This window comes from Protopterus annectens, chromosome 5.part0, assembly GCF_019279795.1.
Source record: "Protopterus annectens isolate FY-2018-M chromosome 5.part0, PAN1.0, whole genome shotgun sequence".
NCBI lineage: Eukaryota > Metazoa > Chordata > Ceratodontiformes > Protopteridae > Protopterus > Protopterus annectens.
This window is the reverse complement of record NC_056735.1, coordinates 1224134204-1224206292: the sequence shown is the minus strand read 5'-3', so window position 1 is coordinate 1224206292 and position 72089 is coordinate 1224134204.

The window sequence follows — 72089 nt, the reverse complement described above, 5'->3', positions numbered from 1 at the left end:
GGTGATAGACATGTTGAATGTCCATATACACATAGCAATGACATATGGAATAGACAGCCACCCTGCCAATATCGTCAACCCCCAGGTGGATCACAACCCAGTGCCATGTATGTGGCATACCCTGCCATACCATGCAGCCCTGCCCAGCAAGGCTGCATGAGCGATCACTGATCCTACATGGTGCAATGGACAAAAGGCACTCTCACTATCAACCATACACAGCAGTAATGTGGCGGTGATGCACCCTGTGGTGTTACAGGTGCTGTGTGTTGCTCTGGACAATGTGTGTGTACATGCTATGCATGGCCTTTCCTGCTAATGTGTCATGGTTACACAATGCCCTATGTCTATCAGATGTGCAACACAGGTGAGCTGTGGCAAGTTGTCCAACACCCGTACAGTGCTGTGTGGATGTACATGGCACAACACATGCATGTGCAGGTGTCCATGTGTATGTGTACAGTGCCACTGCTGACGTTCACAATGGCTACAGACGTGATGTTTACTGACATATACACAGCGTCCAGGTGAACAGTAGCACCGACGTCACATGGGGACCTATGCCAACTGATATGGACACAGGTGCAGCCAGGTGCACATGTCCACAGCAGGCTAACATCTACATGGTGCGTGTACAGTGTGATGGGGTGGCACACAGATATGATGTGACACCCACTGCTCAATGGTGTGAAGCCATCACATCGGCTGTGTCACTGCCACAATGCCTTTCACAGATTACTGTGCAGATGTTGTACATGTCATAGCAATGTATTTCCAACAGTATGCCAGCACAGCAGTGTAACTTTGACCTGCCACCATCATTATGTCTTACAGATAATGCCACGTTCCCGGCTTCCCGCATTCATCCGTCAGGAGGATGAGGTGATTATACCATACCTCCATACAAATCACGACATCCTATTCAGTCATGCGCCACAGCAGGCACAGGAACGAGAGGAGATGTGGCAGGAGATGTGCAGGAGGGTGAACAGCCTGGGCGGACACAACCGCAGTTACCAGCAGATCCGCAGGCACTGCACAGACCTGATCCGGCATGCAAGACAGTGTGCCACTGCAATCACCAGACAACAACGTGGGACAGGTGGTGGGCCACCAACCCAGCCCCCACTCACAGCCACGGAGGAGCTCCTGGCCAGTCTGGGTACACCCACGGAACAACATGCAGAAACTCTTGTGTCCATCGTGGAGGTGGGTGTCTTGCAAACTATGAGGTCGGAGCTGCCTGGTAAGTCAGTGTTGCATGTTTGTATGATAAGCGACGTGAGAGTGGGTGTCATAGTACAACACATAATATAGCAACACATGCCAGCTATATGGCCACACAAGATGCATACTACAGTATGCTATGTTGTGTTACCAGACATGTGCATAGCAGATGCAAACTCACAGATGCATGATGTGACATGCACAGTGCTGACTGTGGCGATAGTAATGGATAATGTGTATACCTTTGTGTCATTCCTTTACAGATACGTCTGGTGTGTCGCAAAGACAAGGGTCTGTCGCAGGTAAGTCTGTTGCTAGTCAAAGGCATGATACGGTGTATTGATATTCCCCATGTGTCCAGGCATGACATGCACACCTGTGTGTGCCCCAGTCACGGTATACAGGTTGCACCACCCGACACACACACCACCCATGTACAGTAGATACAACCGTTAGCGTAGAGTGGCATGACACCACACAACCTATTGGTGTGTTACGTGCAGTCAGCTATGCATACAATGGTGTCGGTGTTCCACAATGGCTGCATGTGTAGTATGCATTGGTATGCCTCTGCAGTATGCACACAGTACCACATAGTGAGCTGTGATCTGGCCAGAGCACAGGTGTTACCAATGTGACCTATGCCCCTGCATCAGGTGCACACGTTGTGACATGGCACATACCATGTCCCATGCACGTGGATGTCTGTCTGCAACATTTTCACACCATGACATGACCTATGCACGACATGGCAGACATCCACACTGTCTGCATATCCGTAGGGAATGTGACACCTTAGACTAGTATGGTTGTATGTGACATGGGCCACCACAGGGCCGTGTGCACGATGTCCACCACACACAATTGTCAATGACCCAGACAGACAAGGCAATGGCCGATACCTACAGGCATGTTGTCACACAGTACATCCACAGTGGGTATTCACTGTTGCACCCTGTACACACATAGTGGCCTCATCACTGTAGTGGACCCCCTGGACATCCAATGTGATACACCAGTGACATGGAATGCCTGTCCACAACTACTACAGGTGCCACCATTGTCCACCATATATGTGCTGCTGAGCAGCTGAACTGACTGTCAGACATGGCAATGTAATGCGTCCAGGTCACGCATCGCACAGAAACATACCTGTGTCCCGCTACTGTGCAGTGGCACAGTGCCTGCACTCCACACTGTACAGCTATGTATACAGCTCACACCAACCGCACCTGCACAGACATCCCTGTTACCCATACATTGTATCTGTAGACTGTACACATAACACTGCACTGTGACAGCTGTTGTGATGTGGTGCATGTGGTGGGACACCATTGTCACATGTCCACATGATACCGCACATGTTTGCAGTGTACATGACATAGTGTCGGCAGCCATGTGTAGTGTCAACTCGCCCGTGGCCACACGGTGTATCACGGTGATGCATGCAAACTACCATGAATGTGTGTACTGCATGCCTACTAAAAGACACCTGCCTGTTGTAGTGTACCCACCAGGGCAGTGTGCATACTGCCACTATGAATGTCTGGTCTGCATTCACTGGTCTGTGCTGTGGGAATGCTGCATGCCACCTGCAATATCACATGCATGATGTGTCTGTGTGTGTATGTGTGTGTGTGTGTGTGTGTGTGTGTGTGTGTGTGTGTGTGTGTGTGTGTGTGTGTGCATGTCTGTATTGTAACGGATGGTATGTCTTTGTATTGACAGGTGCTGTAGGTGAGTTCCCCTCCTGCGGGCCATCTGAGGCTAGTGTCCACACAGATACTAGTGGTGATGACCATGTGCATGAGGCACAGGCAGGGTCATCACAGGCAGACACTGTGCCATTGGAGAACATCACACTTACGTCCCATTCATCCCTGCACATGGTTCAGATGCCGACACATACCCCAACACCATTGCCCATGGATGACGGTCAGTCAGCGTCTGTTGGCACCGAGCAGGAATGTGTGGTGGCTGCAGAAGGTGTGGCTACACCGCGATGTTGCCAGTGCAATGACTGGTGCAGTGCCACACAGGCATGTGGCAGGTGCTGCTCGTAGGGGGAGCACCGCTAGACATACACCTGCCGTACAGGGTGCAGCAGCTGGTATAACCAGACGCATGTTCCAGACTGTAATGGCGGCACAGGCACGTGCCAAATGGCAGAACCTGGAAGGGCAGAGGCTGCAGAGGTCTGCAATCCGTTCCTTGAATGACAACATCCAGTCATTGGCGAATGCCCAACAGCATCTTGCCGATGTTCTGGATAGGAGATTGGGTGAGATGGCTGGGATCCTCGACCGAGGCATGGCCATCCGTGAGCGTGAGCTGTCTGTGCTGGAACACATGGTAGGGGTGAGGCATAGGGCACATGGGTGTGGGCCAGTAACACCAACAGGTGCAGGTCAGCGTGTGCGTGCCACCTCCCATGCCCACCCACACAGTGCTGTTAGCAGCAGCAGTGCAGCTGCTACTACACCAACTACACCAGGACACAGCAGGCCACGTGGACGTGGCCCTGGACGGCCCCGGCGTGGGCACGTTTCCAGCGACATGTGACATCGGAGAGTGGACAGTCTGTATCTCCACCCGGTAGTGCCCGTGCGACCCCAGGCAGGCACGGGTCACGTCGCCGCAGGCGGACACAGTGAGCCGTAACACCTGCACTGTACAGTCTGGGGCTGTCAAGCATACCCCGTGTAGGCATCACAGATGACTGAACCATGTACACACAAACCCACACACAGCAAACACAACTGTAGGGCTCCACCACATCCACATGCAATCTACACAGTCATGCCCAGTCAATGCACAGGCCCTTACACACACACATGATGTCATCCATTGGTACAGCCCATGCCTGTGGCACACATATCACCCTGTGCATATGATGAAGTCTCTGCCGCAGAACTGTGAGCTACACCATTGGTGCACGGTTATGCAAACATATTCTGATGCACAGGGTGGACAAGATAGTGAGAGGTGTATGTGATACCTGTGTCCGCATAGTGCGTGATGTGTATGTTGTGGTGTGTGTGTATGGCTGGTGACAGGTGTGTATGTGATGTGGGTTGTGCACTGACATCATGCAGCAGACATACCATGTAGGGCAGGTGCAGCATTCATTGATCTGTGTACACAGTATGCGTGGTGGTTACATGTGTAGCACCATGTTGGTTCAGTTAACCCGTATGACAATGATGGTGTACTTGCATGTGCCTACTGGGAGCACTGTTATTAGTTCCCCACGTGTAGTCATGGCGTACCCACAGGCATGTCTGGCAACATCAGCATAGTACAGGTACCCGCAACTGGCATGGACCCTACATACGTACATAGGTGCACATGTACATACCAGGCTATGTGCCCTACGACATGTGTAGACCTAGCATGACTGTGTGTGGCTGCTAACACCCCTTAGGATGGGGATGCCACATGCATCAGTCCCCAGTCCCTCATCCAGCACTGACACACGGATGATGCCTGGCATAACTATGTTCACACATCCACACATCATGATTACTCCTGGACGAAGGCAGTCAGGGCCTTTCCTTAACATGGGCTGGCACTCCTCTCCGTGTCGTAGGGGGTCTCTGGCCGTTGACCCTGTTCCCCCAGCACGTCCCACTCATCTTTGTGGTGAGGTGTCTGACAGTCGCTTCTGTGCCCGTGTTTGCCTGGAGCCTAGGAGGTGGAATATGCCCATGTCACCCAGGTCGGACATGGGCGTGTATGCCAGGCACAGATCACCACAGAGCAGATGTGCTGGGAAGGTATACAGCTGGAGTCCCCTTGGTCGTGCAGCTTGTGACACATGTCCTAGCACCGCCATCCCTGCGTTGTGGAACGTTTGTGGTCCTTCCGAGTGCTGCAGGTGTCAGCTTAGGTACAGGCCAGATGTGCCATCGTACGCAGTCATTGCTCTGGTGTGTGATGTGTACAGGGGTACAATGAACACCCCTGATGTGGATGCGATTCCTTCCAGACCAGGTGGCCACAGTGGAATGCCTTCACACACACATTGCCATTGTGTGTGTTGACAGAGGTCACCGACAGGTGTGGTACCCATTTCCATGAACATGTCCACCATTTTGAATGGCTTACCACCTACATGTTACATTGGGCCGAACATGTCCTTCACACTGGGTAGGTCTGCACCTTCTCTGGCATGTAGCAGCAGGCCATGGCTCTGGCACCAGTTATCCATGTTTATTACGCCCTAGGTGGATGTCCGTGTCACATGGGGTGTTGGGTATGGTGGCTGGTGTGTAGTCATCTGCATACCTTGTCTGCCACAATCCCCCTATGATTGCATGCACATTTAAAGGTTGAATGCCGTATGGCAGGGGGGCCAGGACTGAGCCCTGTGGGCCTCCACTGGAGACCAGATATGAGTGTGACACGGCACCAGGAACACCAACCCTGTGTGGTGTGACCTCCAACCTTTCTGAGAACCATCGGGTGACATATGTCCCCACATGTACGCTGGCAAGCCTTTCCATGAGTCCCATGTGGAGTGTACTCTGAACGCTCCCACCAGGTCATGGTACTGTGTGCAAACCAGCGTATCCCCATCAATGGCCTTGGTGACCACTCCAGACAGGACGAGCAGGTTCGGGAGGCAGGATCCACCCTTGACTATGTTGTTGTGGGTATGTTCCGGTATTGGCTGTACACCGCTGTCTGTATCCATGGGCACCTGTATGGACCTCCACACCGCTTTGCAGACAAGGCTTGTCAAGCTGATAGGGTGTGGCTGTCTACAGTCCAGAAGAGCACTACCCTGGCATAGTGGGACCACAGATGCCATATGCCATCCATCGAGGACATAGCCCATAGTAAGGCTAACATGACACAGTGGCCTCATGTGTGGGTCGAGGGCCTCAATGAGGATGGGTAGCACACAGCCAGGGACACCATCGGTGCCCATTGGTGCTGTGTCAACCGCCATAGAGTTATGAGATCACTCCAGGCCATATGAGATGTTTTGGAGGCTACACTCTGGTGGGATGGATATGTCCCCTCATGGGGGGGGGTGGATGTATGCATGGAACATGTCCGCTGGTTTGTAGACAATGTCTGTGGGTGCAGTGACCGTTGTACCATTCTGGACCATTTCCAGCCAAGTCTGTGTGCCCCCAACCATGTCCTTACCACAGTTAGGGGAGGCCCCATGGTTGTCTCATGTGCCCTCTGCAGTACCACTCCCACAAGCGGCCGTGGATGATTGTATGTGTGGCCGTATGGTGACGCCGGTATGAATGGGAGATGGTTTCCCTGGTACTGACATTGCTCTGTCATGTATTAGCTCCAACTGTTGATGTACAGCTTGTCAGTGGCTGGGGTCCACCACAACATGTGCCTACCTGTGGTGGACAAGGTCCTGATGTTATCATGTTCGCCTGGTGCAGACATGCATGGGGGTGCTCAGAGAAGGCATTCGTAAGCCGGTTGGCAGTGTGGCCTGTGTTCAACACTGGCATGGAGGACGTGTAGGGTACCACACCGGTCGTATGATGTGTGTGGTTTGTTGTGGAGAGGTCATCACTTAGGTCCCCCATGCCGGTGTTGGGAGCAGGATGTGGATGACCAGTGGATCCACTATATGGTCTGGCATCACCATTGAGGGCTGTACATCCTGTGTGGGGCATATCCTCACCATGCGTGATGGGCAGAACTGTTAGACATCCCCCCCTAGTGTGTATGGTGCATGGCTGTTTAACAGTGGCCAGGTGTGAGAACACCTGGGACCGGTGGCGTAGTGTGTTGTGCCATGGGTAATGTTCCCAGTCTATGTATGGGTGGTTCATGTCACCCAATACAGTGCTGTTGTGAGAGCATGCACACTCACCAGTGTCCTCAGGACATCTGTGCAGGTATCCTGTGTTTGGGAGGGTTGTCTGTAGCATGCAACAAACTGTCCTACCCATGGTTAATTGCACCTAGATATTCCCTGCTGCAACGGCCATGTCTGTGGCGTGGCCGGGTTGCTGTTGTGTGGCTGGACACACACGACGGTCCACATTCCGCCACCCATGCCGTCGCACCATGTGTATGCATGTCTGCTCTGTGCCGAGTCTAAGTGTCTGAGCATGCCCAGTAGGCAGCTGTGTAGATAGACACAGAGCACAGTGCACACCGCGCCCGACTGCAGTTATACCCCGGGTGCATGCCTGTATCCCCTTCGCAACGGCCACGTCTGTGGCATGGCCAGGTTGCTGTTGTGTGGCTGGACACACACGACGGTCCACATTCCGCCACCCATGCCATCGCACCATGTGTATGCATGTCTGCTCTGTGCCGAGTCTAAGTGTCTGAGCATGTACAGTAGGCAGTGATGTACTGATCAGTAGTTACTTGGTATTCCCGACTGCAGCACTAACGTGTTACTGTACGGCGACCTTGGGATGGTAACAGGCTGCGTGACTGCGCACTCTGACATAATTCGATCGGGCATTGCCTCTGCAAATGATACCACCCACGAGGGGTATGCCTCCTGACAGCTCTGCTCAGTAAACTCGTAGCGTTCTGTAAATGCTTCATACTGTAGTGAGTTCATGTAGATAGGCGTAGGTTCGTCTCCCGGCCCTTCCATGTGTGTGTGTGTGTGTGTGTGTGTGTGTGTGTGTGTGTGTGTGTGTGTGTGTTTCCAGCTGCCTCTGCGAATGAACATGCTTTTAGACGCTTCGCAACACATACCTTGGCTATTGCCAGCTATTGTCTTGCGGGTGATGTCACCAGCCTAGAAGTATGCCTCTGACAGCACTCTGCTCAGTAAACTCGGTAGCGCGTTCTGTAAAGTCTTCATACTGTAGTGAGTTCATGTAGATAGGCGTAGGTTCGGCTCCCGGCCCTTCCGTGTGTGTGTGTGTGTGTGTGTGTGTGTGTGTGTGTGTGTGTGTGTGTGTGTGTGTGTGTGTGTGTGTGTGTGTGTGTGTGTTACCAGCTGCCTCTGCGAATGAACATGCTTTTAGACGCTTCGCAACACATACCTTGGCTATTGCCAGCTATTGTCTTGCGGGTGATGTCACCAGCCTAGAAGTATGCCTCTGACAGCGCTGTGCTTAGTAAACTCGGTAGCGCGTTCTGTAAATGCTTCATACTGTAGTGACTTCATGTAGATAGGCGAGGTTCGCCCGGCCCTTCTGTGTGTGTGTGTGTGTGTGTGTGTGTGTGTGTGTGTGTGTTACCAGCTGCCTCTGCGAATGAACATGCTTTTAGACGCTTCGCAACACATACCTTGGCTATTGCCAGCTATTGTCTTGCGGGTGATGTCACCAGCCTAGAAGTATGCCTCTGACAGCGCTCTGCTCAGTAAACTCGGTAGCGCCTTCTGTAAATGCTTCATACTGTAGTGAGTTCATGTAGATAGGCGTAGGTTCAGCTCCCGGCCCTTCCGTGTGTGTGTGTGTGTGTGTGTGTGTGTGTGTGTTACCAGCTGCCTCTGCGAATGAACATGCTTTTAGACGCTTCGCAACACATACCTTGGCTATTGCCAGCTATTGTCTTGCGGGTGATGTCACCAGCCTAGAAGTATGCCTCTGACAGCGCTGTGCTTAGTAAACTCGGTAGCGTGTTCTGTAAATGCTTCATACTGTAGTGAGTTCATGTAGATAGGCGTAGGTTCGGCTCCCGGCCCTTCCGTGTGTGTGTGTGTGTGTGTGTGTGTGTGTGTGTGTGTTACCAGCTGCCTCTGCGAATGAACATGCTTTTAGACGCTTCGCAACACATACCTTGGCTATTGCCAGCTATTGTCTTGCGGGTGATGTCACCAGCCTAGAAGTATGCCTCTGACAGCGCTGTGCTCAGTAAACTCGGTAGCGCATTCTGTAAAGGCTTCATACTGTAGTGAGTTCATGTAGATAGGCGTAGGTTTGGCTCCCGGACCTTCCGTGTGTGTTTTTGGGCGTTTCCAGCTGCCTCTGCGGATGAACATGCTTTTAGATGCTTCAAAACACATACCGTGCCTACCAGCAGCCATTCCTGTACGGTTGTTGCCACCCACCTGTACATGTGCCTCTGCTGGTGCTGTACTCGGTGGTCCACGTAGCGCATACCATACCTGTGTTGTACATTTGTGCGGTTGGGTATGTGGGGGTGTGGTCAATCATCATGCGTGCCACATGTGTGTGTGTCCAGGCTCCCAGCTGCATGGGTTCATACAGTATGGCTTTGAGGTTTACGCGGAACACCCATAACCTGGCGCCATCCTTGTGTTTGTGGATGGCGGGATGCAGCTCGTGTACTGCTTGTGTGCTTTTCCTGGTCGGCGACCTCCGTAGTGTGTTCTCCACGTGCACCCTACTATGGTGTGGTGGGGTGCTGCTGTGTCCGTCTGTATCTCTTTCTTTGTATATCTATGTACCTATGTTGTGGACGTACCGCTGCTCTACCATGGACAGCTGTTTTCCCCATGTATCGCATATTTGCACGGCTGACACATATAACTGTGGTACGTTGCATATCCACACATTGTCCATGCACCAAACGTATTCCAGAACACCTCATAGACATCTGCTGGATTACGTGGCAGGCAGCTATCCTTGCTGTCCTGACACTGTACCCATTGACGACATACACCTTGTGTGTACTTGCCTATTTATGGTGTGTGTATGTCTAACTGTGCTGTATGCATGGTCGTGTGTGTGTCCCGCTATAGCCATGTGTGCAGCTGTCGCCACTATGGGTATCCTTGTGGACCGCTGTTACATGGGCACGTCTGAACATACCTGCAGACTGTACTACCCCTGCGACGGCAGCGGCCTTACATCGTCCGCTGCCCTAGGCTGTGGGGCTACATGGCGACGCCACCACAACACATGGTGCACCCATCTTGGTATACCTACGTGACACGCCTACTAGACAGGTTGCCCTACTAGAGCGGCGCCCTGGGCAGCCGCAGGATTGGCGTATGCCTATGGCCGGCTATGGGCACATCACAAGGCATACGTCTACATTCGGTGTTTTACGTCGGCTAGATTATAACACCACAGGAGGGACCTCCTCAGCTATGCTGAAGAATGCGGATGTAGATAGATTAGTAGGCGGAGGGTTGGCCACACACCAGGGCTGACCGATGGATAACTGCCGAGGCATCTTTTGAGAGGCAGGTGGAGCAAACACCTGTAACGGGAATGTAGTGTAGATACAGATGTAGGGTTAACATACATTTGTCCACTCTGTCAGTTCTGTACCGTTGTATTACAGTGATATGCTATGCATATCTTCCATATACATTGTTAGGTCTTCGATTGTTGAGGATTCGACATAGTACAATATCATACTACGGAAAAACGGAAAAACTGCCAGTCCCCGTAGTTCGACACAACACAAGTCTTCTTAACGTTTAAACAGTTTATTAAAACATGCAACGTTTTCGTTGCTTTCACAACTTCTTCAGAAAAAAGCAAATTCTAAACATGTTCACAATCAACAATGTGAGATTTAAGAACTCGTTAAAACTCACATTGTTGATTGTGAACATTTGTAGAATCTGCTGTTTTCTGAAGAAGTTGTGGAAGCAACGAAAACGTTGCATGTTTTAATAAACTGTTTAAACGTTAAGAAGACTTGTGTTGTGTCGAACTACGGGGACTATTCTTGCCGCAGGTTGCTGGTTTGTTTGTTTGTTTGTCATAGTACAATATTATGTAATACGTGTGTTCATAGGATGCTTTCTGAGATGTTGACGTGTGTGTGTCGTTAGCAGTGCGTCTGTGCTTTTCATGCTGTGGCTACATGTTCATTGTTCGCATAGAAAGTGACAAATGGAAGTGTAAGGGTGGATATTTAAAGCCTGGATGCTTCCATGTTATTTGTAAGTCTCACGGGGCCTACGGGTGATAGTGTATACATGTCTATGAAGAACCTTTGGATACCATATGTGACCTGTCGTGGACGATATGTTTCAGTTGACTGTTCCATCTACCTATGTGTGACATGGTTTGTGGCCATAGGGTGCCAGCGAGTCTTTATTGTTGATTGGGTGTTTTCCATGGTCAAGTGACATCAATCCTATTAATTCACTGAAGGATGTCTTTCATTGGTGGGAACGCCATAGTTTGACCATCGTATGTCTTTCCCAGCTGACGTTGATATTGTGCCATTGGTATGGTTCCACAGGTCACCCATCTGTTCCGCTGTATGGAAGCGTGTGATCCCCATTTATGTGCTGGCAGATTGAGTGCTGTGTACGCCGGTATCTGCCCAGCGGTCTGGCTTTGTATGGGGAGTGTCTACTGTAGTCCCTATCTGTATTTCCTGGGTTATGCCTTGCAACAGCTGTGGGATTCCCCCAGGTTTGCAGCTATGGGTGCCATCTTGCCCGTACGTTTGTCCATCCATGGAACTGCCTACTGGACACTAGTATAGGGCTGTACACATTTCACAGCTGCATTCTGCATTTTCCGGTGGATGATTGGCATTATTAGTGCGGAGTAACGATATGCCATGCCCACGTCCCTCACACGGGCGGACAATGAATCATCTGCCAATCCACACGAGACCCATTTTGCATACCCACCATCCCATGTCTCCAACCCTCGACAGTACCCATTGCACATCCTTCATGTGTCCGGGAATGGGATGTGAACGCACGTCTATGGACGCAGCAACCTGGGGAGTCCTATTCATATGTCCTGCATTTCATGGACACTTGTCATCACCCTTGAACACGCTTGTGGTGCATATATCTACCTGTGCCGTAGTCACGGCTGTCACCTCTTCTGGGTCGCACGATCGCAGCCTGTTGCCAATACGTAAGGAGAAATTTTTGGGTCCTACAATGGACACCGATGTGCATATGTAAAGTGTAGAACATGTTGGACTGTGTCCATTCGGCCAGTGGGTTTGACCGCCGCTGTATGTTCCCCAGTCGCGGATGTCTGTTTGCCTACCCATATTATGTAGTGCTACAGAACCCGTGTCCTTCCACAATTAACCCATATGGTGTTACTGTAGTACTGCAGGTTGGCAACTGCTTTAAGTAATCCTCAGAGGTCCCATTGTGAACTATCCGCCACTGTATTGTCATTATAACACAGCCGGTACATGTAGAACCTATTTATTCATGAAAGGATGTTATTTATTGGTGGGAACGCCATAGTTTAACCATACTATGACCTTCCTAGTTGTCGTTGTTGGTGTGCCATTAATATGTGTTCCACAGGTCGCCCGTATGTTCCGCGGAGTGATAGCGGGTGATCCCCATATACTTGCTAGCAGCTTGGTTGCTGTGTACGCCGGGATTCGCACGGCAGTATAGATTTCTATGGGGTGTGTCTACTGTTGTTTCCATCTGTATTTCCTGTGTTATGCCTTACTACAGCTGTGTGATTCCACCAGGTTTGCTATTATGGGTGCCATCTTGTCCGTACGTTTGTCCATCCTTGGGAAATGCCTACTGGACACTGGTGTAGGGCTGTACCCATTTCACAGCTGCATGTAGCATTCTCCGGTGGATGATTGTCATTATTGGTGGGTGGTAAGGCATGTTCTGTACCCACATCCCTCCCACGGGCGGGACAATGGATCATCTGCCAATCATCTCCAACACCCATTTCTGCATACCCACGATCCCATGGCTGCAACCCTCGACAGTACCCATTGCAAATCCTCCATGTGTGCTGGAATGGGATGTGGACGCACATCTGTGGACTCGACAATCTGTGGATTTCTGTGCATATGTCCCGCATTTCATGGACAGTTGTCATCAACCTTGAACACGCTGGCGGTGCATATATGTAGCTGTGCCATAGTCACGGCTGTAGTTCATCTTGGTCTTCCGGTTGGCGTTGCAAAAGGACAATTTTTGGGTCCTACAATGGACACAAATGTGCATATGTAAAATGTAGAACATGTTGGACTGTGTCCATCTGGCCAGTGGTTGTGACCGCTGCTGTATGTTCCCCAATCGCAGATGTGTGTTTGAATACACATATTATGTTGTGCTACGAAACCCATGTTCTACTACGATTAACCCAAATGGTATTGATGTAATGCTGCAGGTTGGCAACTGCTTTAAGTAATCCTCAGAAGGCCCAGTAGGACATATACACCACTGTATTGTCAATATAAAACAGCCAGAACATGTATACCCTATTTATTCATTGAAGGATGTTCATTATATGCGGGAACGCTAGTGTTGAAACATCGTATGACCTTCCTAGTTGAGGTTGTTAGTGTGCCATTAGTATGTGTTCCACAGGTCGCCCATTTGTTCCGCAGTATGGAAGCGAGTGATCCTCATGTTGTTGCTGGCAGATCGAGTGCTGTGTACGCCGGTATTCGCACGGCGGTCTGACTTTGTATGGGGAGTGTCTACTGTAGTCCTTATCTGTATTTCCTGTGTTATGCCTTACCGCAGCTGTGTAATTACACCAGGTTTCCAGTTATAGGTGCCATCTTGGTCATACACTTGTCCATCCATGGGAATTGCCTACTGGACACTGATATAGGGCTGAACACATTTCACACCTGCTTTTAGCATTATCCAGTGGATGCTTTGCATCATTAGTGGGGAGTAAGGCACGTGCTATACCCACAGCCCTCCCACGGGGCGGGACAACGGATTATCTGCCAAACAACACCGAGCCCCATCTTTGCATACCCAGGATCCCATGGCTGCAACCCTCCACGGTACCCATTACATACCCGTCATGTGTGCGGGACTGGGATGTGTACGCACTTCTATGGACACGACAATCTGGGGATTTCTGTTCATATGTCCTGCATTTCATGGACAGTTATCATCAACCTTAAACATGCTGGTGGTGCATATATCTAGCTGTGCCGTAGTCACGGCTGTCACTCTGTCTGGGTCGATCACAGCTGGTCGATATTGCAAACGGAACAATTTTTGGAGTCCTACAATGGACACCGATGTGCATATGTAAAGTGTAGAACGTGTTGGACTGTCACCATCTGGCCAGTGGTTTGACTGCCGCTGTATGTTCCCCAATCGCGGATGTCTGTTTGACTACCCATATTATGTATTACTTGGCCTATCTATATCCACGTGCCAGTAGTCGGAAATACAGCAAACCTTGAGTCCTGCTCATCTTCATGAAAGACATTATTGAACATATATCGGCCAAAACAGACACTGACAAAAACGATACACTCCACAGTCAAAAGATACTGAGCTCTTTCACCCACTAACATGGGGCATCATCGGAGTACGAAATACATTACATATTTGTCCCTCATACACTTCCTTCAGAGTCAGTTTAAAGTCAATTAATCAATAAACCTGCTCATAGTTAAGTGGACAGTGCTCCAAGTCTTGATGATAACGTGACATATACAAATCAGTGCTGCATACATTACTTAATGGAAACAATAATACGACAACAATGTGTTAATATAAATACAATATTGGCCAATACAATCAGTATATTCAAACATACTTTATAATTGTTGTGAGTAAACCTTAGAATGTAGTGTGTTGATCATGATATTGTATATCAATGTGTATAATTGTAGCATTACGATTCCAAAGCATGGAATCAATATGTACAATCTAAGCATATATTTTATAATTATGAATGTAAATGTGTCACAATGGTACATATGAATATGACTGTATTATAACTATATCAATATGAAATGGAATAAACTGTAGTTGTTTACATCTTGTTTTCAAGTGACAAATCTATGTCCATGCGTCATATATACGGCCCGTCGGACTGCTGTGTGTAGATGTGTACATGTGAACCCCTCGTTTCATACCTTTCTTTGTTACTGTCTGTGGATTACCTGTGTACACATCAATTACCATGCCATACCTTTCCACTGTACAGGTTCTGGCATGGTGTACGCCGGTTGGCCCTTACTCTTGCTGTGTGTTACATTGACCAGTGTCTATCTGGCAATCGCTGGCGTGTCATGTGACCTTCTTGCTACTTTAGGGACCTGATCCCATAATTGTGACGTGCTTCCACTGGCCATATATCTGTCTGTCGTCTGGGATCTGTGTGTAACCAGTCCTTTCAGGACACTTTCTATTGTTGTTCTTCTTTGGTTACATATATGAGTACTTTGGTATGTTGTGCTATTATTGTGTGTGGAGAATTTCTCCACGGGCCTCTGCTGACACTGGACATATATCCAGCTAGCCTAGCCCGGTCAACAAGTGTGAGCCAACTGAACGCAATTGCACGGGGCACCTTCTGACAAGTGGGTCGGGTTTCTGATGCATAACCGTCATCAATCCATACTACTAACACATACGTTATTCTATCCACAGTCTATGTTTGTCTCATCACATAGCGTGTGTTTCTCACTATTTCTAATGGTACTTTACATGGCATTGCCCGATGCCATACTTTCAGAGGCTAACATTGTTGAGACATGTCTGGTTGACGTGGAGGACACATCCTTAACCTTCCCTGCTTCGAGTGGATGACACACGCACACTCGCATTTCCTAATTGTGGGTTACGTGCAGGCGCACATGCATATCCGTATTCTGTTTACATATGTTTACTGGGTCTGTGTGGTTACGTGGTGTGTGTTAGTTGTGACTATTCCGGTAACATATCTCTGATCCGGTTGACAGACGTGTGCAGAACGCACTTACACCTTTATACATGTAACAGTCTTTGCAGCATGGACGCATTACATTACGTTCACATGTATATGTTCTATAGTCGTAATTCAAACGGGACTGCATTCACGTTTGCCGGTTACTGTGACCACTACACGTTAGCTGTTCGGTCTCATTAATATGCATACCCATGGTACTTAGCTACATTAACATATCCCCCCCCACCCCCCGCACTCACGCACGTCACAGGCATCCATTCCCCTGCTGGGAAAGGTGCGGTACTACATGTTAAACATTCCTTATTCCCTCTCGCTCATGGCCCAGGATGCATATGTCGTGACCGCAGGGATGTTCAGATCACAGGTGCTTATATCCCCTACGCATACAGGCCTTCGATTGTCAGGGTGTTCCTGTGCTGGTTTGGGTTTGGTCTTGTCCGCCCAGTGTACGGAACTGCCCTGACCGTGTATGAATGCTAGATGAGTCACATGGGCACGGTTTGTCCATGTCTATGATACCATGTCCCCCCCCCCATTATTCATAACCGTGTGCGCTGATTGGCCGGTGTACCCGTTGTAGATCTTGTTATACTAATTGCACACGGTCCGGTCAAACGGACCTATTTCCATTACTAACCCTCGGTATGTATAACCTGTGTCGCTATATTACATGGGTTTAACATTGCGTGACGGCTTTCACCGAGCCACAGACATGTCCGTTGCTTAGTTTGGGCCGGTTCCGCTCTGCTACACACATGTAACATGGCGGAACAGGTTGAACAGCTCAGCAACGGGGACATCGGTCTCTCCGTCGCTGTTTAGTATTAAATCGCTATGTTGACTTTGTTTCACAGAGCAAGACAGTGTCGACATTGGTAACGGACATCTCGCGAGTATGCGTCCGCACCGCGGGTGCCGTATGTCTGCGTTTGGTCGGCGGACAGGCATTATGCTGTGCCATTATGTCTGGGAATATATGGTTTCTTTCCATAGATGATATGGCATACTAGCAATGACCCGCGTCTGGGTGTGGGTACTGCTGTATTTACCCACGGCAAGAGTGGCCTTAGGTTAAGTGGTGCCCTAGGCAGAAGGACTCCCTGGTGCCACCGCCACATCACCCACCACCCCCCTCCTGGTCTACCTACACCAAATAAAGGCTGGAAAGGTGCCCCGAGTAGAACAACGCCCTAGACGGCTGCCTAGTTGGCCTATGCCTAAGGCCGGCTATGTGTGTGTTCCCTCGGGCATCAGACTCGGGAACGCGCCACGTCTGCCGTGGGTATGTCCAGCATTACCCACATCCGGCCGTGGTTTATTGCTATGATGTTCCATGTGTACAGTGGTGCCGGTTACCATACATATGCCTTTCTCAAAAGCCGAATTCACACTTCTGAACACTACTGTGGTCTCCTTTAAGGCCCCTGAGCCAGTGGTAAACATTACTCAAACCGCTGAATCACGTGCATATGCCTTCCACCAGCACCTACAGGACTGCATGGATCAGGCAATCCCATGCAAAACTGAGACTCTTTGTACCAAAGCCAAGCAGCCAGTGTGGTGGACCCCAGCCATGAACAAGCTCTACAACGACAGGAGGTAGCTACTACAAGATAGAGCGGAATACTTGTAAGGTAAGACACCCTTACTCATTATATGTGAAGAACTACAAGCTGTCATGACATCATCCAGGGGAAATTCAACAGAGAAATTAACAAGGACTCAACAGACAATCATAAGGCCTTCTTTAGCTATGTTGGACACCTGGGAGGGCACTCCCAGATATGCTCAGACTGGGTTCAGAATGATGTGAAGATGACTGAACCTACACACATTGCCAACATACTGGCTGACAGGTTCGGTGCTAACTTCTCCCCCACATGGAGAGATATCTATACCAGAGGATTGTAGATCCTGGAACATCTGTAACGCACAGGTGGGAAATGCTCTCCAAGGCAGTAAACACAGCATCCATGGGACCAGATGTTGTCCCAGCTGTGTACTCCATGAACCCAATGGGGAATTAAACCCACAGTTAGGACAGCTGTTTAATTCTAGCCTCACCTCAGGATACGTACCCAAGTAGTGGCACAAGGCGACTGTAGTCACACTTCACAAGGATGGTGCCTCCACTGACCCTGGTAATTACCATCCCATTAGCTTGACAAGCCTTATCTGCAAAGCCATGGAGAAGGATCATAATGGAACTCATAGATAAAGACATACGGGACCTGCATACTTTGGATCCAACCCAGTTTGGCTTGGTCAAAGGCAGATCATGCCTTTTAAACGTGTTCGACTTTTTAGGATCAGTCACCAAGGCCATTGATGAGGGTAAAGCAGTCCATACAGCCTACCTCAACCTGGCAAAGGCCTTCAACACAATACCCCCCTCAGGTATCATTGATAAACCCATCGGCTTGAATGTGAATACATACATCGCCAGATGGGTTGCAAACAGGCTAAGTCACAGAACCCACACGGTCATAGTTGCTGGCGCCATGTCATACTCACAGCCGGTCACAGGTGGTGTCCCACGGGGCTCAGTCCTGGGTGCACTGTTGTTCAGCATCTACATTTCCAAAGTACAAGCAAACACAGGGGGGTTATGGCTGACAATGTTTGCAGATGACTGCAAACTGGGTGCCATAGTCGGACACACATCTGCCACAGACATCCTTCAGAAGGGCCTCACAGATGTGGATAACTGGTGCCAGAGACATGGCCTACAGCTAAATGCCGGGAAATGCATAGTCATACCCTTCGGGAAGAACAAGGTTACCCCTAGCTACCATATAGGTGGCAATCCACTGAGCACAGAGGGAGTTACCAGGGATCTGGGGACCCGGGTTGTTGGTAACCATTCGTTCGACACACACGTTGCTAACGTAGTTAGGTAGACCTTCAACATTGCCCAGCTCATCATGAAGGGATTCACATCTAGATCAGGGGAGGTCATTGTCCCCTTGTACTCATCACTCATTAGACCTATGATTGGGTACAATGCCCCGTTCAGAATGTATCTGACCCAACACCTGCAGCAGCTGGAAAGGCCCCAACAGTTCATCGACAAACAGATGCAGGGTCTCAGGAATATGTGTTATGCTGACTGACTGAAAGGATTCCAGCTCTATTCAGTGGCATACCACTTGCCCAGAGGTGACCTGTGCCTGGCATACAAGGCCATGTCGAACCCAGATTTGATGACTATGCTTCACCTAAAGAATCTAGATCCCTCAGATCCACAAGGGCAGGTGACATACACCTTGACACTGTCATTAATAGAACGTGCTGGTGGGATAGAGACATCACCCAGACACTCACTATGCTGTGGAACAACATCCCAGTACATGTGAGGCCGAGCACCTCGCTGGCCTTGTGTTAGTATTTTGACAAGGATGTCTGAATTGATTTATTTAACTCACCTTCTAAATGAATATTTACTTTACCACATTGTGAATCAATACATTTCATTGATATATTTTACATTAGTCATAATCATAAGGTTTATCTCTATATATTATGGTTCATTTATATTACTAGGTGTCTGTAGTTCTTTTAATATATTGGCACAATCCCTAGAACATATATATGTAGCTTAAACACTCAGACATTTGGAAAACATTATGTTGGTTCTTCTTTCATATATATACATATATTTTTATTTTTCTATGAAGAATGTACCTTTTGATGCAATGTCTGATTTACTCACTGTGTGGAATCTGTAACCCAAGTAAAGTGTTTTTGCTTGTTTGCCTTTAAGGCATTTAATTAATACGTAGCACATCTAATTTACTGACCACTTAAGGGATTTAAATGTAGTAGGTTGGACTGCATCGTATGTATTCTGAATAAGTCTGCTTATGAAGCAGACAAAAGCGCTTCAATAAACTATGGTGACTGCATTTAATTCCTGGTGGGCTCTGAGTGGTCACTGACTGTGTCTACAGTACCTCATGTTTGCTTTGGACTTTCTCAGCTAGTTGTCTGTGTTTCTTGTACGGGGAATGTCAAGTGTAGTCCCTATGTGTATTACCTGTGTAACGCCTTACTGCGGCAGTGTAATTCCACCGGGTTTGCAGTTATGGGTGCCATCTTGGTCATACGCTTGTCCATCCATGAGAATTGCCTACTGGACACTGGTATAGGGCTGTACACATTTCACACCAGCATTTACCATTCTCCGGTGGATGCTTTGCATTATTAGTGGGGAGTAAGGCAGGTGCTATGCCCACACCCCTACCATGGGGCGGGACAAAGGATTACCTGCCAAATGACACCGGGCCCTATTTCTACATACCCAGGATCCCTTGAGTGCAACAGTCGACACTACACATCACACATCCTTCATGTGTGCGGGACTATGATGTGGACGCACTGCTATGGACTCGGTACCCTGGGTATTTCTGTGCATATGTGCTCAATTTCATGGACAGCTATCATCAACATTAAACACGCTTGCGGTGCATATGTGTACCTGTGACGTGGTGACGACAATGAGTTCACGTAGGTGATGCCGGAGGCTAGCAGGCATTCAATGAATGGAATTTTTGGGTCCTACAATGGACACCACTGTGCATATGTAAAGTGTAGAGCTTGTCGGACTGTGTCCTTGTGGCCAGTGGGTTTGACTGCTGCTGTGTGTTCACCAATCGCGGATGTCTGCTTGACTACCCATAGTGTGTAGTGCTACGGAAACCATGTTTTCGAGACCGGAACCAAATGTTGTACATCCAATGTTGCAGGTTAACAACCACTTTAATTAATCCCCAGAGGTCCCGGTTGGGAAGTATCGCCACTTTATTGTCGGAACGACACCTCCAGACTAGGTAAATCACGGGCACTTTAGCCCGGTCTTACCGCCATTTGCAAGTGTGATTAGCAGACACGTGTCAATACATGTATGATAATACATATTGTCATGCCGGGTTAATCTATGTTATTTGGACAATGGCTTCTGCTATTGACATCCATTGCTGTGGGTGTTGCCGGTTACCATACACATGGCTTTCTCAAAGGCAGAATTCACAATTCTGAACACTACTGTGGTCTCCTTTAAGGACCCTGAGCCAGTGGTCAACAGTACTGCAGCCACTGCATCACTTACATATGCCGTCTACCGGTACCTACAGGACTGCATGGATCAGGCATTCCCTTACCCAACTGTGGTTCATTGTACCAATGCCAAGCATCCAGTGTGGTGTACTCCAGCCATACACAAGCTGTACAGCAAGAGGAGGTGGCTACTACAAGGCGGAGCAGACACCTTGTGAGGTATGACACCCTTGGTCATTATATGTGTAGAGCTACAGGCTGTCATGACATGGTCCAGGGCACGTTCCACAGATATATCTACATGAACCTGGCTGACAATCATACAGCCTTCATTTGCTATGCTGGACACCTGCCAGGTCACTCGCACATATGCTCTGACTGGGTTCACGATGATGTGGAGTTTACTCAACATACACACATTTCCAAAATACGGGCTGACGGGTTCGGTGAGGACATCTACTCACCCCCCCCCCCACATGACGAGATGTCTGTACTGGCGGTTTGTGGTCCCCAAATGTTCTGTGACGCACGGGTGGGACATGCTCTCCAGGGTAGTGAACATAGCATCCATGGGACCAGCTGGTGACCCGACTGTGTACTCCACGATCTCATTGACGGATTACACCCACAGTTAGGACAGCTGTTTCTTTGTAGCCTCACCTCGGGTAATGTACCCGGGTTGTGTCGCACTGCGACTGTGGTTCCACGTCACAGGGCCAATGCCTCCACTGACCCTGGTTATTACTGTCCCATTACCATGAGGAGACCTATCTGCAAAGACATGGGAAGGGATCATACTGCGGCTCGTAGATGAAGGCATAGGGGACCTGCATACTTTGCATCCAACATGGTTTGGCTTGGTCAGGGGCGGTTCATGCGTTTAAAGCATGGTTGACGTTTTTGCGACAGTCACCAAGGCCATTGATGGGGGTCTTGCAGTCCATACAGCCTACCTCGACCTAGCAAAGGCCTTCAACACATCACCCCCCTCAGGTATCATTGATAAACCCATCGTCTTGGATGTGAACACGTACATCGCAGGATGGGTTGTGAACTGGCTATGTGACACGGCCCACGCGGTCATAGTTGCTGGCAGCATGTCGGACCTACTGCCTGTCGCAGGCGGTGTCCCACAGGGCTCTTCCCTGGGTCCACTCCTCTTATACATCTTCATTTCCACAGTACAGGCACACACAGGGGTGTTATGGGCGACATTGTTTGTAGATGACTGCGAAACGGGTGCCATAGTGGGACGGACATCTGACACAGATATCCTTCAAAGGGGCCTCCCAGATATGCATATCTGCTGTCAGGGACATGGCCTACAGCTAAATGCAAGGTAATGCAACATCATACCTGTCGAGGAGTACTAGGACACCCCTGTCCAGCATATGGGTGGCAGTCTACTGAGCGCAGGGGTGATTACCAGGGATCAGGGGACAGGAGTTGTCGGTCACCATTCGTTCAACACACACGTTGCTATCATGGTTCGTTGGGACTTCTACATTGCCCACCTGTTTGTGCAAGGATTCACATGTAGATCAGGGTAGGTCATTGTCTCCTTGTACTCTTTACGTGTTACACCTATGATTGAGTACAATGCCCCGTTCAGAATGTCTGTGACCCAACACCTGCAGCAGCTGGAAAGGCCCCGACAGTTCATCCACAAACGGATGCAGGGTCTCAGGAATATGTGTTATGCTGACCAACTGAAAGGGTTCCATCCCTATTCCGTCGCATACCACTTGCCCAGAGGTGACCTGTGCCTGGCATCCAAGGCCAGTTCGAACCCGGATTTGATGACTGTGCTTCACCTAAAGAATCTAGATCCCTCAGAATCACAAGGGCAGGTGACGTACACCTTGGCACTGTCATTAATAGATTGTGCTGGTGGGACACATTCATCACCCAGACACTCACTATGCTGTGGAACAACATCCCAGTACATGTGAGACAGAGCACCTGGCTGGCCTTGTTTTAGTATTTTGACAAGGATGTCTGAATTGCTTTATTCAACTAAACTTGTAAATGAATATTTACATTACCACGTTTGTAATCTTTACATTCCATTGATATATTTTACATTAGTCATACTCATAGTGTTTATCTCTATATATTAGGGTTCATTTAGATTACTAGGTGTCTCTACTTCTATTAATGTATTGGCACAATCCCTAGAACATATATATGTAACGTATACACTCAGACACTTGGTAAACATTATGTTGGGTCTTCTGTCATATTAATACATATAGTATTATTTTCATGAAGACTGTACATGTTGAAGCAATGTCTGATTTACTCACTGTGTGCAATCTGTGACCCGAGTAGACTTTTTAGCTTGTTCGCCTTTAAGGCATTTAATGAATACTTAGCACATCTTATTTACTGGCCAATTACGGGTTTTAAATGTAGTACATTTAAATGCATTGTATGTATTCTGAAGAAGTCTGCTTATGAAGCAGACAAAAAGCGCTGCAATAAACTATGGTGACTGCATTTAATTCCTGGTGGGCTCTGAGTGGTCACCGGCCGTTTCTACAGTACCTCAGTTTTGCTTTGGACCTTCTCATCTGGGTCTCTGTGTTATTTGTATGGGGAATTCCACGTGTAGTCCCTATGTGTATTACCTGTGTAATGCCTTACTGCGGCTGTGTAATTCCACCGGGTTTGCAGTTACGGGCGCATTCTTGTTCATACGCTTGTCCATCCATGTGAATTAACTACTGGACAGTGGTATAGGGCTGTACACTTTTCACACCTGCATTTAGCATTCTCCGGTGGATGCTTTGCATTATTCGTAGGGAGTAAGGCAGGTACTACGCACACATCCCTCCCACGGGGCGGGACAACGGATTATCTGCCACACAACACAGAGCCCCATTTATGCATACCCAAAATCCCATGGCTGCAACCCTCGACAGTACCCATTACACATCCTTCATGCGTGCGGGATTGGGATGTGGACTCACATGTATGGACACGTCGATCTGGGTATTTATGTTTAGATGTCCTGCATTTCATGGACTCTTGTCAGCAACCTTAACACGCTGGTGGTGCATATGTCTAACTGTGCCATAGTCACGGCTATATCATCGTGTGTTGTTCGGACACACCTGGAGTGGGTTCTGTGACAATGTATTTTTGGGTCATTCAATGGACACCAATGTGCATATGTCAAGTTAGATGTTGCTTGACTGTGTCCAACTGGCCAGTGCTTTTCACTGCTGCTGTATGTTCCCCAATCGCGGATGTCTGTTGGACTACCCATTCTACATGGTGCTACGTAACCAGGTGTTTAGTACTGTGAACAAATGTCATACATCCAAAGATGCTGGTTAGCAACTGCTTCATATAAACCTCAGACATCCCAATAGGACATATCCGTCACTGTATTTTCAACATAACACCACCGGAACATGTTGATCACCTATGTATTCATTTAACCATGTTGTCTTCATAGGTGGGAACGCCATAGTTTACATATCCTACTTGACATTGTGGGTGTGCCATTAGTATGTGTTCCACAGGTCGCACATCTGTTCCGCTGTATGGTAGCGGGTGCTCCTCATTCTGTTGCTGGCAGATTGAGTGCTGTGTATGCCGGTGTTGGCACGGCGGTCAAACTTTGTATGTGGAATGTCAACTGTAGTCCCTATGTGTATTTCCTGTGTTATGCCTTACCGCGGCTGTGTAATTTCCCTGGGTTTGCAGTTGTGGGTGCCATCTTGGCCGTACGGTTGTCCATCCATGAGAATTGCCTACTGGACACTAGTATAGGGCTGTACACATTTCACACCTGCATTTAGCATTCTCCGGTGGATGGTTTGCATTATTAGCGGAGAGTAAGGCAGGTGCTACGCACACATCCCTCCCACGGGGCGGGACAAAGGATTGGCTGCGAAACAACACCGAGCCCAGAGTCTACATACCCAGAATCCCTTGACTGCAACAGTCGACAGTACCCATTACACATCCTTCATGTGTGCGGGACTGTGATGTGGACGCAGTTCTATGGACCCGGTACCCTGGGTATTTCTGTGCATATGTGCTGCTTTTCATGGGCAGCTATCATCAACATTAAACATGCTTGCGGTGCATATGTGTACCTGTGACGTGGTGATGACAATGAGTTCACGTAGGTGATGAAATAAGCGGGCACGCTGTCCTTTAAGAAATTTTTGGGTCCTACAATGGACACCACTGTGCATATGTAAAGTGTAGAGCTTGTCGGACTGTGTCCTTGTGGCCAGTGGGTTTCACTGATGCTGTGTGTTCAACAATCGCGGATGTCTGCTTGACTACCCATACTGTGTAGTGCTACAGGAACCATGTTTTCCGACACCAGAACCCAATGGTGTACATCCAATGTTGCAGGTTAACAACCACTTTAATTAATACCCAGAGGTCACGGTTGGGAGGTATCGCCACTTTATTGTCGGAACAACACCTCCAGACTGTGTACAGCATGGGAACTTTAGACCAGTCTTACCGGCCATTTGCAATTGTAATTAGCAGACACGTGTCAATACATGTATGATAAGACATATTGTCATGCAGAAGTTAATCTATGTTATTTGGACATTGGCTTCTGCTATTGGCATCCATTGCTGTGAGTGTTGCCAGTTACCATACACATTGCTTGCTCAGAGGCAGACTTCACAATTCTGCACACTACTGTGGTCTCCTTTAAGGACCCTGAGCCAGTGGTCGACAGTACTGCAGCCACTGCATCAATCACATTTGCCATCTACCAGTACCTACAGGACTGCATGAACCAGGCATTCACTTACCCAACTGTGGTTCATTGTACCAATGCCAAGCATCCAGTGTGGTGTACCCCAGCCATACACAGGCTGTACAACAAGAGGAGGTGGCTACTACAAGGTGGAGCAGTCACCTTGTAAGGTATGACACCCTTGGTCATCATATGTGTAGAGTTACACACTGTCATGCCATGGTCCAGGGCACATTCCACAGATATACCTACATGGACCTGGCTGATAATCATACCACCTTCAGTTGCTATGCTCGACACCTGGGAGGTCACTCCCACATATGCTCTGACTGGGTTCACAAAGAGGTGGAGTTTACTCAACATACACACATTGCCAACATACAGGCTGACAAGTCCAGTGAGGACATCTCCACACCCTCCCCCACACATGAGGAGATGTCTGTACCAGCGGTTTGTGGTCACCAAATGTTCTGTGACACACGGTGGGACATGCTCTCTCCAGGGTAGTGGACATAGCATCCATGAGACCAGCTGGTGACCCGACTGTGTACTCCACTATCTCATTGAGGAGTTAGACCCACAGTTAGGACAGCTATTTCTTTGTAGCCTCACCTCAGGTAACGTACCCAGGTTGTGTCGCATGGCAACTGTAGTCCCACGTCACAGGGCCAATGCCTCCACTGAGCCTGGTTATTACTGTCCCATTACCATGAGGAGACCTATCTGCAAAGACATGGGGAGGGATCATACTGCGACTCGTACATGAACACATAGGGGACATACATACTTTGCATCCAACACGGTTTGTCTTGTTCAGGGGCGGTTCATGCCTTTAAAGCATGGTTGACATTTTCGGGACAGTCACCGAGGCCATTGATGGGGGTCTTGCAGTCCATACAGCCTACCTCAACCTGGCAAAGGCCTTCATCACATTACCCCCCTCAGGTATCATTGATAAACCCATTGGCTGGGATGTGAACACGTACATCACAGAATGTGTTGTAAACTGTCTATGTGACACAACCCACACGGTCATAGTTGCTGGCAGCATGTCAGACCTACTGCCTGTCGCAAGTGGTGTCCCATGGGGCCCTTCCCTGGGTCCACTCCTATCATACATCTACATTTCCACGGTACAGGCACACACAGGGGTGTTATGGGCAACATTGTTTGTAGATGACTGCAAAACAGGTGCCATAGTGGGACGGACATCTGACACAGATATCCTTCGAAGGGGCCTCCCAGATATGCATATCTGCTGTCAGGGACATGTCCCACAGCTAAATGCTAAGTAATGCAACATCATACCTGTCGAGAAGTACTAGGTCACCCCTGTCCAGCATATAGGTGGCTGTCCACTGAGCACAGGGGTGATTACCAGGGATCAGGGGACAGAGTTTGTTGGTCACCATTCGTTCAACACACACGTTGCTATCGTGGTTCTGTGGGACTTCTACATTGCCCACCTGTTTGTGCAGGGATTCACATCTACATCAGGCTAGGTCATTGTCTCCTTGTACCCATTACGTGTTACACCTATGATTTACTACATTGCCCCATTCAGACTGTATCTGACCATACACCTACAGCAGCTGGGAAGGCCTCATAGGTTAATTGTCGTACAGATGCAGGATGACATCGTTTTGTGTAATGCTGCCCCACTTGTAGGACCCCTGCCCCATTAAGTCACATACCTGTTGTTTAGTGTTGACCTGTGCCTGACATACGAGGCCATGTCAACCCATATGTCATGTGTATGCTTCACCTACTGTATCTGCATCCCTCAGAACCACAAGGGCAGGTGACATGAACCTTGTCACGGTCATTAATGGGATGTGTTTGAGTGACACATATATCACCCAGACACTCACAATGCTGTGGATCTACATCACAGTACATGTGAGACAGAGATCCTTCCTAGCCTTGTTTGCGGGTATGTTGTCCATTGGATGGAGAATTGCAGGTATAGGCCAGGGATTACATCATTATCACTGCTTGATGGAGGTACAGCAATATCATGAGTATTTTATCTGAAGCACAGAAGGTTGGCAAAGTCATCCTAACTATGGTGTAGGGTTATGGCTGAACTTGGGACGATGGCCTACCCTGTTCCTATGGACGTATGAACCTATATTCATAGTTTGTCACATTTACACTTGTCTATCCCCTATCCTCTTTCTCCAGTGTATATTTCTGTGGCACATGATTGTCCTCTGTATTACTTGCAGGTATGCTGTCTACAGTGCACATACATCACAGTTGATGACAGTGTATCTGTGTCCCTAACACTGTGATACTGAGGACTACCACACATCCTTCACAACATTACATGCATATGTCCATTCTATTCTTCTTTGGCCTATGGGGGGGTGTTAAGGCAAAAATTACACAAGTCCCTGTTTGTGCATGCTTCATGTTGGTGTCTGACCAGGCTCCGTTGCAGTCGTGTGTTGGACGGTAGTGTTTCTGTGTGTTTGGCATGTGTTTTTATTGCCGGTACATCTGTGGGAGGTGTGATTGGCACATGTTCCTCTTTGCAGGGACACCCATCCTGGGGTTTGTGTCATGCATCTGCACTTGGCATGTGCCATATGTCCTGTACTATTCCCACAGTCGTGTATGCCTTCATGCACTACTACTGCGTGTTACTGGCTGTTTGTATGTGGTACACATGGACATTGTGATGGTTGGCTTGACCTATTCCCATGCTAGAACATACACATCTGTCAATTACGTTGTTTAAATCAAACTGTAACACTCATTCGTCTTTTCAAAATGACAGTCAATAACACAGGAAGCTGAGATTAACAACGTTTTACTACTGTGCAGCAGGAGGCAAATAACTATGCAGTACAAGTTTAGAGTTTTGTTTTACTCTATACATGTTACAGCTGTATGAGTATTGTGTTTAGAATCATCTTTTGCACACATTAATGATGTGGTCAGTCACAGGGCATTTACATCACTATAGTCCACAATATTGTATTCCTACAACAGTGCTAAGGTAATGCTTATTAAATGTTTTCCCATGAGGATAGCACAGCCTTGTGAGCCACATAGTCAATTAGAATGTACTTCGGTAAATTCTGCTCTGTCACGGTTCCAACACTGTTCAGATCCGGTCGTCACTTCATTTCCTACTAGGTTCCTTTGTCTCTCTGGTGAGCAGCTGTACTCTGTGTTAGATAGAGCTCACAAGCCCATCCTCCTCAGTGGAAGGATGACAGATATACCTGTACATACATTTATTATTCTCTAACCGAGCAGATGACTAATGCTGAATGACATACACCTGCTGCACTGGTTACTGCCAGGGTCAGGGTTCAATCACACTGCAGCTACACTACAGGCAATTACATGCATGATAAGCTCTACTGCCATATTGTAAGATAGAATAATATGCATTATACACTATTTGCTTCTAAAGTAGCACGTCATATATATGTTTAAATATGTATTTTGCTAACATTCTCCTCCTTTGATTGCTTCTATTCTATCCAGAAACATATACAACATTATTTCATTCCCTAGCCTCTTCCTCTCTGGAACGTTTAACTAGGCAAGTAATTTGTTGTACATTTCAAGAAGGATTGCATTTTGTATTGACAAATACCACTACAGGTCTTGATACATAGTCTCGGTACAGAATCGTCGACAGAGTCCCTGACTAATACTTACATGCAAAGTATCCATAACAGACACATGCTCCCAATATGAGCAGAACAACACAAATGGCAATCATGATATTCAGTATGACTGAACCCCATCCACCAAATGGTTTGTGGAAATGGTTCGTCAGTGGGTTTGGGCCTGGTTCCGCCATGGATGACACCTGCTGTATTACCTCTAGGTGGGCGTTGATTTTGGTCTTTTTATGTGGTACTTGGACACAGCGGTCTGCTTTACTAAGCGCGCACGTACCAATTCTCGCCGCCAGGGTGCAGTCATGCGCTATTACATTTTGTGACACAACAGTTCTCATTGCATCCAGTTCATCAGTCACAAGTTCAAGAGCGGAAAGTCACATTGATCATTCCTCCAACAGGTTTTGACAACTTCCTCTGTTCCCTGATTGATTTCACTACTCCACAAGCTGGGAGTGTTCCAGCCCAGGTTATGACGCTGTCACTCAAGTCCATATGAATCGATATTCCTTTATCTCTTGCAGAAGACTGGATTTTCAGAACAGCTTCCATTTCACCCACTGGATTAGTAGGTTTCGACTGTCTTCCCAGTTCTTCGAGCTATATGTGTTATAGTTCGTTTCGCACCCAGAGGCAATTGTGCAGTATGTCATGTGACTGGAGCCAGATAACCCAAATAACAACTGCCGGACCAATTCTCAGGTAACCATTGATATGCTTTTTCCCACAAACAACATAACAATATTCTACTTTACTACTGATGCGGGTTACCTCTGCATGTAACATTTTCCTGTCTATAACAGAGGACTGTTTATACAATTCAGGATGTTTCTGCACATCCTTCCACGTTGTTCTCATGAAGCTTCAATACAGATAATGAATGGTGCTACAAGTAGTACTGTGATCTTTGGCTGTTATATGACATTTGTAAGACACAGTTATGTTACAAATACTCCCACCAACTTGAACTGTATCATGTTTATGACAACATACAATTACTTTTTGTGTAACAGGTAAGTACAGTGCCACTTTGTCCTGTGATCTCACAGAACCTGTATCAAAGTGTAAATATTCACAAGTCTCAATCTATCCCCAAGGGGACAACATACATCGGAAGTCCTCCATATGATGTAGGTATGGCAGTACAAACACAGCAATTTAAAATGTTCATAGTCTGTACATGCACACGCGTCATGCCTAGGTATGTGTTGAGGTGTGGAAGCCACTCTGTGGCCAGTTCATCACGTATCACTATTTGTATCCGTGTAGTTATATGCAGGTAAGGTCCCAGCAAATGTAAAGTAAACACAAACATGGTTAATAGGTGTATAATCATTAGGACAGTAAACCAAATGTCTTTGAGGTTGCTTTGTATTGTTATACAGTCTGGCCCGGGTGATTCAGGCTCTATGGTATATCAGCTACAAGATGTAAATCAGACTTGATATCCTTTAACGGTTTGAAAACTGTGAGGTGCACCCAGGACGACCTCTCTGCAAACTTTACTGCAGTAGGCGTTGCCAACAGTACCTGGTACAGACCTTCACACATTCCACTTGGCAATTATCTTCTTTGGATAACAGTGACATACACACAGGATACTGGTGTCAGCTATGCGTCCGGCTTCGCTTGCTCTTTATCTGTAAAAGACTTTAACTGCAAAACAGTGTTATTGGTTAACAATCCTCTCATGTCACCTGCTAATGAGCCATCGACCTCCGGCTCTGCAGGCATGACAGCTTTCCACTCTGGCACATGATATGCCATTCCACATACTACTTCGAAGTGGGTGCAACACTTTACATTTGGAACTGTTGTCATGCTCAGCAATGCTAGAGGTAGACAGCAAATGTAACTCGTCTGGGTGTCACCCACCAACCTCCTCTACTTATTTCTCGGGATCCCATTGTACCGCGCCACCAGTCATGCTGACTGTGGGTTGTACATGCAATTTACATTCATGGAAATACAAAATAATCCCCCAGGTTGTGTGATTGTCTGGTTCACTAAATGTGTTCTATTGTCACTGTAGCTTCTTTACAGTATGCCAGATCTAGGGATACTTTATTTTACTGGCACCTTTGCCACTGCTGCTGCATCAGGATTCATGGTTGGGAATGCTTCTACCCATTTTGATTATATATATGTGTAATCACTAAACAGTATTTCTTCCCTTCACATTTATTCAGATGTATGAACTCCATACAAATAGTACGGAACGGTTATGGTGGTGTAGGTAAACTCACTCCCTTCGGTTTAAATGCTCCCTGTGCATGATGTCTACTGCAAATGTGACACGCTGCTCATGATGTTTGTATGTGGTTCCTAGTTCCGTATGTTAGGGGTATTCTGTTAACCAACTGTACCATCCCCCCTGTTGAGACATGGCTCTACCCATGGCTCCACAAAGCCGCATATCTGAATACATTAGATGTTAATATTGGCTTTCTCACTGTGGATATGTGCAGTCCGTCTTCAAGGATTGCTCCTCGTCATACCCACGTCGGCTTTTCTGCTTTCGTAGTTGATGTTTGCATTATTTGTAACATTTCTACATCTAGAATGTCTGAGGATTGTCATTCCTCATTCAAACAGACACTTTCCAACTGTGAGGCTGCTTGTTTTGCAGCTGCATCAGCTCGTGCCTTACCTTTCCTACTGTTATCCTGTTGCTTTCTATAACCTGCACATTTACAATTAGCTACTTTAGTGGGTAACTGAATGGAATCTGATGCATTCAAGATCAATTGCGCATGATTAATCGGTTTACCGGTGGATGTTATCATTCCCCTATTCTTCCACTGCTGCTCATAAACATGCACTGTACAGACAACATACTGACTATCGGTATAAATGTCCACACATCAGTTTTTCGCTAGAGTACAAGCACGTGTTAAAGCTATCTATTCTGCTGCTTGAGCAGACACGTTATGCTGCAGGGGTTGGGCCTACAATCTCATTATCAATAACTACTGCATAACCTACTTGATTCGTTCCTGTAGGACTCTGTCTACATGATCTGTACACATAAACTGTCACCTCTGCATCATCTAAGGGTATATCAGTGATATCATGTCTGTGTGGAGTTATTTCATCCATTTCATATAGGCAACTGTGTGGTGTGCCATACACAGGTGTCGGACGTGACGTTGATAGGTTTAATGTTGTACAACGTTCAATCACCATATGAGGTTGACTCAGTGGTATGGTCAAACAAGACAAATGTCTAGCACGGGTCAGGAATGCTATCTTCTCTTGCAGCAGAATGATCGCAACTGCATGAGACATTCTCACAGTGAGAGGGTGGAATAATAACATTAAGGCCGGGGCCTGTACTGCCATGGGTGCTACAACAACTGCCTGTACACAATGTGGCACTGACCATGCCACAGTGTCCAACTGCAATGAGTAGTAAGCTATGGAGCGTTGCTTACTTCCATGCTGTTGCATCAAGACCGACGTCATATATCTCCGCTTACAATCTACAGTCTGACAACATGTGTTATGATTAATCGGGAGACCTAATACAGATGTTGAAGCTATCAATCATTTTAGTCTGCAGAAAGCTGTTTCTGCTACTGGAATCCAGTGTAGTATATGTTGTGCTGCCATAGGTGTATTAAAGATTAAGGCAGACAATAGAGCGGATTCCAAAGCATTGTTTGGTAACCAGCTTTGACAAATGTTAGTCGGCCCAGAAAGGACTTCATTCCCTTCTTGGTAGTTGGCTTGGGTGCTTGTGAAATTGCTACCTTCCTATCGTCATGTAATGTTCTACCCTCCTTGGATACCACATATCCCAGGTACTTGACCTGTATTCTGTGTAGTTGCAATTTATGCTTGCTTAATTTATGTCCCTGTTCTGCTGAATATCTCAATAATGCTATTGTATCTTCCATACATTGCTGCTGGGTAGGGGCCGCAAGCAGAATATCATCCACATAAAGTAGAACTTGACTGGCCCCGGGTGGAGTAAACACCGGAATGTAGCTAGCCATCTCCTGTGGGAATATCGTTGTACTTTCACAGTATCCCTGCGATAGCCGGGTATGGCTGTATCTGTTACCCTGAATGTAAATGCAAAGCAATACAGACTATCTGGATGTATAGGTATTGCAAAGGAAGCATAGCTTATATGTACCACGGTAAGATACTTCTGTGGCGTGTTCATAGCATTAAATATTGTGTGTGGTCTGGCACCATCGGTACCCTAGGTATTATTACATGATTTACAGCTTGTAAATCCTGTACCATCCGCCATTCCCCCTTTGTTTTCCGATCAGAAGGTACAGGGGTATTGCATGGTGAATAGCGATTACTTTGTAGATGGGGAATTCCCTCTGTGACTTTACAGATATCTTCTGGTGTCTTTGGTCTATACACTAAGGGAGTTGGGTCCTGGCCTTCCTGTCCTGCATGAGGGTTCGGTACTTCAATTAATTGACAGATATCCTCACTCTGTTCTAGTGACTGTCTTCTTACTCGAGTGTCCCTAGGTATGTTACGAGTTCGGGATGTGGTTTCAATAGCTTCTGTTACATTTGGTCGTTGTGATACCTCTGTTGCCACAGGATAACGTGTGGGGACTAGCCTGCCCTCCCGCTTCATATCCTGGATGTGGTATTGGAGGTGGTAGGGGGGTGGGGGGGCTGTCGCTACTACTGTATTATGATCTTCTCTGTGTACGTATGATGCTTTCGCATTTGTAGTGTTCTGTTCCCTTCGGTTCACTACCTCAATCCACCTATGTGCTTGACGGATACCCAATTGTCGCTGTTTTGTCGCCTGCACATCTTAGGGCTGCCACCTTTTCAAATGCACAATGTGGGACATTAGTGTTTGGAACGTGTAATTTGCCAGGAAAAAACATACCCACGGCCAGTACATAGGACAGGAATTCACTTTTTGCCAGGAGAGCTACCAATTCTTGTAGCATTTCAGTTGCTTATTCTGTTTATTATGATATTTTGTTGTTCCAGATACAAAATTACTGTTTTATGATCCAGTTTTCCGCTTTTCAGCCACAGATCAGACAGTGGACAGCCTCTTTACACACAACAATTCAGTCGGCGGTCTTTTCATTCAAGAAGAACCATTTAGGCAAATTCTCCTACGCAGATGTCTAACCACCCATGCACTCTGACCTGTAGCTTACCAAGGGAATTCCGGCTAAGAAGGACCACAATGTCAAATAAGTTGTTAAAACCAGACTGTAGTAATCAGTAGGCTTTTCTAAGTGACAGTCAATAACACAGGAAGCTCGGGTTCACAACGTTTTAGTAGTGTACACAGGCAGGCAATATAATATACAGTCCAAGTATGAGAGTTTTGTCTGACTCTATACAGTAAGCAATTTCTTTATATAGTGTTTACAATCAGCTTTTGCCCACCTTACTGACGTGGTCGGTCACAGGGCATTTCCATCACTATGGTCCGCAATAGTCTATACATACGGGTGCTGAGGTCGTGCTTTTAAAATGTTTTCCCATGAGAATAACACAGCCTTGCAAGGCACCTGGTCAATTACAGTGTCCTTCTGTGATTGTAGCTGTTTCAAGGACCCTGGACTGTTCCGATACAGTAGTCAGTTCATTTCTTACTACGTTCCTTTGTCTCTCTGGTAAGGAGTTGTACTCTTATCTTCGATAGTGCTCACAAGGCCATCCTCCTCAGGGGAAGGGATGATGTTATGCATGTACATACATTTATTTTTCTGTAACCCAGCAGATAATTAATGCTGAGAGACATAAGCCTGCTGTACTGGTTACTGCCAGGGTCAGAATTCGATCACACTACAGCTTAGCTTCACCAATTACATGCATGATCATTTCTACTGCCATATTGTACGGTACAATTCAATGCATTATATAGTATTTTGATTCTAAACTGGCACTTCATATGTGTTTCTATATATATTTTTCTAACAACATCCATCCGGCCATATGCATGTTGTTCCGTCCTTTACCTTGACCGTGTGTATTTGGCTGTCCGGCAACGCTACTCTCCACATGTGATGTCCCACCTTCCCCTTCTTTGCCTGTAGCACCCTGTTAGGATGTCCTGTTTGGTAGGCACATGTTCCGCTATATGTGTTTGACTTCTCTGCATAGCTAATCATCGATGCGGTGGTTCAACAACCCGACTTGTCCACATATGTACAGTTATGTGCACCGTGGCGTGTGCAAACCTATATGGTTTGGACGGGTACATACCACATGCGGGATGTACACATTCTGCACACACATTCACATGCAGCCATTTCCATATCTGTACCTGGGGTGGGTTGGTGACATGTGGGTACGTATTTGCCCGCGTGGCACTGCCTAACACATACTTCTTACCACATTTCAGGTATGCACATTGTGTGTAGGTGTATAGCTGCACAAGGATGCTAGCTGGTTTGGGTGCACAGGTGTACATGGGTGGGACTTACATGCTACAATGAGGCTATTGTGTATTACATCTGCATGCATGGGTTCTGCTTCTGGATATTACACTTAAACATACGCCATCCTGTGTATGCAACAGACACGTTGCTGGGTGTGGGATATGTTGCTATGCACATGTTTGCCTGTGTTTAGGGTATCTTGGTTCCTTCCTGTTGTTGTGTCGACACAGCTACCCGGCTATGTACTCTCACTACTGCTTGTGACCATTATGGTTGACACCTTTTCCAATACCCATAGTGGGACATGTTTTGTGGAAACATCGGATTTTGCAGGACAACACATACCCACGGCAAGTGAAGTTGACAGAACTTCACTTGTTTGCCATACTATACGCTTATTCTGTTAGCATTTGGGTTCCTTATTCAGTTTCTTATGCCATTTATGTGTTTAATATACAAAATATATGTTTTATGCTACTATTACGGGTATATTGCGGGAATATTTTTGGCAGGGAATCTCAGGTCATTTGCCAGTTTTTCGATTTTTGCCGGGACACAACTGTCCAATGAGGGACTGTCCATGGCAAATTGGGACAGCTGGTAACCCTGGTGACCATGCCCATGTCGCTACTGGGGTTGCCACCTTTTCCAGTTGCCAAGGTGGGATATTTTCGAGACTCACATCTGATTTTACAGGCCGACACATACACACGGTCACTATATAGCATAGAACTTCACTTGTTTGCCTAAATAAAAGCTTAGTGTTGTGGCAGTTTGGTTGCTTATTCTGTTTCTTGTGACATTGAGATATTTCAGTTACAGAAATAACCAATTCATGCAACCATTACATTAAATACGGGATATCATTATGTCCTACAATCTTAGCACATTTGCCATTTTTAATATTTTTTATCAGGACACAACTGCCCATAGAGGGACTGCCCCTCGCAAAGTGAGACAGGTGGTAACCTTAGTCGCTACTCCTATGTCGGTGTGGCGCACTGACATGCTGCGGTACACCTTCTCTGGGTATGACCACTGATGGTGCATTGTGGGACAAACGCGGTCTTAAGCGTATCCTTTGCTCCTTGGACGGGTACACTTAGCGCTTTGTGGGTTGTATTTGCTTCTCCGTTTAGTTGGGACGGGTACTATGTTGCATACTCTACGTGCGTTTCATTCTGCACGGGCCCTGGCTGCTGCCATTACTATTATGGGCGGACCGTGGCAGTCAGCACATTAGGTTGCTCACCGCTTGCCGGCTTAGCCACGCCTCCGGACGCATCCTACTTGGGCTCGCTCACGTACACTACGCACGTGTCTGTGGTTGCGGCGCACTCTCATTACTATGCATATGGCGCTACTACGCCAGCTATTCACTGCACCGCCGGCGCAGCCCTTACGCCGGCCTTGCGCCGAGCTTCATGAATCCCGGGGGTTGTCTAAAGATCTGAACCTCTAACCAGCAAGTTTCTCTTAGATCAAATTCTTGTTTTAAGAAATCTAGATTTTTAACTTTATTATCAGATATCAGCTGATACCAGTACTTTAGATCATTATCTATAGTTAAATGAGCTCCTTCAGAAGTAGATGACATAAGCATACCCTGAGTATACATTATAGGGAATACAATACAATTCCATTCCCTATACTTAGAGTGCATGAATATAAAGTTACGATAACTAATAATAATATTTAATGGGTAACAAACCATATGTTTAGGTGTAATAGGTGAAGTACAAAATTCCTTTAGCAACCACAACATGGAGTTATTTACAATCATATTTTTATGTGTTAAGGAGATTTTCATGAAGTGCATACTAATTAGCTCCCAATAATCTTTCCATTTTGATATATGACTGATCTATTAATAAAGTAATAACTTTTATAATAGAAGAGATAATATATAAATTAAAGTCTGGAAAAGAAATACCCCCTTGAGACCAGCTATTAGTATGTTTCTTTAATGCAATCCTAGGTCTATTAGGTGCCCATAAGAAATTTAACATTAGTGTATTCAGTTTCTTGATAATTATTTTTGTAGGTGAAAGTATTATTGATTGTATTAAGTATAAAATCTTGGGGAATATTATCATTTTAATAATTGTAAGTCTCTCCTCCATAGTAAAAAACATATTCTTCCAGGTATTAAAAAGATTTTGTATATTAAGAAAACAGGTATTATAGTTATTATATATAATAGATTTAATATCTTTAGATAGTATTATACTTAAATAAGTTATCTGACCTGAATTGGGTACATATTTAGTAAAATCACTAATAAGAATATTTTTTCGTGCATATATAGGTAGTATTTTAGTTTTTTCTTCATTGAATATTAAACCAGAAATACTTTTAAAATTCATCATTTGAACAGATATAACTTCCTCACTGACACAATCTACTGTTTTCCTTTAGCTTTGTCCACTGCCTGCTTAACATTAGAGTATGTGTTATACCACCCTCCCAGGTCACTGTCCCTTCTGTTACAGAACCTTTTCAAGCACTGTAGAATTCAGATGCAGTATTTTCAGCTTACTACAGTAAATTGAAGCTTTTCCATTTCTGACAAAACCTCCATCTATTAAAAGTGTTACAATTTCTGCTTCAAACTCACTTAGAAAGGTCACAAATTCTGCCCTAATCACCAGATCACACTTGACCAAGAGCTTGGTGGGTTATACAATGGGCTGACAGAGGAAGACGTCGACTTTCTTTTCCAAGAAATGTTCCCTCCATTCCCCTGGGAAGCAAGAGTAGTCAATACACCTTTCTCCACCTACACAATCACACCAGGTCCACATGTCCTTGAGTGACAAGCCTCCCACCACCCTGGGAGAGCAAGTGGGTGAAGCTCCTTCATTCCTTCCCCTTCTTGCTTGGCTCATCCAGTGGTGGGGCTGTTAATCAAAACCTGGTTGTCCAGATAACAGTAATCATCTCTTTGTGCCATACATCTAAGCATGGAAAAATTCATCAAAATATTTGGAAATATTTTTGCAATAGTTGTGAAAATAAAATTACAGGCTGCAGCATCTAGCCTAATTGCTTCAAATAGTTCAATATATTACAGGCAGCATCTGCATTAATCAAATAAATTACTGGATAGAAAGCTGACTTCTATAGACACTATCAATATGATTGTAGAAGGGTAAGGAAGATTCATGCTAACATATGTGCACATGTGCAAAACAGAAACAAAATGTACAGTTCAGCAGTAAGCAGGTTGGTGCAAGTGTGCATGCATACTGTTGCTTATGAAAAGCTTCTACATTTATATAATATCTTCCATAGACAAGTGGGCTACACTGTCCCCCTACTGAAAAATATACACACTACTTTCACTGTTACAGACTGCTCACAATAATGTCAAATAATGAGAAGCAGATAATTTCTATAAGGGTTCACTAGTACATGAATAAGTAAGCACATGTCACTCTAAGAAGTACATTTAGATTTGCCTCTTGAAATTCATTTACCTATGTAGCACACAAAGGTCTTTCCACTCTAGAATGTTAAATGTGTGGAGTTTTAACAATGCATGTCAAACATAAATAAAGTTTTTGTTATTGTATTCAAACAAAACATTTTAAATAAATACCAAAAACACACATACAAAATGCATAACATTATATAAAAGTCTATTTAGACCAGCTTGCTTACCCCTACTGCATTTCTTATTTGCCTAATGTGTGTTCCAAATATTCATGTTAAATATATTTTAGGTATAATTCCCTTCTGTTTAACTGTTTGTTTTTTATTTGATCACTTGCATCCTTGCACGTTTATTCATTTGTCTTGTCCAGTCCAGTTAGACACACTTGGCATAGGCTCACTAGGTTGAACAAGGATAGGGTAACCTTTAGGTTTCTCTACCTTATACTGGCCAAAGCCTATGCTTACCCCATAATGCCATTTAGGCAGAGTTTGCTTAATGAACATACCAACCTAACTAACAAAATAAATCACAAATTGGACAACATAAAGGTGGTTCTTCTCAGTGACAGGAGTCTTACCGACAAATTGCCCAATTTGATGACACTTCCGTATCTGGAAAAAGTCCACATTTGTGTAGTCAGCTTGATATGGCTGAACTGTGATGAGAGCATCTCATCTGTGTCAAGGTTCTGTTCCTAATCATATCTTCAAACACATGGGAAATGGAAGAGGTGGCTCTGTATTCATAAGGGATTTTATCCCTACCAAAGTGATACCCAATAACCCCCAAAATAAATTCATCAAACTCAAACTCACATTAGGTAAGTCAGAATTTCAAATTATAGCTTGTTACTAATCCCCATCTATGTCCCAAAAGGATCATGAAACACTTACTGAAATTCCTGGAAAATATCCATGTTAGAGATGGTTCTTTAATCCTCTGTGACTTCAACGACCTTCTATACATTGTGGAGTACTTATATTTCTAACACTGTGTATGTGTCATGTTTCTTAGAATAGTTTAATGAAAACACTCTGGATCAAATTGTCCTAATTACCACCAGGAGTTGGTAATATCCTTTACCTATTACTCACAAATATGGACCTGACATTTTCCTTGCTCCTGGTTAGTTGTCTCATTACTTACCTTTATCCTTTGAGCATCCATCTCCTAGTAACCAACACTCTCCTCTTTAGAGTCTTTGAGAAAGCAAACCTTTTCCAATGAAAATAAATGCAAAATTCATGCGTGTTAATGCCACAGCAGACATAGGCTATATAGCCATCTATGCAAAGACTCTATATTCTCTTTTAGATAAATGCATTGATGTAGCGGTGCTCATCAGAACGAAATACAGAAGACATTTTCATCAATAAATCACCTTGGTGGGCAGAAGATATTAACAAATTATACAACAGAAAGATGGAAATTATTAATGCCAGAACCTCTATCACAAAGGGAATATAAAATGCCTCAGCAAGAACCTGAAGGCTGCTATAAAGACACACAAAGTATCCTACAAATGTAAGCTAGATGCTGAGGCTTAGGATAATTATATGTCCTTCTTTAGCTACACGAGAAAGCTAAGGAATAGCTCACATGACTGCTCTGAATTTTTCTATAATAGCACCTTCCTTTTCAGTCCTAAAGGAATTGTTGATATACTAGCAAAGTAAGTTTGCTAAAAAATCTTCCCATGAAGCTATCACACCTCCTCCAAACATACCCATATCATAACTCCCCACTCATCCTAAAGGATCCTATCTTTAAAATACTCTCCTTGACCAAAACCACCATTTCAATGGATCCAGAAAATATAACAATATCTAAGAAATAGTGTCAAGCAGTACTAAGCCTTGTCAAAGGATAAGTTCCTGAGTCATTGCATACTGAGGTGGTGATATCCTCCAGAAAGGTGGTATTATATTACTGCTGACATGGGTAATTATAGTCCCATAATTCATAATAGTCTAGTCTATAAAGCCATGGAACAAATCATCACTGACCTCATAAACCCAGACCTTAAAAATTTGATCAGGCTCCACTTGCAACAATTCAGATTTGTTAAGAGCAGATTATGCCTGTTAAATCCTATAGCTTCTTTGAAAAGATCACAGTCAGTGGACAATGGCCATACTGTTCACACTGCCTACTGAGATCTGGCAAAACCTTTTTGCATAATACCACATGGTTAGATTGTAAATTGGCTAATAGCCTTAAACATTGATTCTTGTTTGGGAAGATGGATTACAAACCATCTCAAAGATATAATGCATGTTTTCGGAGCTGGTGATGCCTCTTCAATTAGGGAAAACATTACCAGTGACATTCCCCAGGGTTGCATACTAAGCCCACTCCTTATTAGCATTTATATCTCTGACCTGAACACTGATAACAGGCAAGTCTGCCTGACTAAATATACCAGTGATTGTAAAAGCTGTGTGTAGTTGTTAAATTAAACAATGATACTGATACCATTCAAATGGAGCTAATACTCATTAATTCCTGGTGCACAAACTAAATGTTAAGAAATGCAGTATTGTCTTCAGAAAACAACAAATTCCTACTACCTACTGTATCAAAGAAACCCCACTAGGCCAGTGAGTCTGCGATCAGGACTTGGACAGCTTGGCCTATAGTTCCTTCTCTTCTGAACACCATGTAGCAACTGTAGTCAGAAAATCCTTTCATAACTCACAATTAATCAAAAAAGCCTTCTCATCTAAAACCAAGAAAGTTATTTTTTTTCCTGGGTCTATATTAGAACACTGAAAAGACCAGTTGTCGAATGGCTTAAAGCTCATTTGAACAAAATCACTTTTGTGGGGGTCTGTGCCCCCCCCCACATCCCCCACTAATTATATATACCAACTCCAAGATCACACTACAGTGAGGAAAGGGCAAATTATCTGTTCTTCACTGTACTACGATCTCACAAAAACACCTCGATGAATGGCATTTTTGAGTTTGTTCTAATATCGACCCTTTTTCCCTGCACTCCACACTGATTAGACCTATAATAGAATATAATGCATCCTTTGGCATGTATTTCACCAGATACATCAAACAATGACAGGTTCCTATCAAAAAGGATCACTGGCCTCAAAAGTCGTAGTTAACAAGAAAGACTGGAGTCAATGTCCTTGCACTTTATATCATATAGGCTCTTGAAAGGAAACCTGTGTCTTGCCTTTCATGCCCTCATATTATGTGAGATTTTCTTCTTCTTGATATAGCAAATAGTGTAGTCAATGCTAGAATAAGAGATCATGGAACAAAAGTAAATGGAGATATTGTTTCTTTAACCACTGACTCCCCTTGCTCTGAAATAAACCTCCATTGCATGTCAAGCAATATGATTCCTTATCAGTCTTGAGGCTTAGGACTGAAAAATGAATGGATGCCTTAAACTATACCCTGGGACTTAGGTCTTGCCCTCCTTGAAATCCTTGGTAGAGTCAGAGATTGGTTATTGGCAAGGCATGCATGGCCTCTGGTCAAATAGCATTATATTTTGTATGATTCCTGTGACTCTTATTGGAGTGTACAGAGCTTCAGAAACTCACATAGACATATAAAGCAAGAAAGCATTACTGTAATTAAATAAGGTATATGAATATTTGAATGGAATAGTCTACAATAAATATCAAAGAAAATGAGATTTTAAAATATTTTATAGGTAGACTCAACATTAATGATGGAGACAGAAAATTTAAAACCTGGAGATGAGGCAGGCAAAAATTATGGTCTTATCAGTCAACGCTTGAGTAGTATTATATCACACTGTATATATCAAAGCACAAAGTAAATTTTGTTTTGTGGATTTCATTTGTTCCCCTTGGGCATGAAACCCTGCTCTACAGTATTCTTATGTGAGAAAGGTATCCATCTAACATAAACTTTACTACATCTAGAAAATGGTGCAGATGTCAACATTCTTTCAAGAGATAATGGTCACTGCAGTGATGATAATCACTGTACAGTGAGGGTCAATTACACTGAACTGATTAAAATAAGCAGAAGGCAAACCAGAAACATAGTCTCATGTGTGGGTAGTTTCGTGGACTTCAACCTAAATTGAAAACCACCATTTTTATAAAATGCCTTAAATTTAAATTTGGCCAATTTTTAGCTTCTTTCTCCCGGATTCACTAACCTCCCATACAAGACTAGCTTAGTCCTGCATGGAAGCACCCATTTAGGAACAGGATGGCAGCACGCCATGCATAGTAATGAAGGAGTGCTGGCTGAGCTTCTAGTCTTACACGGACCAAGTACGAGTGCAGGGGGCATGTCTGAGAGCAGAGCTCTCAGAATAAGCGCACCTCTGCAATGTAGAACAGCAGAAGCTGTTAAGAAATGAGCAAGATCACTCATAGGTGCCCTCATATCCGCACCAACAGTCCCCCATGCGTACAATAGCAACAGGACACATAAATTAAAAAAAAGAAGCCCTTTTATTTTATTTTTTTAAAAATCCGAATAAAGCTAACCCTAGGTGCGCGGGTGTGCCCATCGCTTAGCTACAGTTAATGCAGTTGAAATAGCAAAAGGAGGATAAAAAGCAGGATATGTGCAAATGAAGCAGTACAGCAATATTGTAGCAGGCAGAGCATTCGCCTCACGAGCAGTCATTCCCGGTTCGAGTCCCACAACAGTACATTCCATTTCCATGTCAAATCACTGTTATGATCAATATATTTAGTTGTATGACCTAATAAATAACATATATATATGAACTGGAGTAGTAAGCTGTGTAATGAATGATAACCCCATACACTTGCCAAATTCACCACCTCCCCAAGAACCAGTAGACTATTACTGTCTAAAATATAGCAGTAGTAAGGATAAATAAGCATGAGCAAGCAGGTGCAAGTCTGTTTGCATAATGATAAGCAGTGCTTACACAGAGTAAGCAATAGTGAGGCTAACCATGTGTAAGTGGATGCCACCGGAGGTTAGCAGTGCTTACCATCGCGCAAACCCGGTGACAACTGCGTAAAAGTGCTTCAATCACTCCGTATCCAATGGGCCTCGTTCTGGCCAGCAACAAATTAAACAGCCCTTGCAAGGCTCGAGCCCAGGAGCCTGCACACCATAGCCAATGTAATTTACTACTAAGCTGCAGCAGGTATACATAACCCTGATGTTTTCGCAAACATAGCATCCAGCAATGCGATTTAACATTACAGGACATGTAGCTAAATATGTAGATGTGTTTGTGTGTGTATATATATCTATAACTAAATAGATATATACCCCTCCCTCTCTGTATTATATATATATATATATATATATATATATATATATATATATATATATATATATATATATATATATATATATATATATGTATATATATGTATATATATATATATATATATACATATATATATATATATATATATATATATATATATACATATATATAAATATCCACATATAGATATATACATATGCAGACATTCATACATCTATATGTCGTTAGATATATATACAGCAATATATATATATATATATATATATATATATATATGTATATATATATATATATATATATATATATATATATGTATATATATATATATATATATATGTGTGTGTGTGTGTGTGTGTGTGTATACACAGATGTATATCTATGATATGATACAGCACATAAGAATGACATATATGACCACAGGCACCGCCAGTGGGGATGAGGGGTCTGAATCAACATAAGTGTTACATGTACAAATACCCCCCCCCCCCACAGCCAAACAGGTGAAACATACAAACAAACACACAAACTAATTAAACAAACCACTGCTTCTCAAACCACAGGCAGGATGCTACCAGTGGGAGAGACATTGTGGACCCTCTAGGTCTAATCTAGAAGCAAAGACAAGAACATCCCTTGTGGGACAACCCAAAAATTATAGCATATTCGGATTCCCATCATTACACCAATTCATCAAGGCAGGGCATATATGTTCTCAGACTACAAGGTTGGGAAAGCCTGATGATCCATGGGTCGAGACAACGTATGTGATGGGTCCCGAGAAGTGAAGAGTGGGCAGTGTGTAGTGGTGTGATTAGACCCGACCTTCACCCAGAGAAAGGATGATTGTCTTGGAGGAGGAGCGGAGGGGGGAATGATGGGTATAAAATTATGGGTCGAGGTGTGCCGGTGTTGGATGGAGTGGTTCTAATCAGAACACCTCATGGATGTAAGCAATAGTGTGAACTGGGCAGAGCGTTTGTCTAACGAGCAGGCATTCCTGGTTCGAGTCCCACTGCAGCACAGTCTATTTTACATGGCAAAGCATGTTATAACCAATTTTGTTGTTGCAAAACCCACTAAATAACACTAAATAACACATGGTTGCAGTTCCCTACTGTAGGCAGAATGGCTGGCATTGGGGAAGGCACTCGATTTAGAGTGCAGTACTGGAGCACCCAGGAGTCCAGACTTCATGGTATAGCTGCTGGTAAAACACCATGAGGAGAGACTACTGCAGGGCCAGTACCAGGGCTTTTAGTATATAGTGGAGACCTGGGACACTCTCGCCCATGACATCACCAGTGCCACTGGTATCCCCCAGACTGGTAAGCAGGTCAGGCACCACCATGCTGACCTGAGGCGGTGGAGGGGTGATCTCTTGGACCAGTGGATCCAAGAAGCAAGGAAGATGGCCGATGTCCCAGCACTAAGTACCCATTCTACTACATATATAATGATTGCCTAGCTTGTGTATACTATGGATAGGTAATGGCTAAATATCAATGTATTTCTCTGACAGCTGCAGATGAGTGGGCTGCGAACCAGCAAGCCCACGCTGCTAGGCTGCAAAGGCTGCATTGCAAGGCAGGTTAGTAAGAGAAGTACCTGTCACCTGCCATCAGGTCCTAGCTGTGGTGCATAGGGAGCTCCACAAGGAGATTCAAGACCAACTACACCAGCTTGAGGGCCATGTGGTGCAATTAGAGGGTGAGCCTGCCCCTCCTACCCAGCCCCCAGGACAGCCACCTTTGGGGCCATGAAGGTGCAGTGGTGACTGCCCATGTGTGGGGACCTCAGTCCCACTGTTTCCAGTTGGGGGCTCATGGGCTTGTGACTTCCAAACACCCCTCTCCGTCCAAGGTGTTTACCCTCCACATGTGTCATATTCCTCCCCTGTATGTGTCTTGTTTGTCTTGTTTGTTAACCTACCCAACCTACCTCCCCAAATATACCTACTGCCCCTCCCCAACATCCCACTCTCACCTGAAAAAGAAAAAAAGGGCAATCTGTTCCCACAAAAAATTCTCGTCCCATACATAGCTGTCCATTTTGCACACATGTCCACTGGTCACATGTAATCCTGTCTAATTGGCATCACAGTATATTATTGTTGTCTCCACCCTCACCCAGAGGTTTGAGTGTCCAAATCTACCTCCACATTCAGTGTATATGCACAGCTGTTGCTGTAGAAGAAATGACCAGCTATGGACCTTCCCTTTAACCTTCTTGCATATCCCTGGCTATTTTCCCTACTTTCTGCCCCTCTTTGTGCCCCTTTTTTCACCACTTCCCTATCAACCCCTTTTTCTTTTCTTTTAAAGAAATTAGCACGGGGATAAGTGGGAGTAAGCACTTTTAAGCAGCAGTAAGTGGGTTTTAGCCAGTTTGCATGGCGGTAAGCAATGCCTACACTGGTTAAGCAATGTAGAAGCTAACTGAGTGTAAGAAGCTGTAACCTGAGATTAGCATTGCTTACCCTCATGCAAACCAGTGCAGACCCACTTACAACTACTTAAAAGTGCATTAGTCACTCTGTATTCAACAGCTCTCATCCTGCCCAGCAACAAAATAATCTGCAGTCCCAAGTCGCAAATCCTGGACCCTGCACACTATAGTCAAAGTGAGTTACCACTAAGCCACGGCAAATACACATACAGCAGAATGTCAAACCTGGGATGTCGGTTCTGCGGAACCAGAAGATGAGGCGGGCAGGTGAGTGTGCTGCTTCTGAAACCCCTGGCAGGATGCTACCAGTGGGAGAAATAGTGTAGAACAGCTAAGTCTAATCTTGACACACAAACAGGTCCATCCCTGGCAGGACGAACCACAAATTGTGAGTCAAACCATTGTCTACACATCTCAAAAGATGAACAAGACTCGTATGTACATGCACTAAACGGATGAAGAGCCTGGGTCGAGACAATATACTGGATGAGTACCGAGATGTGGAGAGAGGGCAATGTGTGGAGGTGTGTTATGGCTAGGCTAGCAACTAGAGAATGGATGGTTGCTGTGTACGTGGAGCTCGGGGGGGGGGCAGGGGGAAGGAACCCTGGGAATGAAATTTTGGAAGATATATGCAAATGAAGCAGCACAGCAATAGTGTAGTGGGAAGAACATCCGCTGAATGAGCAGGCATTCCCGGTTCGAGTCCCACTGCAGCACAGTCTATTTTACATGGCAAAACATGTTATAACCACTTTTTTTGTTGCAAAACCCACTAAATAACACATATTTATGAACTAGAGTACTGCAGGAAATGCATATGTGAAGTGTCAGTATCATAATGAATAAGGCACTACTAAGCAGGTTAAAGCACAAATAAGCAGTAGTAATCATATGTAAGCACTAGTAAGCATGTTTAAGTGCGTCTGCATGGAGGAAAGCACTGTCTACACAGATTAAGCAATATGGAAGTTAACTGAGTAGAAGAAAGTGTGACCGAAAGTTAGCAGTGCTTACCTCCGATTAAACACACAAACACCCGTTTATGACAACTTTAAAGTGCCTCAATCACTCTGTATCCAACAGCCCATTTTCTGCCCAGCAACAAAATATGCAGCCTCTGCAAGGCTAAAACCCAAAACACTGGGCACCATACACAAAGTGATTTGCCACTAAGCCATGGCAGATTTACATAACCCTAATGTTTTTACAAACATATTATTCAGCACAATCATTCAACAGTACAAGAAATGTAATGTCATACCACACTACTTCTTAATGCAAGAATTCTGGATAAAGTGTGCCAAAATGTGGGTACAACTAGGGATATATGTCAAATACTGCTTTTATACACTTGAAACATAGCTGGTAAAACAGTTATATGTAGTAAAACACATATTTTGAAGGAGATGAAGTCTGACACACAAAAGTATTGGCATTAGTTACTGACTTCAATCCTGAGACCATCCATGTCAATTAACAAGAGAATGAGGTACAGGTCAAAATTATGAGCCGAGCATGTATGGACATATGGACAAATATATATCTGTAAATGTAGACAGATAGACATATATATATATATATATATATATATATATATATATATATATATATATACATACACATAAAACTCACAAATAATCATTTAACATCAATTGTATATAGATATATAAATATGTTTATATTTATGTCTATATATATATATATATATATATATATCTAGGGGTTTTACATATATAATTATGTAGATATACATGTATAAATATACAGATAGAAATGTGTATAGCATTTCCACATGGGAACAAAATCTTGATCCACTCACTACAACATAACAGACCATAAGCACTGTTAATGGGGGAGAGAGGTCAAATGAGGGATATCTGGTAATTAGTGCTATGTTACCCCCCTCTACAGCCCTAATGGATATGCTGTGCAATCCAATATCCAGCACATGCAGTTCTTGACTTCAGGACCCTCCACAATACAACTACAAATAAGCCAATTCACCTGACAAATGTCAAGGCAATATCTGTAACATATCATGCAGAAAAGTCATTCTGCCATAGGGAATGTACAATGTGGAAGGAGTACACATTACAGTGGTGCAGATATGCACACACATCTATACAGTTAAAAATATGTTCAGGTATGTATATATATATATATATATATATATATATATACATATATATATATATATATATATATATATATATATATATATATATATATATATATATATATGTATATATATATATATATATATATATATAGATATGGATTCACTTCATAACACTGAAATATCAAAACACTGAAAATGAGAAAACTTCATAATATAGAAGACCAAAACACTGAAACTTCAAAACACTGAAAACTCAAAACACTGAAACTCAAAACAATGAAAACACATATCATACATATACTGACTTTAAACAACATAAATCATAGCACTTTCTACCAAGTGTAAGCAGGGGGGTATGCCCCCCCTGCACCTCCCATGTGGGGGGCTGCGTTCCCCACACCCCCTGCTACTTATATATATCTGCTCCAAGATTGCACTTAACTACACTAAGTGCAATCTTGGAGTTGATATATTTAAGTAGCAGGGGCCCCCCACATGGGGGGTGCATACACTTGGTAGAAAGTGCTATGATTTATGTTGTTTAAACTCAGTATATGTATGATATGTGCTTTCAGTGTTTTGAGTTTCAGTGTTTTGAGTTTTCAAGATTTTGAAGTTTCAGTGTTTTGGTTTCAGTGCTTTGAGTTTCAGTGTTTTGATATTTCAGTGTTATGAAGTGAATCCGTAGATATATATATATATATATATATGGGTCTACTACCTTAGATTGAAATTACGCTATTTCGAAATCCAGTAGTAGATGCCCACTAACACGAAAGTGCACTTCATCGAAAGTGCACTTTCGTGAACACCACTTGAGCGAATGGTTACGGACCTTAGGGTTAGGGCTTGGGTTAAGGATAGTGGATAGCTAGTAGGGCTATCCACTATGCTTAACCCAAGCCCTAACCCTAAGGTCTGTGACTACCTCACCACAGTGGAGGACATTGCCCATTCTTTCTAGTGGTGTTCATGGAAGTGCACTTTCGGTGAAGTGCACTTTTGCGTTTGTGGGCATCTACTACTGGATTTCGAAATAGTGTAATTATATATATATATATATATATATATACATATACACATATACACAGACAAAAGGTATTAGTAGCCATACATATGTAGACGCAGTGTGGAAGTACTGGGTGCAAAGTATAGCCCTCAGCCACAGCACCCTTAATCTCGCACCTGTGAAATGTGTACTGTGGCAACCATTCCCACAAATGAGAATACTTACATTACACATATACCACTCACAATTCTAAGGACATGACACCACACACAGGTATGCATACAAAGAAAAACTTAATTTGTGTACTATATAATAATGTATGCTATTACTTACAGCACATATATTTTGAAATATGTAAATCAGTGATGAACGTAAGGCCCACACAAAACAGTAGAAGCAAGTAATGTGGATATATAACATACTATGCTGTCCATGCCAAGGCCTGCATTTAGTACAACAGTAGACAAAGGATTTACCTTTAAGATAAGTAACAATCAACAATACAGATGTAGTTCAGCAACTTCCAATTACACCCTGTAGTCAAGCCCTAGGGGGAAACGTATTAGTTGTGGTAATGTCAATATATCTGTCACATGCATGGACCCTGACCAACATATTTTGTGGGAGTCCACGATATGACTGGGATGATAGCAGGAATGCTAGCAGTAAATAATGATAGGCCATTACCTAACAACCCCTAACTGTATCACAGCAGGGCAAAGCCTGCCATATATGTGGAGGATAGAGGCAGGAACACAGGGCCATATTTGTAATATTGCTGCTACACACCCTGGAAATTACTGGTGTTACAGGATGTGCTGCAACATACCCTTATGCAGGAATAAGACATCAGAAATGCAAATGGGTATAGCCATGCACTGATAGCACACAACAGACAGACTGCCAGTGATATATCAAGGACAAGACTTGTGTGGTGCACAGACAAAACCAATCAGTCTATCTACTGGCCATCATGTGGATAGGCCCACAGTTGGGAGCTATGCAGACAGACTGCATTCCATCCTAAACTACTATGTACACATAAACACTGCAAGATTAGCAATATACAATGCACATAACAACACTACTCACTCTGTGTGTAGGTCTGGAACCTTATACAAATGTGTAGTTGGCCTGTGTCAGCAAGTCCTGCTGCAAGAGGTATTGATACCCACTGTCTGTAACACTGTTGAGAACATACAGGAAGGATGTCCCCCATACTGGAAAGGTTAAGGGACAACACCCACATGAGTCAGTATTTTATAGTACTGGGTTGCCATGACAGTGGTTATCTGAAGTACTACACAGTAGGCTGCATGTAGTTAGCAACTGTTGCACACTGATAATACCTGGTGGTGCTGAGTTCACATGGCCACATACTACCCAGTAGATGGTGACATACATCTGTACAGCATACCACTGCTTTGTCAGACATACAAAGCAGTTATGCTGGCCTGGCAACAGTGTGTCATGCAAATAACTGGACATAATAGCACACTGAATAATGAGAGTAGGCTGCTAAGCATATCACAAAGCACTGGGCAAACTACAGGCAGACTGCTACAACACTGGACAACATATTGCATGGGGGAATACACATGTACCTGCGATTATAGTGGGCTTGACACACAAGTCACAGCAGAGTGTAGCAGACACCTGTGAGAAAATGCATACCCACAACCAATGTCAATGTGGCCACAGCCACATATGATACACAAGCTTAATATGACACTGTAACGACTGTCTGATAAACACCATCCTCATATGTGCCACTCACACACTGAACCTACATATACTGGTCATGGCACAGTGTGGTCCAATGGCTGTCTGTGGTATGGGACATGTGTATGTGTCTGGCCCTACAGACATGTGAGCCAGTAGGGAATCATACACTGGAGCAGCAGGTAACATCAGATAGAACAGGACCAAGAACAATGGTGTCTACCACAGTCTGTACAGAGCCCAAGGTTTGTAAGTGCAATACACATATTGTCGTCAATCATCTTAACTCAGGGGTCTGCAATCTGTGGCTTTGGAGCCACATGTGTCTCTTCCACCCTGCTGTAGTGTCTCCCTGTACCTCTGAGGATTAATGGACACTCTACTGCACCACACACACACACACACACACACATACAGAGTGATCAAGCAATTCCAACACAGGAATACAATTATGGACATATGTTAGGTATTGTTCTTATATACTTTGTTATTTTATATCTAGTATAACTATATATGAAACTGTATGTGCTCCGCTGCCTCCATTTTAGGAGTCAGAGAGCTATTGTGCCTCCTGATGAATTTAGTTTGGTGGGTGAGGAGTCAGGACTGGATCTTTGGATAGTGATGGTTGCAGACCTCTGCCCTACTTACACAGACCACAGTACTGTACACACAAACACGGAATGTCCAAGTAATGTCCTCAAAAACAACCCCTACTACACACAACATTTCCAGCAGTCTGTTATCTGACTGGTTTGTTATCAGGTATGATGTCAATACATAATGGTGTACAGAACATATGCACCTCTGCAGTCTAGAGGTCAGTATATGTAACAGTGTTATATGCCCCTGTAAGTCAGTGTATGGGGGGTATGCACCATGAGTATTCTAGGGTGTTACAGCATGTGAGGAATGCCAGTAGTAAGCTGCCTTAAAGTATCCGGATGTACATTACCATACATTTCACCTTGCGAGCATTGCTGGCCTACTGCTTACTGCCATCAGTGTGATTGTGATGATTTAAGTTATGCATTGTTACGTAACAGATACAGGACATTCTGTCAACCTAGGACTTTTCCCCCTAGTGATTGCATGCAGAGTGTATGTAGAGGCCGCTGGGCTATACATCTGCATTACATACTGTTGACTACTTGTTATTCTGTGGCCCCGTCTGTCTTTCCAGTTGTACTACTTGAAGGCCTTGGCGTGGACAACAACAGATGTGGTGTTTTGTATTACTGTAATAAATGATCTGTTTGAGTGCTGCATTACTCTGTTTGTATGTATTTCAAAGCGTAATCAGCTATATGACATGGCATATACAACTGTAATAGTACACAAATACACCTTTCTTATGTATACAAACCTGTGTGCTATGTTACATCCTTTGAGTTCTCTGTGGTTATATGTGTCAGGCAACAATTTTCTTTGGTATGGGTGACTCATTACACTGCCCATGGGATGAGCTTGCAACTGTAGGGATACTGGCTATTCAATATGGTGTGCACCCTCTGACTATGTATCTTCCTAGACATACCCCTGTGTGTGTATGTGTAGGTATATATATATATATATATATATATATATATTTATATATATATATATATATATATATATATATATATATATATATATATATATATATATATACATATATATGTGTCTGCATACATGTGTATCTTAGGACTGTGTATTGCTTATACATTGTCCATTCACTATGGCAGCTAGACTGTACTACATGATATGTTATCAATACCAGCCTGACATAATACATGTGGGATGGCTTACTGTTAACATCTTGTGGCCATGTAGTGTTAGGTCCTGGTTATGGCATTTGCAACAGTTGGTATTGTATTGCAGAGCTGATCTGTTTTGCTGATTGTGGGGGGGATGTCAATACGTGTAAGACTTATGTTTCTTCAGTCCCCTCACCCCCATTACCAGCGCCTGTGTTCATATATGTCTTTGTTATGTCCATTTTATATATATATATATATATATGTATATACATATCTATAAATAGATCTGCCCAGCAACAAAAACAACAGCCTCTGCAAGGCTCAAACCCAAGTCCATATACACCATACACAAAGTGATTTACCACTACACCATGACACATATGCATAACTTTGATGTTTTCAGAAAACATATCATCCAGCCCAGTCATGCAACAGTACAGAGAATGTATACCAACATCTAGATGTATGTGTGTGTGTAAATATATTAATATCTAAACAGATACAACATATCTATATATGTATATATTTATATATATATATATATATATATATATATATATATATATATATATATATAAATATGTGTGTGTGTGTGTATATATATATATATATATATATATATATATATATATATATATATATATATATATATATATATATATATATAAATATATATATATGTATATTTCGAGATATTTACATATATATATATATATATATATATATACATATATATATATATATACATATATCTAAACATATATACATGCAAATGCCTACATCAACACATATATATGCACCTATATGTCTACATATACACAGCAAGGTACATATATGTACGCAGATATATAGCTATGTAGGTATATACGGACATAGTCATACATATGTAAGCTGCTATATAGGTATATGTGGCCATACATCTGTAGATAGCAATGGTAGATTAACAAAAATAGATATGTCCACATGCACTGTTAATTGGGTTGAGAGGCCCCAAACAATATACGTCTTGTATGAATAGGCATACCCCCCCAGTCAAACAAGTCCAGCCTGCAATACACTACCATGTGTTGCAGATCCCATTATTCCAAATGCAGTATAGCAGCATTTACAATCTGTAGTCAGGTCAGGCACATCCCCCTCTTGTGTGTTGCCCTGTTTCCACAGTGTATGTTGTTAGAAGTAAATCCCCAATCCATCTGAGATGCTGTTTGCCAAACAACAGATCTAGTTCCTGCTCACAATGAATGAAAAGAGCCAACACCAACATGATGTTCCTAGATATTGGAGTGTGTTTCCATGCAATTGGCTATGGGAATGTTACCACAGCTGTTCCACATGCAATCAGCTAGGGGAGGCCTGCAATTTGTGCAGAGGCCATAAGCTGATCATGAGCATCACTTAAAATATGCATTCTGCTGCCTATGCAAAGCAGGTGTAGATCTACACATCCACCAGAGAGGGAGTGGGAGAGGCAGACAGAGGCAAAGACACGTCAGGGAGGGGTGAGTGAGTAAAACCTAGGCATGTTTGTGTCACACACCTACTAGCATAGGGTATTAAACCCCTGATGACTATGTTGTGCTATTACAGTTCTATGCAGTTATTGGATGTGCCATGTGGATTACTTTGGAGCCCTCAGAACATATATGTGATTGTGAGTGACATCTGCAACAGGGATACGGTAGCTATATGGTAGGTGATGTACACGTGCCTGTCCGCATGAACAGGTGCCAGCATGAACACAGCCACACTCTCACAGGGACGCACAGACATTGACACACTTGGCAGGGCCAGGAGTACAACTCATCAGTAGTGGGAATGCCACAGCACATCACTGTGCAGGTATCACATGCACCACATGGGTCATACAGAGGTTGTATGGGCAAGGGTATGAGGAGGTGTCTGACATTAGACAGCATGCTTCAGTATGCAAATGGAGGTTGTAGTGAGTGTGGATGTGAGCATATGCACCATACAACACACACACAAACACACAGAGTGCCAATACTGACATGCATGGGTGCATGCCTGCAGGGGTGTGTGGTGTTCAACTGTTCCAGACAGCTATACAAGGCTAGGCAATGGGTATACCTTGGCATCAGGCCACATGACAATGGTCTGTATTTTGGCTCAAGGCTGTAGTTTCTGCATTTGCCCATACAGGTGGGTATTGTATCCACCATCCACTCACCTGGGTGACTATTGTGTGTGGCCAATGCTGTGCATCACTTGCCATGTATGTGTTCCTTAGTCCATGACAAGTATGGTGTCTGTGATGTGCATACCTCCCACATGCATATACAGTGACATGTGGAACTGTACCTGTGGTGTCTGGCTCATGTAGTGAACACAGAATATCATCAGATGTGCCAGTCATGCCCACCTGTGGTGGGAACTGGTAATGCGCAGCAGGTTTACCCTGCATCTACATTGATAGCATGCTAATGGCATTCCCTGGTGTCGTTGGTATTTGTCCATACAGGGCATGTTGTCAGGCATGGTATGTCCTTTGTGGGTCACATGTGATGGCACCACAGGTGTTGCAGGTGTCCATTGAGGAACATGGGGTTGGTGCACTGTCTGGATGTACATGTATACTGGCAAGATGGACAGGGTGCCATGCCCTCTATAGCCCACTGCTATCACTCCATAGTTACTATCACTGGCCAATATGCAGTGTACTACACACATATTGGCCGTTAGCTAGGCATGTGTCGGTGTATGACACATGGGTTGAGAGTGTGTTCTGGGTAATACTGGAGCTGCTAACTGTGATTGCCTGGCCTTGATGTCACATGTATGGGTATGGCTTTGCACCCCAGCTTCTCAGCTATTTCACATCTGTTGTCCCTGTACGGTGGACATTGTGATATATAGTAGGGCCACCATAAAAGAAATATGCAAAACCACTCCACATTGGCCCCAGGTGTCACACACTTGCACCCACCTCCATGCAGGATACAAGTTACACACACACACACCACCTGTCATGTCTGGGGGTAGAATCCCTACTTAGTTAGTTTATTACACTACATCACTATACAGTTATTATATGTGCCACAGAGATTATTGGAGTGCTTCTTCTCCAACGGTGTATTTCACACAGAATGGCATCAGCAGGATTGCCAAAGTAGGCCATTTGAAATGTACTGCTTGTGATTAGCCTAAAATGCATTGCTCCCTACACAGGCAATGACACACACAAAAAACATCCACAGCTGATATGTGTGGGTATAGAACACCTAACAGAGTTCTATATCACACTACAGCATAGAGCTGTTACAGAACACACCACAGGGATTATTCGGAAACCTCTCCCCAAAGGTGTATTTCACAATGAATGACATCAGCAGGATTGCCAAAGAAGGCCATTTGACATGTACTGCATGTGACTAGCCTAAAATGCATTGTTCCCTACACAGACATTGGAACACACACATAGCATCCACAACCACCATTGGTGGGGATGGAACCCAAACACAGTTCTATATCACACTACAGTAGCATGCACTATGGAGATTGCTGGGCTACAACTTTCCCAGAGGTGTATTTCTAGGTGGATGACATGAGCAGCCTTAGCAAAGTTGATTATATGACATGTAGGCAGTGTGAGTAACCTAAAAAGCATTGCTCTCTACACAGACAGAGTCAGACACACACACTTGCCCTCTCTGGGATTACAACACCTACCTAACTACTTTATCACACAAGAGCAGTATGCAGTTACAGAGGTGCATTTATAGGTGGATGACATCAGAAGCCTTGGCAAGGTTGAGCATTTAAATTGCTTGGAGTGTGACTACCCTAAAAAGCATTGTTCTCTACACAGTCAGACAGACACACACAGTTATCAAGTCTCAGATTCAAACTCCTACCTAACTAGCTTATCACATTACAACAATATGCAGTTACGGGATGTGCCATGGAGATTTCAAGGTCACTGTTCTCACAAAGGTGTATTTCACATTGGATGACCTCAGCAGGCTTGTCATAGTAGGGCTATGGGGAGGGCAGTGTGTATGCATGAGCCATAACCCATTCATCTAGGGGTTGACACGCCATGTGCCAACATACACAGGGTCATATTTCACAGGTACATGTATACAGTTGCTAGATGACTACTTCCTTGTACAGTCATGTTGCACAGCTGATATATGCACCACATAGTCTGTAATGCTGACAGATACTGGTGGCTAGTATCTACAGTGAGTGACATCTGCACCTCATGTGTTTGGGGCCCTTTGGCTGTGTGCTGGGTGGGACAGGCCTGGATGGCTCCTTGTCACAGTCACCCTCTTCCACACATCTATGTCTGTCTACCTTAGCCTTATTATAGTGTGTTGTCCTTACATATATGTGTGTATTCCTATCCACTGTGTGTGCAAGGCATGAGTGGTGCATACTGACTATTGTCTGCACTAACAACTGCGACTGCCAGATATGTCTAGTCCACTGGTGTTTGCAGACATGGCCTTCATGTGTTGAAGTGTATGAGCATGCCCAGTATGACCTTTCAGTATGTTGTTGACTTACATTGCTTTCATTTCTCTAAGTTTATGAGCATGCCCAGTATGGCCATCTGTATTGCATGTGTGGGTCAGGTCCAGGTAGTTTGTACTGCAGTGTTGACCTTTGTGTTGTACACTGACAGGTAGCATACTGTCTCTGCAGGGTATCCATCGATCATTTGACATTGACTGTTACTATATTTCTGTATAGCGGGGGAGCACACCTAACTTTCTACATTTCTACACAGGATTGGGAGGGCACACCTGACTGTCACTATATTTCTATGTAGGATGGGGGGAGGGCACACCTGACTATTTCTACATTTCTACACAGGATTGGGGGGGCACACCTGACTGTTACTATATGTCTATGTAAGATGGGGGGGGGCACATCTGACACTTGTACACATTTGCTAGGACTGTACTGGTATGTCAGGTACTCCATTTCATTCTGTAGTCTTACCTATTGTGCTGGCTAGAGACATACCAGTGTACTACAGATCTTAGCTTTTAATTACCTACATATTAGTGTCTGACTTCCTAGCATTCACAACTGACATCCCACTTCTTGGCCTGCTGTAGTCTGTCTGTGTAGGCCTGGGGGGAGGTTACCCATAGGCCTCATTCAGAGGCCATAGCACAGCATTTGTTTGTGTTTGTCTACACCTGTCCTGCTGGCTTTGACTGTTGTTGGGTATGTGACCCCCCCCCTGACTGGCATGTGTGAGTCACTTACCTTGTGGCTGTCCCAGTATTGAGGGTGGTGGTGCAAGGCTGCCTATGTCGGATACACATAGTACACTCCCTCCACATGGTTAGGTACAGATAGTGTAATGTTTGGCACCCCTTTTACTGTATGTGAGAGTTATAGAGCGGTGTTATTCCCTGGGTCCCTCTCTTATCAGTGTATGTGCTATGCGTTGCCTCTTTGCTAAGGCCAGGGCATACTGGGCACACCTCTTACTGCCTACTGTGGCAGGCTCAGGTTGTTCCTCCTCCAAGTCACTCTGTGCCCATGCAGGGCTTGATAATATTGGGGGCTGTGTGGCCCTGCCCCATGCTGTTCCTGCTGCAGCTGTTTCCACAGGGTCATATTGTGGAGCATGGCACATACAAGGACAATTTGGGTACATGTAGCTGTTGAGTACTGCAAGACTCCATCAGATGTGTCCAGGCACTGGAACCATGACTTGAGCATCCCAAACACACACTCTATTATGATTCTTGTTTGTACATGTGCCTCATTATGGAGTTCTTGTTCAGGTGTGTGTGCATTTCTGATGAGTGTCATCAGCCACAGCTACAGTGCATATCCAGCACCCCCCACTAGGTGACTGTATGGGATGTCCCCATTGGCAAATCTCTGGTACAGCTGCATCAGATGCCAGATGTGGGAATCATGATAGCTTCCAAGGCAGCCAGCACACATGTTCATTATTATGCCCTGGGCATCGCACATAACCTGGCAGTTGATGGAGGGGAAGCCCTTGTGGTTGATGTAGACCCTGCCCCGCTCACTGGGTGGTGCTTTGATGTGTATGTGCATGCAGTCTATAGCATCCACTACCTCAGGGTATTCTGCTATTTGGTGGAACAGTTGCATATTGCTGGCCAATGCCTCACGGGTATTGGGGAAACATACGTGCTCAATGACATGTGCTGACATGGCATCCAGGAACTGGTGGAGTTCCCTGGATGCTGATATGTGTTAAATTCCCATCATATCCCCAGCTGGCCTTTGGAAGGTACCTGTAGCTAGTATTCTTAGGACTACACATACCTTGATATCCACTGAGATGGGTTCTCCTCTGTTAGTTCTGTGTGTGAGGCGCAGATGGCACAGCTCAACAATTTGTTGTAGGAGGTCCCTGTCCACCCTATAGCACTCCACTATCTCCAGCTCATGTAGCCCTAGGTGGGTTACCCTGGGTCTGTACACTCTTCTCCGTCTCCTCACCGCTAGTTGCTCAGCAGCATTCACATCCTCATCACCTCAGCCTCTTCCACAAGTTGTTGTATGATAGCTATTGCAGCCCCTAACATTTTGCTGTTGTGAGTGTTAAAAGTTCCCCGCTTGTTTACACCGGTGGTGTAGAGTGTGGGAAAAAACAGAAGGGTAGGTGTTTGCATAGTTTATAGTAGTGTTCTGGGCTGGGCTGGGCTGGTCTGCTGCCTGTGTAATTGACTGGCTCTGATACATTTCATCTGCCAGCTAAGCTAGTACTCCTTGATTACCTTCCTAATGCTGTTTTCCCTTCCCATTGCCTTCCTGTTTCAGCCCCAGGGGCGCGCCGCTCAAACAGAGTGCTAAATTGTGCACACTGCTGCTATTTCCTGATTTAACCTCTTTTTTCTTCCTGTACAACCCCATGCGCGGTACGCACACCAGCTTAGGCTTTGTAAAGACTGCTATGCAGGTTTAGACACACCCCCTAGCTAAGCTCTGCTAAGCTAGGAGCAGACCCAAGCCACAGGGCTTCAATCCGCTTACAGTATGCCTGACACACACTCCCATGATGTCACCTACCTCCTAGGCTTGCACCAAGCTATTTCTACTCTTACACTGTTGGGACCTGACTCACATCCTGGGGAAAACTGGGATTCACTATCCTTCCCCGCATTTGCATAGGATTGCCTGCTAATGCATAGTTACATGTTTCACACTGAGCCTCCCCCCTTAGCAACCACTACTCACTGGCCAGCTTTTCTTCTGCCTGCCATTGACTTCCATGGCAGAATACTGATTTTAGTTAGAATACTTCATTTAGGTTCATTTTGTTATTTTCCCCCTGATTCTGTTTGCGCGTGGCTGTCCTATGCTTAAACAGCCGAGATTGGCCAAAAAAAAAAAAAAAGTTGATTTTTTAAATTTTTGTATTGTTTGCAATGCCAATGGCCTTATACTTGGCCACTGGAATGCTTACTACATGATATGCAGCCATTATTTGGAGCTGTCATAGCTCTGTTTGGGATTTTGCAGTAATGTACTCGGTTACTAACTACATTTCTGCTGATTGCACTAGTTCTGCACAGAGGGTCGCAAGCTTCCTGGATCACAAAATCACCTCATCTGCATGGATTTCTCCTGCAAATGGGGTGATTTGCATACAAGGGCTTTGTCCGTCTAGAATTACTGCAGGAGCTCTCGTGCATGCCCCTGCAGGCTGTTCCTGAATCGCACAGCAGACATATTGCCTGCTTGAGCTTCTGCACTGATCTTGCACTCCATGCAAGCTTTTGAGAATTCGTCTTTCAGAAAAGAAAGTGAATGGAAGTCATTAAGCTGTCCTAGATTTAATATGCGTGGGGCAGAACACTGCACTGGATATTATATACTATGTTTATTATAACTACAGATGTAATATAACTAAACCAACAAGGAACCTGCACATAGCACACCCAACAGATCTTTTACTGTAGGTTAAGAGTTTTTGTCTAATATAACAGACTACTGCAGAACAAAACTTGCAATGTTAAAAAAATGTTTACATAGGATGACAAAGAATGTCAGCTAATGATGTCCATCACACATTACTACTTTTAAAAGTTAAAGGTCATTTAAAAAGACTGTAAAGCACTGGTGAATATTCCCCAATTAAAATTGAGAAATAAACAATATATGTATATATATATATATATAGATACAAAATGTAAATGAATATACAAAAAGTACATTTATGAATGTGTAAATGACATAATATAATATATCAAAAAAAAAAAAAAAAAAATATATATATATATATATATATATATATATATATATATATATAATGGGTCTACTTCCAAATTTTGAGGTTTCAGAACTTCAAATTTCTTATGGATGAGACCATAAGATCAAAGTTTTGAAACTGAAATGTAAATAAAAAAAATAAATAAAAAAAAATATATTTTTTTACGTTTTTGCAGGGGGCAAGGTAGTCTAACTGGACCAAAAAATCATTGCCATGTTACCAGTCTAGAAATATATACCACTGGCCCCGTGACCATATTTAACTTCTGTTTGTATGGATGACAACTATTAAAATATAGATAACTCTTTGTAAATGATTCCTTTCTATACATCTTGGATTCAAAAGACGTACTGATAACATTTTTCAAACACAGAATCATCCAGAAAATCGATACTTGTTCCCGAACTTTTATAAATAAAATTAAAAAAAATTAGTACTTGTATCAAGAATTGATAACAATTCTTCCAAGAACATAACATAACCTTTCCATAGCATGAGTATATCATCCAAAAACTGAAAGTATAGCTCCCAGTGTTTTTAAAGGAAACAAAACGTTCAGTTCCCAATGAAGTAACACCAGGGTTGCATATAACAGGGTGTAGGTTGCTCCCATTGCAACACCCGTAATATAGTGTAAATACTCAACATCAAAAACAAACAAAAATGTGTAATCATCCCGACCCTGTACCTGGCTGCTGTGCTCCCTGCCTCGGTACTCAACCTACACTGTGTGCTTCGGTTCGCCCCCACACCAAACAACTGAATTTAATCTGCTGGATGCCACAGAAATAAAGTCTAACTAAAGAAGTAGCTACTGGCTCCCTGAGAGATTTTTCCCTTCCTATAAGCCAGTGAAACTGAGTGCTTGGGTTCACCCCCACACCAAACAACTGAATTTAATCTGCTGGACGCCACAGAAATAAAATCTAACTAAAGAAGTAGCTACTGGCTCCCTGAGAGATTTTTTCCTTCCTATAAGCCAGTGAAACTGTGTGCTTCGTTTTGCCCACACACCAAACAACTGAATTTAATCTGCTGGACACCACTGAAATAAAATCTAACTAAAGAAGTAGCTACTGGCTCCCTGAGAGATTTTTCCCTTCCTATAAGCCAGTGAAACTGCGTGCTTCGATTCACCCCCATACCAAACAACTGAATTTAATCTGCTGGATGCCACAAAAATAAAATCTAACTAAAGAAGTAGCTACTGGCTCCCTGAGAGATTTTTCCCTTCCTATAAGCCAGTGAAAGTATGTATCGTTATAACTAAGTGTTATATATAACTTGCTTAATGTTCAAACTACTGCTAGGTTAGTCAAAGCATCCTAGTCAAGGTAACCAGCAGCCAATCCCCCCCCCACCTAATTAATCTCCTTGATGTATTCCTTCTTCTAACTCCTTACCTATCTTTTCTATCTGGTCCATTTCCATCTCTCACTTAGCCTGCCATCACCTATAGAAGCCCTTGCTCTTGCAATTAACTTACTGGCCACTAGGTGGTGTCACTCTATAAGCTATTGTATTCCAATTTGCTATACACTTACTAATCCTACCTCTAGGTCATTGTCCCCAGCTTTTTCTCTGACCTTTTACCATCTCACCTCATTCCACGTATCCTTTTTCCTGCTATTTTCTACCAGCCTTAATCTCTTCCTACCAGCTTCGTTTTTTCCTCACTCTCTCCCTTACAAACTCCCATTCTTCCAAACTTACCTGCTGAATTTCTCAGACTTCACTGATTGTTTTCCTTGACAGAACTCTCTCTTGTCTCATCCCGCTCCGTTCGCCCTCCGGGCTCACTCCGCTCCCCTACCCTGCCCCCTATTCCCACACGCCCCCAGTGCTCCTACATTTATCCACCCACAGAACACACCCCTCCAAACTTTGCACCTATCATACAAACCACATAATTATTATGCCCAACCCCTTTCTCTTACAACCCGCCCAATCAATCCATCACTAATCACTCCTTCTCCTCACTCCTATTCTATTACTATTTCTCTACAGTACTTCTATCTCTTACCTCCCTTTTCTCTGTTCAGCTCACCATCCTTAGAATGTCTATCCCTATAATCCCGCACAAAATTCAAATTTTAATGTGGATTTTCTTATTATCCCCTCTAGCCACCACTTATCTCATTACCTCCTATGAATATTCTCTTAACAATACCCTACCATTACCATCCAAACACACCTCATCTACTACAGAATTTTCTCCTTACTACTTCCTAAATATCATTTTCAAACCCAGCTACCAATTAGCCAAATATCATCGACTTACACATATTAAATACTCTAACCCAAAAGCTAGAAAAGCATTTTATTTCTACTGCAAGCCACAACAACCTAAACCTTTAACACCCCCTCAGTCTCTATTAGATGGTGACATCCACCCAATCCCTGGCCCTAACAATCCCCCACCACTACAAATAACTACCAAGACAAGTCTATAACCCCTTCACCTACCAAACCTACCAATTCACTCTTAATTGCACATCTAAACATACACAGTATTTGTAACAAAATTGCTCAACTTCATGCCCTCTTACAGGCCCATCCATTTGATATTCTATGTTTATCAGAAACATGGCTAAAACCCACCATTAAAGACAACAAAATCACCCCTCCGGGCTATAATATCATCAGACTCGACCGTACTTCCAAAAAGGGAGGAGGAGTAGCAATCCTCTATAAAAATGAGCTACAAGTCAGTACACTTAATCTTACCTTACCCACAAACACTAGTGCAGAAATAATTTTCTCCAAACTACAGCTAAATACAAGTAAAGCCATAAACATCATCTGTGTTTATCTTCCCCCAGGGAACAATAGTAATACTGTAGAGTATATTTTCAGCTGGCTTTCTAGCAATATCCCACAAGAAACTGTAATTCTTGGGGACTTCAACATTGATTGGAATTCCTGTACAAATACCAATCCCACCACCCATATTAACCTTTATGGCTTTTCACAACTTATAGAATCCCCCACCAGAACCAATAAAATCAATAACAAAGCAACCACCTTAGATTGGATACTTACCAACACTCATCAGCAAACCTACACAACAGGTATCCTTCCAGATGACCTCAGTGACCACTCTCTAACATATATTATCAGACATAAAACCAGCATAATATTCCCTAACACCTTCCGAACAATACGCTCAAAAAAGCATTTTAACCCAGAACTTTTCCAAGCAGAACTCAATCAATGTAATTGGACCCCATTAAAAACTCTCCCTCTAAATGAAGCAGCGGAATACTTTAATTCTACATTCTTAGCTATCCTGGATCATCACGCTCCGACTCGTTCTATTAGAATCAAAGCTAAACCAGCCCCTTGGCTTACTAACAATACTAAACAAAAAATCCTAGTTAGAAATTAATACTGGACAAAATGGTGTACTACTAAGAATCTAATAGACCATCAAACCTTTAGAGAACATAGAAACAGCACAAAAAGAGCCACCCTGCTAGATAAAAAGAATTATTATCTCCAACTACAGCAAACCTCTCTCAGACAAACCAAAAAAATTCTGGACTAGTATTAATAATCTTCTCTACCCAGGTCAATTGATTACACCCAGTCCTCAGGGTTCTAACCCCAAAAATCCGATACAAACTGCAAATTCCTTCAATTCTTTCATCACAGATACCATCCAAACTCTAGCTAGCCACCTATCACCTGATATATCTAACCTACCCACTTCTTATGCTAATCCACCCCCTCAATTCCACCCCCAACCTGTGTCTACCTCATATATTTCCTCCCTTCTCCAAAAGTTAAAACCTATCTCCCAATCAGCAGACAAACTCCCAGCAGAATTCTTGCAAAAAAGAGCTAAGGCCATTGCCTACCCTATTTCCATTCTGATAAATAGATCTATAAATGAAGGAGATGTCCCATTAATCTGGAAAATCTCTCATATCATCCCACTACATAAAGGGGGAAACTCCAATGATTTCTCCAACTATCGCCCCATAGCTTTATTATCCCCTATAGCCAAAATTATGGAGAAATGCATCCACAAACAAATTCTCAATCACCTTCTCCAAAATAACCTACTTGCTAACTGCCAACATGGCTTCAGACCTTTCCATAGTACCACCACTGCCCTGCTATCATTCTCAAACTACATCAATAACAACCGCAACAACAACTGTCTTTCATCAGCTGTCTCCATTGACCTATGCAAAGCTTTTGATATGGTTAACCACCAACTTCTCCTGCATACACTTAAGTCTCTTTCACTTGATTCTCTATCTTTGAACTGGTTTACATCCTACCTTAATAACCGTCAGCAGGCTGTACTCTGGCACAATGAACTATCTAATCACCTCCCAATCTCCCTCGGTGTCCCACAAGGCTCTATTTTAGGCCCACTCTTATTTTCTATCTTCATTAACGACCTGCAATCTGCTATTCCATACTCCACCTGCATTCAGTATGCAGATGACTCTACCGTAATCTGCTCAGCTACCTCACCAACCAAACTTCAGTCCCTTACCCAAAAAGTCTTCAGCACTGTAGAACAATGGTTCTCCCACTGCTGCCTCCTTCTAAATCCCAAAAAAATAAATTGCTACTTTTCAGCCCAATCAAAAAGTCCATCTCTTTACATTTCAATCTCACTTCTAATAATGGTACCCTTATCTCACCTGAACCTACCACTAAACTGCTAGGAATAACAATTGACAACAATCTAAACTTTGATATACACATAAACACTACAATAAAATTAATTAATAAGAAACTGGGATCCCTGTACAGAATCAAACCCTTTCTTACTCCAGAAGCTAGGTCTACTATAGCTAGAACTCACCTTTTATCCACTCTGCTCTACGCCGCTCCCATTTATACTAATATCTCAAAAAACAACCTCAAGAAACTAACAACTTCCTATAATAATATTGCTAGATTTGCTACAGGCTCTCCTTTCAGAACCCATCACTGCCTTAATCTTAAACAATTAAACTGGCTAGAATTCCTTAACCAGGTTCAATTTCACCAGCTCCCAATAGCTCATAAGACCCTGTATCAACCTAGCAACACTCCTATACTCTCTAGCCTTATCACACCTTATAACAATCTCAAAAATCTACGTTCCTCAAACAAACTGCTGATTAATACTACTAAATTCAACAACTCAGCAGGTAACTCCTTATTCTCCAACTCTGTAGGAAAACTATGGAATCAACTTCCTTCCGATATCACAGCTCAGACCTCTCTTTTTCTTTTTAAAAAACAACTAAAACCATATCTCAATAATCACTGGCTATGCTCCTGTACTAACCCTGACTAATTCTGCCCCCCCCCCCCACTTACTCTTCTAACCCTTCCTTCATCTACTACCTATTACAAATTAACAATATATCCTATAGTACACAAATTTTATGTATATATGTAAAAGTTATCTCTGTACCTTAAAGAACTGGATTACTATTCTACAGTATTTGTTAAAACTTTTGCATTATCTTATAATTTTTTGATTTTTTTGACAACACTGTATAACTTCTATTCTTTTAGCATCTATTTACTCTGTACAAATACGTGGAGGTTTTCTCCCCAGGCCTCTACTGGAAATGGACATGCATCCAGTTAGACTAGCCTGGTCAACAAATGTAAAATTTAAATGTAAATGTAGTATAATTTAATCTACTTAGTATACTACCCTTCTAAGACCTGTTTTTAGTAAGAGTAGGTTATAATTTTAAAAAAATACCTTTTAATTCTTCTATTTTTATATTCTTTTAAGAATTTCTTTAGCTAACATGTTATGCTAAAATTATTGTTGTATAAAACTGCTTTTATGGTATAATTATTGCTGTATAAAACTGTTTTGATGTTACTCTCTATTAAATTATATGTTTTTTCCTTGGAGCTTTTCTCCCCGGGCCTCTACTGAAAATGGACATCTATCCAGTTAGACTAGCCCGGTCAACAAATGTAAAATAAAAATAAAAAATAAATAAATAAATAAATAAATAATGCTTTGCTTGAGTTGAAGTTATTTGGGTGGAACTTGAGCTTGGCCTTAATTTTCAAAGACACTGACCCTCATTTCTCTGCTTATGGGTTGCAGAGAAAAAACACTTTTAAACCCCCTTCCCCAGTGAATCTATATTTGAAAAACAGTGAGAGAATGATTTGAAGGAACTTCATAAAGAGGGATTCAGATATAATTTCTATAATTTGTCAAGACCTAACTCAGGTTTTTAAATTATCTCTGTCTAGGGTCAAATCATTGAGAATTATGAAACCAGACATAGTTAGGGGAAGGGATTTGATGATTTGTATTGATTATACCAGTAAAATATTTTATATTTTCGATATCAATTCTAGCTACACAAATGTTTCTTTGAATTAAATTAATGTTTTCTGTAGAAGGTTTTTGACAAATAATCATTTGAACAAATCATTGTACAATTTTCAAAAGGTGGCAACATTATGGATTTTCAAGATATTTGGGATTCCTAAAGTACATAAATCTGTTACTGATCTAACTCTAAGAACTATTATTGCAATTGCTGGTTCAAAATGGAACCATAAGCCAAAAGGGTAGAATATAAATTAAAGGGTGCTAGGGATGAAAACAATTGCGTTTTAGCTGATTCATTACATTTTTTTTTAAATGTCTGACAGATGTTCCTTTCACTGATGAGGTGCGATTTGTGACTTTAGATATCAAGGTCCTATTTTCAGTAATCCCTTCTGATGTCGGATTAACATGGTTTGAAGGAGGCAAATTCAAGGGAAGGCATCTACTAAGTCCTTAGTACAAGAAAAGAGAAATCAGCCAACCACTACCTGATGTAATGCAAAATCAGGGTCACAATGTTGGAAGTGGATCATTCGAATGAGTAGCAAATATACTTATCTTGGGATCCATGGAGCTTCAGCAACTATTATTAAACTCCAGAATGCAGGTGGCATTCATGAGCCAGGAAACTTGGTCTACCTAGGGTATTTACTACGAGGTTCTGCACCCTGGATGATAAACTGCAGTGCACAAAAGTTTATGCTGGATTGCCCAGTGTAAGACTAACATATGTGTTTGGAAATAAGAAAAAGAGTAGCTCTCTCTCTCTTCAGTTTTTGATGCACTACAATATTATTATATTTTGTGTACTAATTTGAAGAAGCCCTGGATAAACAATGTCCAAAAGTGTGTATAGATAACTGGAAATTGCTTTCATCTCATTCTTTTAATGCACAAAATTTCTTCTATGTAGTCCAATAACCCTGCATGGATTTTTTTATATAGTTGGCTGTCCACAGTTGATAGAAAAATCAGTTATGCTTTCTTTCTTTTTCTGCAACTTTTTATTAAATATTTTAATGTTGTAATATTGTCAACATTATTTTACAATTGAATAATAAAACAATAATTAATTATAAAAATTCATATAACTATGTACAATATACATAATACATGCCTGGACTTCATATACCACCAATCAAACATTATCTATTAAAGAATCAATTTCTAAACATAGATGATGGTCAGGGGCAACATATAATATTTGTTTAGGTAAGTAGGGTGATCCCTTCTTTTTGAAATTCATTAGAATTATAGGTTATTTCATCTGTGGTTTGATTCTGCACATTCATCAGACACATTTTGGTTTTGTTAAGTGGAGGCTTAAAAGGGGAACTATCAAAATGTAAGCAGACATGTACTCTAGAATCCTCATACATTGACTTGTTATGAATGTTGAAAGTGAAGAAGGATGCTTCATCAGGGACTATATCTCTTAACAACTTCCCTTGTATTACAGATACATTCATCTGAGGATCAGAGATACATTCATCTGTACACAAACTATAACTGCTTCTAGAAAACTCATTGTTTTTGAACAAGAGCAGGACAACACCTTGTAGTAATGTTATAATAATCTGCGGATGTTGAAGTAATAATACTTGATCACGAGTCACTGTAAAACAGTTATCTAGGGAAATAAAATTGCAATTTGTTGTCTCTTCAGATGGACAAGAATTAGAGCTAGACACTTTGTAAATATTCTGGGAGCTAAAGATGGACAAACTGGGAGAAGAGCGTACGGAATGTGAAAACCAGCATTTTGGAAATTCATATATTTTTGATAAGCAGACCTATTAGGAATGTGTAGATATTCATATGTGCTGTGAAAGTTGCAACCTATTAAGTGTAGCACTTAAGATATTGCAAACATTATTGCCCAATAAATGTGTTAAGATCAGAAATCTATAACATTGGTTTCTGTGTCTTGTCTTTTATTGGAATAAGAAAATGTCTTCAATACAAAAAAAAAATCAGTCCTTTTTGTTGGATGTGATTATTTCATCACTTTCTTTTCCAACAGCCGCACAATTAAACCTAATGCAACTTGTAATTGATAACTTGTCAGACTAATATTAGCAGTGTGAGGCAAGTGATATAACTTTGAGGAACACCCTTGTAAAGTTCTCTAAAGAACCCATTTGTCTAATATAATCTTGGCCCAAACTGCTGTAAAATGCCGTAGATTACCTTACAAAGGTTTTTCAAGCAGGGAACTGGGGGAATCCAAACTGCAGTCTCTTATATTGTTTCTGTTGATAGCTTATTCCTTTATTTTAAGCAGGAGGCAAGGATACTGATTGTTTGTGATTATTTTTTATTTAGACTTTAGTTTCCTTTCTTTAGAAATGTCTCTTACAGGATGGAAACTTTGTGAATATAGGGCTATACACTTGTCCATCTGCTTTTACCTTTATTCTCTAAATCTGCCATTATGTCATCACTTGCTTCCCAACATGTGGGGTCAGGAAACTGAGTGCCATCTAAAATCTATGCTTTTACATTTTCAGGATAGGCTCAGTCTCAAGAAAAGCATGACTTATATATGATAGTTTTAGATGATATCCTCACCCATACCTCTCAACCTCTTAAAGCAAGAAATCTGAAAAAAGACACAAATAATTGAAGGACAAAGGCCTAAAAATAGGGCTACTTTGTAAATATTGCTTTTGTAAACTTAGAAAGTTGATACAATAACAGGTTTTGCATTAGCATGATTTTTCTGAAGGATATTAAGTCTCTAAATCAAATGTCTGTCATTATTTTTTGACTTCAGTCCTCAGTGATTTGCCAGAAAACTACAATATTATGAGAAATGGACCAAAAATATGAGTCAAAGACCTGGACATTCTATGAAAATCTTGACAGTTTAGAGCTATGTCCTCACTATATCATAAGGACACTTCCAAATCTATATATATATTCTGTTTGAAATGGAATTTAGAGCCTGTGACTAGTACCTAATGACTCCTTAAGGCAGGCCAGGAATGCTTTGCTATGTGTGGTCTAGAATAGGGTGGTGATGTGATGACAAATGACTAAAGTAGCTGATAATTTAAACAACCAGATTAATCTACTCACCCAATGCTCTCGAGACACATCTGACTCTTGCAATGACCTTAGAAACAGCCACTTCCAGTTTATTATGAAAATAGGGAACATATGTTGATCACAATACCTTTCTTATATGAGATACATATACTGCATAAATATCTGTGAAAAATGTAGATTTAACAATCCATGTATTGCATGGTTTGGGGCTGGAGTACCTGGAAAAAATATATGGACTACTTTGAACTGGAGAGCCTCTTGCCATAATGCAACATTGCTACTTGATTGCTAATCATGTCTTCATTGTGCACCTCAAGATGCACAGGTTCTCTTCCTATAACTGCTAAATGTAGTCAATCAAAATGTATAAAACTGTCTTCAAGGCTATGGACACCAGCTTACATACTCCCATCATATTTCTGGACATGAGGGAGTTCTTATAACATATGAACCACTCGGACTTAATAAATAAACAGATCTCTTAAGAAGTCAGACAGCATCTTGTTATGTGTCACAAGATAGGGTAAAATTAGAATATGGAAGCTAAGCGTAAGCAATTATTTAGTGTCAAGTAAACATCTCTACTGTGCACAGAGCTGTGGTTTTGACATCTTTTCTCTTTAATGTATACATAATGAAATCACCGTCTTCACCAAGATGACCCTGCTTCACATGTTACAACTGTCGCGGATAAATTCTATACCCAAACACATGCTGGCATTGAAGCCTCAGTACCCACAAGACATAAATACAGTGAGAAGTTAAAGATCAAACCATTTGGTGGAAACCCAGTGTAAATAAACTATACAATAAAAGGAAGTAACTCTGACCCTATAAAAGCAAATGCAACACACTGCTAATAAAAATCTCAAAATATGCAACAAGGCACATAGAAACAAAATCATGTCCTCCAAGAGCAAGTTGGATTTATAAATTGCCATCCACACTAAGGATAACTATGAAGCCTTCTTCAGCTAGTCTAGAAGTTGAGGAATAATTACCAGCAATGCTCAGAGTTAATGCAAAATAGCATTATATATATATAACTGAGGACATTATCAATTTATTAATGAAGAAATTCAGCTCAAATTTTCTCTCTCTATCTCTCCCAAATTAATCACAACATCTTAACATATCTATGCC